The following is a 72,089-nucleotide window of genomic DNA, read 5'->3' as shown; positions in this document are numbered from 1 at the left end:
GACAGCAAAACAGTTTGAGGATATCTGACATTTTGATCTGTCATCATCATCACCATCATCACCCTTGCTGGGTCTCGAACTCACAATCTCTGACACCAAGAACCAGCTCCTAACTCGCTGAGCTAATTGGCTGGTAGTGAGACCTGCTGTGTAGCTTCATTTATCCACTCAGGTGAGTCAGTGCCCGGGCAGCTGTTGTGAACGCAGATTTCAAAAATGATCATAAATCAGAAATTCTGTTATCTAAACAAAAATCTGTTAATACATAAATTGCATCTAGACAGCAAAACAGCTTGAGGACATGAGACATTTTGATCTGTCATCGTTATCATCACCCTTGCTGGGTCTCGAACCCACAGCCTCTGACACCAAGAATCAGCTCCTAACTCGCTGAGCTAATTGGCTGGTAGTGAGACCTGCTGTGTAGCTTCATTTATCCACTCAGGTGAGTCAGTACCCGGGCAGCTGTTGTGAACGCAGATTTAAAAAATGGTCATAAATCAGAAATTCTGTTATCTAAACAAAAATCTGTTAATAAATAAATTGCATCTAGACAGCAAAACAGCTTGAGGGCATGTGACATTTTGATCTGTCATCGTTATCATCACCCTTGCTGGGTCTCGAACCCACAGCCTCTGACACCAAGAATCAGCTCCTAACTCGCTGAGCTAATTGGCTGGTAGTGAGACCTGCTGTGTAGCTTCATTTATTCACTCAGGTGAGTCAGTGCCCGGGCAGCTGTTGTGATGAAATGGTCAAAAGTCAGAAATTCAGTCATCTAAACAAAAATCTGATAATACATAAATTGCATCTTGACAGCATGGAAATGTTGGTGTAGCAGAATTCAAAATGTTCTAGAAAATTCAGTTTTTGAATTAAAATTCTGATATTTGCTAAACTTCATCAACCATGACTCCAGAATATTGTCATTTTTTTTCAGGAAGTTTGAAAATGTATTTAGCAAGAATTTAATGGTATATGTTTACAGTACTGTTTACAGTCAAACGTTTTCATGCACTGTAGGCTCAATTTTTGCTTAATCAAAAATCCGAGAAACAAGTTTTGTGGAGGACAGTCTGGAGATGCTCTGTAGCAAGTTTGGTGTCAATTGAGCAAAAATTGTGGGAGGAGATACATTTTAAAAGTTTTACAGTTATTGAAAAAAACAGGGTGATGGACTTTTGTAATAAGTTTAAGTGGACAAAAGTTTCAGCAGTATTGAGGCTACATTGTGGTGAAGTTTCAACACTGTAGCATCTACCGTTGGTTTGGTAGGAATTTTTAAAGTTTTTAAATTTAAACGCTTATTGTGCCCCCCCTGGGAGGGGGGGGGGCACATGTCCTTGGAGTTGAGTGAATCTGGCATGGGACTGAACCTTTGTGCAAAGTTTGGTGAGTTTTCGCCCATGGGAAGTATGACTTCCTTGGAAGAAGAAAGAAAGAAAGAAAGAAAGAAGAAGAAGAAGATTATAGCTGCTGCGCAGCGATGGGTCGGGTCCGGGCTACTTTTGGGCAAATTTAGGCAATTCTGAGCAACAAACAGGAGAATAGGAAGACAAGACAGTTGACCTTATAATGTTCAATTTGCATCAGTTGAGGATTGAACCCACAACCTCGGGAATCAAAGACCGTTGTCTATCACACTGAGCTAATTGACAAGTGGCAGTTCAACAGTGGCTTCACAAATTGAGTAAGCCATTCACTGTCGTGTAGGCAGATTTGAAACCACAGTAAAAAGAAAAATCAGTTTTTGAGGTAAAATAATGATATGTATTTGTTAAACATCTACTGTGACTCTAAGATGTTAGGAGCCTTCGCACATGGTCCAGTCCAAGCTATTTGGATTTTTAAATTTAGAGGCTTGCTGTGATGCCACCATTAGGACAATTGTCTTGTGTTTTGTGTTAAGGACAACTGACATTTTGATCGGTCATCATCATCATCATCACCCTGGCTGGGTCTCGAACCCACAGCCTCTGACACCAAGAACCAGCTCCTAACTCTGAGCTAATTGGCTGGTAGTGAGACCTGCTGTGTAGCTTCATTTATCCACTCGGGGAGTCAATGCCCAGGCAGCTGTTGTCAAGGCAGATTTCAGAAAGTCAGAAATTCTATTATCTAAACAAAAATCTGTTAATAAATAAATTGCATTTAGACAGCAAAACAGCTTGTGGACATGTGACATTTTGATCCGTAATCATCATCATCACCCTCGCTGGGTCTCGAACTCACAATCTCTGACACCAAGAACCAGCTCTTAACCCACTGAGCTAATTAGCTTGTAGTGAGACCTGCTGTGTAGCTTCATTTATCCACTCAGGTGAGCCAGTGCCCGGGCAGCTGTTGTGATGAAATGGTCAAAATTTCAGAAATTCAGTCATCTAAACAAAAATCTGATAATACATAAATTGCATCTTGACAGCATGGAAATGTTGGTGATTTGTTTTTAATGATAAGTGTTTTGCTTCATAAGAGAAAATATGATGTTTATAAATTCCACTCTCACATTGGCTGCAGTTGTTCCCATGAGAGCAGAATTCAAAATGTTCTCAAAAATTCAGTTTTTGAGATAAAATTCTGATATTTGCTAAACTCCATCAACCATGACTCCAGAATATTCTCATTTTTTTTCAGGAAGTTTGAAAATGTATTTAGCAAGAATTTGATGGTATATGTTTACAGTACCGTTTACAGTCAAACGTTTTCATGCACTGTAGGCTCAATTTTTGCTTAATCAAAAATCCGAGAAACAAGTTTTGTGGAGGACGGTCTGGAGATGCTCTGTAGCAAGTTTGGTGTCAATTGAGCAAAAATTGTGGGAGGAGATACATTTTAAAAGTTTTACAGTTATTGAAAAAAACAGAGTGATGGACTTCATAATTTGTAATAAGTTTAAGTGGACAAAAGTTTCAGCAGTATTGAGGCTACATTGTGGTGAAGTTTCAACACTGTAGCATCTACCGTTGGTTTGGTAGGAATTTTTAAAGTTTTTAAATTTAAACGCTTATTGTGCCCCCCCTAGGAGGGGGGGGGGCACATGTCCTTGGAGTTGAGTGAATCTGGCATGGGTTTGGATGTTTCTGTGAAGTTTGGTGAGTTTTCACCCATGGGAAGTATGACTTCCTTAGAAGTAGAAAGAAAGAAGAAGAAGAAGAAGAATTCCTAGGAATACAATAGTGTCCTGGCAGCTGCACTGCCCGGACCCTAATTATAGCTGCTGCGCAGCGATGGGTCGGGTCCGGGCTACTTTTGGGCAAATTTAGGCAATTCTGAGCAACAAACAGGAGAATAGGAAGACAAGACAGTTGTCCTTATAATGTCCAATTTGCATCAGTTGAGGATTGAACCCACAACCTCGGGAACCAAAGACCGTTGTCTATCGCACTGAGCTAATTGACAAATGGCATTCAACAGTGGCTTCACAAATTGAGTAAGCCATTCACTGTCGTGTAGGCAGAAAAAGAAAAATCAGTTTTTGAGGTAAAATAATGATATGTATTTGTCAAACATCTACTATGAGTCTAAGATGTTTGGAGCCTTCGCACATGGTCCAGTCCAAGCTATTTGGATTTTTAAATTTAGAAGCTTGCTGTGATGCCACCATTAGGACAATTGTCTTGTGTTTCATGTTGAGAACATTTGACATTTTGATCTGTCATCATCATCATCATCACCCTGGCTGGGTCTCGAACTCACAACCTCTGACACCAAGAACCAGTATTTAACTCAGTGAGCTAATTATGTGGAAGTGAGACATGGTGTGTGTCTTCTCAAATAGACTCAGGGAGTCAGTGTCCGGGCAGCAGTTGTGAACGCAGATTTCTGTTATCTAAACAAAAATCTGTTAATACATAAATTGCATTTAGACAGCAAAATAGCTTGAAGACATCTGCCATTTCGAACTGTCATCATCATCATCATCACCCTCGCTGGGTCTCGAACTCACAATCTCTGACACCAAGAACCAGCTCGTAACTCGTTGAGCTAATTAGCTGGTAGTGAGACCTGCTGTGTAGCTTCATTTATCCACTCAGGTGAGCCAGTGCCCGGGCAGCTGTTGTGATGAAATGGTCAAAATGTCAATAATTCAGTCATCTAAACAAAAATCTGATAATACATGAATTGCATCTTGACTGCATGGAAATGTTGGTGATTTGTTTTTAATGATAAGTGTTTTGCTTCATAAGAGAAAATATGATGTTTAAAAATTCCACACTCACATTGACTGCAGTTGTTCCCATGAGAGCAGAATTCAAAATATTCTCAAAAATTCAGTTTTTGAATTAAAATTCTGATATTTGCTAAACTTCATCAACCATGACTCCAGAATATTCTCATTTTTTTCAGGAAGTTTGAAAATGTATTTAGCAAGAATTTGATGGTATATGTTTATAGTACTGTTTACAGTCAAACGTTTTCATGCACTGTAGGCTCAATTTTTGCTTAATCAAAAATCCGAGAAACAAGTTTTGTGGAGGACGGTCTGGAGATGCTCTGTAGCAAGTTTGGTGTCAATTGAGCAAAACTTGTGGGAGGAGATACATTTTAAAAGTTTTACAGTTATTGAAAAAAACAGAGTGATGGACTTCATAATTTGTAATAAGTTTAAGTGGACAAAAGTTTCAGCAGTATTGAGGCGACATTGTGGTGAAGTTTCAACACTGTAGCATCTACCGTTGGTTTGGTAGGAATTTTTAAAGTTTTTAAATTTAAACGCTTATTGTGCCCCCCCTAGGAGGGGGGGGCACATGTCCTTGGAGTTGAGTGAATCTGGCATGGGGTCGGATGTTTCTGTGAAGTTTGGTGAGTTTTCACCCATGGGAAGTATGACTTCCTTGGAAGAAGAAAGAAAGAAGAAGAAGAAGAAGAAGAATTCCTAGGAATACAATAGTGTCCCGGCAGCTTAGCTGCCCGGACCCTAATTACAGCTGCTGCGCAGCAATGGGTCGGGTCCGGGCTACTTTTGGGCAAATTTAGGCAATTCTGAGCAACAAACAGGAGAATAGGAAGACAAGACAGTTGACCTTATAATGTCCAATTTGCATCAGTTGAGGATTGAACCCACAACCTCAAGAACCAAAGACCGTTGTTTATCACACTGAGCTAATTGCCAAGTGGCATTTAACAGTGGCTTCACAAATTGAGTAAGCCATTCACTGTCGCGCAGGCAGATTTGAAACCACAGTAAAAAGAAAAATCCGTTTTGAGGTAAAATAATGATATGTATTTGTTAAACATCTACTGTGACTCTAAGATGTTAGGAGCCTTCGCACATGGTCCAGTCCAAGCTATTTGGATTTTTAAACTTAGAGGCTTGCTGTGATGCCACCATCAGTACAACTGTTTTGTGTTTCGTGTTGAGGACAACTGACATTTTGATCTGTCATCATCATCATCACCCTTGCTGGGTCTCGAACCCACAGCCTCTGACACCAAGAACCAGCTCCTAACTCGCTGAGCTAATTGGCTGGTAGTGAGACCTGCTGTGTAGCTTCATTTATCCACTCAGGTGAGTCAGTGCCCGGGCAGCTGTTGTCAAGGCAGATTTAAGAAAGTCAGAAATTCTATTAAACAAAAATCAGTTAACACATAAATTGCATCTAGACAGCAAAACAGCTTGTGGACATGTGACATTTTGATCCGTAATCATCATCATCACCCTCGCTGGGTCTCGAACTCACAATCTCTGACACCAAGAACCAGCTCTTAACCCACTGAGCTAATTAGCTAGTAGTGAGACCTGCTGTGTAGCTTCATTTATCCACTCAGGTGAGCCAGTGCCCGGGCAGCTGTTGTGATGAAATGGTCAAAATTTCAGAAATTCAGTCATCTAAACAAAAATCTGATAATACATAAATTGCATCTTGACAGCATGGAAATGTTGGTGATTTGTTTTTAATGATAAGTGTTTTGCTTCATAAGAGAAAATATGATGTTTATAAATTCCAGTCTCACATTGACTGCAGTTGTTCCCATGAGAGCAGAATTCAAAATATTCTAGAAAATTCAGTTTTTGAGATAAAATTCTGATATTTGCCAAACTTCATCAACCATGACTCCAGAATATTGTCATTTTTTTTCAGGAAGATTGAAAATGTATTTATCAAGAATTTGATGGTATATGTTTACAGTAGTGTTTACAGTCAAACGTTTTCATGCACTGTAGGCTCAATTTTTGCTTAATCAAAAATCCGAGAAACAAGTTTTGTGGAGGACAGTCTGGAGATGCTCTGTAGCAAGTTTGGTGTCAATTGAGCAAAAATTGTGGGAGGAGATACATTTTAAAAGTTTTACAGTTATTGAAAAAAACAGACAGCGTGACTGCAACATGACAGCGTGACTGCAACGATCGCGAGACTGTGCGAGAGACAAGATGGCAGCCTGCTGCTAGACAGCCCCGAAACAAAAATATCTCGCCCGAATCTTTGTTTTTTTTCCCCCTATTTTTCAAACCGGATTACAAACACAAACCTGGATCACCTCGAGGACTACATCGACGAATACTTCAACAGTTACTGCACCATGGGCCGCTCACAGAAATCCAAAAAACCACGCACCTCGAACTCAACTGTTTCCTCGGACTCCGCTTCACCACCCGCTTCCCCCCCTTCACTGACACCACCGTGCTGCTCCGAGGTACTCAACATGTTCACAACTATAGACAATAAACTTACTGGCCTGGACGGCAGAGTCGCTCTCATCGAGACTCTCCACAAAGAATTTCAACTGCTCCGCAACAGTTTAGAGTTCAGCCAACTCCAACTAGACACACTCACACAAGAAAATAAGTCACTCCAGCATACCGTCTCATCTATGTCCACCCAGCTTTCATCCGTAACCACACAGCTTTCCTCACTCACAACGGAAAACAAAATCATGAAAGAGACAATTCTGGACCTGCAAGCACGCAGCATGAGGGACAACATGATTTTCACCGGCATCCCTGAACCACCCGCGGCCGCAGATCAACCCGAGAAAGCAGTTAAGGACTTCATGCTTAAACAGCTCAAACTTCCCATCGACACAGTCAACGACATCACTTTCCACCGCGTTCACCGTCTGGGACAGAAACACACTAACTCCACCCGACCCCGGCCGATAATCGTCAAGTTCGAGCACTTCAAGCAAAAAGAACTGATACAGCGGCAAGGCAGACAGTTAAAAGGCACGGACTATGGCATCAATGACCAGTACCCTCCAGAAATTATCCTCCGACGCAAACAACTTTTTCCCATCCGCAAGCAGATGATCAGAGACGGTAAGCGAGCAATCATTTCAGTGGACAAACTTTACATAGATGGACAGTTGTTTAAAGATAAGGACATTACTCCCTGGCTCTACTAAAGAAACCCTCCTCTCCCCCCGCTCTCCCCTCCCCTCCCCACTCCTCTGCTTCTCCTTAAACATGGGCTAAATGTATGAATGTAAATATTGTCGCACCTTTCTCACTGCACTGCTAAAAAAAAAAAAAAAAAAATGCACCGCAGTTCGCTCTGTTGTTTGTTCTGTTCCTTTGCTTTGTTGTTACTGTCTTTTGTTTGTTTGGTGTCTCACTCACACACACACACACACACACACACACACACACACACACACACACACACACACACACAATCTGAACTGTTCATTTAGGAAAAAGGAAAAAAAAAAACTTAACCATCTCACTCCATGTCAGCATTAAAATGTATTTCATGGAATGTTCGTGGTTTTGGTACCCAGGCAAAGAAAATTAAAATATTCAATCACCTTACCTCACTCCATGCAGACATTTGCTTATTACAGGAAACACACCTCTCAGAATCAGACAATATTAAATTAAAATCATCCCAGTTTACTCACTCATTTGCATCTCATTATAATAAAAGACAAAGAGGAGTTTGTATTTTGATCAGCAAATCAGTTGCATTCACTCATAACACAACAATCACAGACCCAGAAGGACGTTTCATTATCATTAATATATCAATCAACAATAGTCCACTGACAATTGGAAATCTATATGGCCCAAACACAGATGACCCATCCTTTTTTTACAACTTCTTCACTTCCATATCAAACATTTCTGACTCTCCAATAGTAATTGGCGGTGACTTCAACACAGTAATAGACCCATCAGTAGATAGATCCAACACTCCCAGCATCAAACGCACCTGGCAATCCACAGAAACAATAATCCAGTTCATGAGAGATTTTGGTCTTGGCGATAGTTGGCGTCTACAACATCCTACTACAAGAGACTATACTTTTTTTTCACCAGTCCATCACTCATACTCACGCATCGATTTCTTCCTCACCAGTAACTCAATCATCCCAAATATTTCTGATCACCTGATCCACCCCATCATCATCAGTGACCATGCCCCTGTATCATTTAACTGGCACCCACCTAGTCCACACAAACCAGTCACCAGATGGCGCTTTAACATATCCCTCCTGAAAGACCCTGAATTTATCAACCTTATCAAAAGGGAGTGGGCATCCTTCCTGGAGACGAACGATTCCCCAGAGTCATCACCAACCCTTATATGGGAAACAGGTAAAGCTGTACTAAGAGGACTAATCATCTCTCACTCTGCTTATAAGAAAAAGAAAGAAATCATACAAGAATTAGAATTAAAACAAAACATTAAACAACTTGAAACTATCAATGCCACTAATCCATCTGAAGAAAATGAGAAGAAATTAAGACAATATAAATTACAAATAAATGAAATCTTGAACAAGAAAACAAACTTTGTAATCAGTAGACTCCGGCAAGAAAACTTTCATCACAACAACAAATCTGGCAAATACCTGGCAAATCAAATAAAACGAAATAGGGAAAAATCAGCAATCACCACTATTATCAACTCAGCAGGGAAGCCAACAAATTCACCGGATGAAATAAATCAAACATTCAGAGATTTTTATATCAACCTGTACTCCTCAGACAATGTCGCTAAGGAAGAAGACATCAGCTCCTTTCTTTCCAACCTAGATATACCCCAACTTTCCAAAGAACAAAAACAGATATTAGACACTCCCCTAACAAGTGAAGAAATCCACTCCGCCCTCAATAGAATGCCCAATAATAAAGCACCGGGTCCTGATGGCTTCCCTGCTGAATTTTATAAACATTTCTGGTCCACCTTAGCCCCACTTTTCCACAGAATGATAACTGAAACTCAGCAAAACTCCAAATTTTCACCTAACATGAATACAGCATCAATCATACTTCTCCTCAAACCCAATAAAGACCCCACACTGCCCTCAAGCTACCGCCCCATCTCACTCCTTAACGTTGATATAAAAATCATTAGTAAAGCACTCTCCCATAGATTAGAAGAAATAATTCCATCCATTATTCACCCGGACCAAACAGGATTTATCAAAGGAAGGAATTCATTTAACAACACACGCAGACTCTTCAATCTAATGCACCATTCTGCCTCACCTCACCATAAAACCATTATAGCTACCTTAGACGCAGAGAAAGCCTTCGACAGAGTAAACTGGTCATTCCTCATCAAAACCCTCCATAGATTTGGCTTTGGGGAATCGTTCATTAACTGGGTCAAAACACTGTACACTTCACCTACAGCCACAGTCATCACTAACGGACACACTTCACAAAACTTCACACTGCACAGGGGGACCAGACAAGGATGCCCACTCTCCCCCCTTTTGTTCACCATTTTCATAGAACCCTTAGCAGCAGCAATTCGCCAAAACCCCCTCATAACTGGAATCCAAACGCCCAATATGCACCATAAAATCAGTCTTTATGCGGATGATATATTACTCTTTATACAGAACCCGCAATCATCACTACAAGAAGTAATCAAAGTCATCAACTCATTTTCTTATATCTCAGACTATTCTATTAACTGGAACAAATCCTCCATACTCCCACTAAACTCCAACAGTGTGGATGTGGCAGCCCATACATTACCCATTCCCTTCTGCACAAGTCACATCACCTATCTAGGGATCCACATTTCCCCCAGGCTGTCAGAGTTGATTAATCTTAATTTCACTCCTCTACTCAAAACAATAAACGATGATCTCCAGCGATGGTTGAACCTCCCACTATCCATATTAGGCAGAATAGCAACAGTTAAAATGACAATTCTACCCAAAATTAACTACCTCCTCTCAATGATCCCGACTCACCCATCTCCCACCTGGTTTAATTCCCTCGATTCATCCATCAATAAGTTTTACTGGAAAAATAAACCCCCAAGAATCAAACTGGCCACCCTTCAGAAAACAAAATTATTAGGCGGACTCAATGCACCAAATTTTCACTACTATTCACTTTCAAATCAACTCCGCTATATCTACAAATGGATTCACCCCACCCAGTCAGATAATACTTGGTTAGATATAGAACAAACAGTTAGTAAGGACATCCAACTTTCAGATCTACCATTTCTCAGTCAGTCTGTTAAAAAACACCCCTGTTTCCAAAATCCCACAATATCATCCACTCTGACAGCCTGGTGGAAATTTCACAATATCACTAACTCCACCTTGGCACCCTCACTCTTCACCCCAATTTGGCACAACCCGGACTTCACCAGCAACAAACAATCACTATATTTCAGCACATGGATAGATAAAGGAATCACTCACCTCAAACACATCTTCAACAATAACACTCTGGCTCCATTTCCTCTCCTAGTTCAGAACTTCGGCATCGGGAGCCAACAATTTCTACAATATCTACAGATTTCATCATCTATCAATTCAAAAATGAAAAAAAGAAAAATAAATTTAGACCTTCCTCCTTCATCCTCTACATTCATCAACATATCCTCCTCAAAAAAACTCCTTTCAAAAATACACAAATTATTACTACAATCCGATACAACACTCTCCATACCCTCAATTAAATGGGAATCAGATCTCTCCATTGCTCCCGATGCCGACTTCTGGTCTCAAATCTGTCAAAACATTTATTTTATGACAAAAAACACCAACCTGCAGCTTATACAATACAAAATTATCCATAGAGCTCATTTAACCGGACAGAAAATGCAAAAAATGGGCTTCTCTTCTGGTACCTGTTCACACTGCACACAAATCTGCACAGACACTTACATCCACGCAACCTGGCACTGCACACCTGTCCAACACTTCTGGGAAAACATTATAGACAACTTATCACAAATTATGGGCTGCCACATCCCTTTATCCCCCTCCCTCTGTTTGTTAGGTGATTTATCTGCATTAAATCTGGACAATAAACACGGTCGTTTACTTCTCGTGGCGCTAACTATCGCCAAAAAAACCATCCTCATGAACTGGAAATCACGGAAGTCCATTCATATCACACACTGGAAAAATCAGATCATTGATTATATCGCCCTGGAAAATACAAACTCCTCTGACAATAATCAGGTCACCTGGGAACCATTCATCACTTTCTTACAATCATGACCTACAAAAGATAATATTAAATCATCCACCTTAGCTGTTTTCTGCCCCTCTCTTTGCCTGGGCACCAAAATACACCACACACCATACACCTCACTAAACACCTTAATGAGGTAACTTTTTTTATTTTATTTTATTTATTTACTTATTATTATTTATTTATTTTTGTTTGTTTTTGTTTGTTTGTTTATTTGGTAGTTCATTACAACTAATCCATCTAAATCTTTTTATTTTTTATTTAAAACTTCTTATTTTTATTTATTATTCTGAGCTGGGTGATTATTTCTGTTTGTTTGTTTCTCATACACACCACCACTACCGTTCTCATCATAATTAACACTACCATCTATTGCCATGTTGTCATTATTGCAGTTGCTATTCTTATTATTATAAATAATTTCTTTTTCTCTTCCTTTCTGGTTTTTTTTTTGTTTTTTTGTTTTTTTGTTTGTTTGTTTGTTTGTTTTTTGGAGGAGGGGGAAGGATAACAGACCACACTACCACTATTACTATAATAACTCCCTTTAAACTTAATCTATTAATATTAGCATTACTCGGGCCCCTGCTGGGCCAAGCATGGGGGATCTTGGCCTGTCGTCTCCTTGCCCCTCCCGGCCTCCCCCCGCCTCTCTGCCCCGGACCATTCCCGGGTGGCTCATCAGCTTTTTTAATGCACATCACACTAGCTTAGGTAAAGGAAAGGGGACACTTCATAACACCCCCTTTCCCTGGTTTTAATGCACAACATACACATTTCTTAAAATAATTAATTAATTAAAAGGGAAAAAATAAATAAATAGATAAATAAATAAAAATAATAATAATAGAATATGAAATTGCAAACACAGTTAGATATAGGGTAAGGTGTTGGGCCGCACGCAGTCCGGGGCACACGGGGTGGGGGTGGGGGGTTTTGGGGGTGTTGGGGGGGCGGCGGGCCGGTCCCCTGCGGGTCAGCAGGGACCCGAGGTGTACTATAAACTCCATACAATAAATTCTGGGATCCCCCTCCTCATCCATCCACTCTCCATACTGTTGCCTGATCCCGTTGCGTTTTTGTTTTGTTTTTTTCCTGTTTCTCTCCCCATTTATTTATTTATTTGTTATTGTTATTTGTATTTATTTGTTTATTTTTCTACCTACCAACCTTTTCATCTCTGTCTCTTCTCATACTAGAGTGTTTGGCATATTTCGCAATTTTGTCTACTCATTTCTATGTTTATTTGTTCATTTATTTTCTGTCTCTATTCAAGGCCACTAGTCATACCCCCCCCACACACACACACACACTCACACACACACACACACACACACAAACACAAAACCACAAACTGTAGTTGTTGTTATTTGCTGTTGTTTACACCTTGTTTTGTTTGTTGTCTGTCCTGTATTGTCCTGTATTGTAAAATTAAAAAAAAAAAAAAAAAAAAAATGTTGATAGCATAGAGTTGTTACCAAAAACACTCTTTCTTCTTCGGTCTCCACGTTTCACTGTGTCCAGAAGAACGAAGCAGGAAGATTAAGAATGTTTCACAAATGACCCTCCTGAAACCACACACCCCCTAGCTGCACAGCGACGTGTTCTCTCAACACAGAACATCAAAACGTGCACAATGGCAACAAAGCAGCGGGGTGCTTACAGCGTGGAGTTGACGCAGAAGCATAAACCAGGCTCCAGACAGACAGAGAGGTGAACTGATAGATATACTCAGTGACACTCCATTGAGGATGACCCCAGACACCGCCATCCCACTCAGAAACCTAAAGATGCAGTAGGCAGCGTATGTAGGAGAGAGGGCAGAGCTACAACCAAGTATGCCAAGCTGCAGATATGACCAAATAAGGACAGACCGCCTCCCAAACCTGAGGGGACACAGATAGAGGACATCGGAGCTAAAACATGGAACTCTACATGAAGACATCATGCTGTCGACATATGAAGAGAGACGGTGGTGGCCAGGAACTCGGAGCGGTCGAAGGTCCACCCATCCAGACACTCTTCAGTCTGTAGCTGACTTGTGTTAGTTGAGCTGTTAGCGCTTAGCAGATGCCACTGAGGTTCCACATACCTGCACAGCAGCAGGCGGAATGGGAAGTGAGGTTAGAGGAAGTTTATTCATTGACACAGTAAAACTTGGAGAGCAAAAAGAAGCATCACCTCCTGCAGCGGTCCAGTCTATTTCCTGAAGAGTCCAGAGGGATGAAGGCTTTTACAAGCTGAAACAACCAATCACATGGTCAGATTACCTGCTGGAGAGAAAGGACACCTGGTGGCGAGACAGATTACCTGTTGCTGAGACAGATTGTAGAAGCTGTGATTGGCCGGCAGACTGCAGTGGTGGGCGGGGATTCCGGAGACAAAGTTGTTCAGCAAGTTCTGACTGGCCATCATCAGACCAGGGAAACTGATCAGGGTCACATGGAGCCACTGATACCTGCCAAAACCACCCACCTCACCATGGCAGGAGGGTGGGGGTGGGGGGTAGATGGGGTTTTGTCACACATCTGCATCACACATATGGTTTACCTGGCTAGGTGGGTTCAACTGAAGTTAGTTTACATGACTGTCATGTCAGTGACACTGTTAAGAAACAAAGTAATCAGATTACATTTAGATGCTGTTACACAATTGCATTACACAGTGATCAGATTACACGATCCAGTAATCAGATTACAGTTGACAGTTGTAAACTCACCTCGTCCAGCAGGTCGGAGAAGCCCATCCCTCTCTTTTTATCTGAGTTCAAAAAATCTCTTCTTTCTATCTGTCTCAGTGTTTTCTTGGACAGCCTGCTGTAGCTGCTGTGGTCTGCAGCTGTGCCACAGCTGTTTGTTAAATTACAATAATAATAGATTAATACTAATATGCACTTTCAGGTTTGAGTTTTGGTTCCATAAGAACGAACCTGAGAACAAAACAACACAATTATTTAGTTAGTTCCTCTTTGAAAACTACAACCTGTGGACCACCAAAGCTTCCTCCATAACTTTCCAGACCTCCTGTGAGTGCAGACTCGGGGGCTGATCCACATCAGTGCGATTCTCCCGAACTCAGCACGTTTCACACAACTCTAAAAAAGGGAAATATTTGCATGGAGTCTGGTGAGAGTTCTTAACGGATTAGGGCTGCATGGAAACAGTGAAAAGAGGATTTCAACATACCTACAGTCTGCAGCTGCCTGGGTGGACGAGTGGCGAGGCGGTGGGATGAACAGGTGGACGGATGTAGAGAGGAGGAGCAGCAGATGACCAACGACTGGACATTAATAAGTGACTTTAAAAAAGACTCTGTGGTTGTGTCCTGCTGTCTCGTTCTCTCTGCAGAGACATGACCCCCCCCCCCCCAACTCCTCTGTTTTGATTGGCTCTACAATGATTTGTTGTTCAGTTAACGGTTGATGTCTCTCTCTTTCTCCTTCTCTCTCCCTCTTCAGTCTTCAGTCTGATGTTGAAGATCAATAAATCGATAATAAAAACAGTTAATATTAAAAAAAAAAAAAAAAAAAAAAAGAAAAAAACAGAGTGATGGACTTCATAATTTGTAATAAGTTTAAGTGGACAAAAGTTTCAGCAGTATTGAGGCTACATTGTGGTGAAGTTTCAACACTGTAGCATCTACCGTTGGTTTGGTAGGAATTTTTAAAGTTTTTAAATTTAAACGCTTATTGTGCCCCCCCTAGGAGGGGGGGGCACATGTCCTTGGAGTTGAGTGAATCTGGCATGGGGTTGGATGTTTCTGTGAAGTTTGGTGAGTTTTCACCCATGGGAAGTATGACTTCCTTGGAAGAAGAAGAAGAAAGAAGAAGAAGATTATAGCTGCTGCGCAGCGATGGGTCGGGTCCGGGCTACTTTTGGGCAAATTTAGGCAATTCTGAGCAACAAACAGGAGAATAGGAAGACAGGACAGTTGACCTTATAATGTTCAATTTGCATTAGTTGAGGATTGAACCCACAACCTCGGGAACCAAAGACCGTTGTCTATCGCACTGAGCTAATTGACAAATGGCATTCAACAGTGGCTTCACAAATTGAGTAAACAATTTTGTAATCTCATTAGAAAGCAGTCTCATAAAGAAGTGACACGCCACTGCTGCTACTCCATCAAAAAATCCTAGTGGAAACACTGTTTTATAGTGAAGACAGGCAACAAACTTTGGTAGCACTACATAATACGGCCCGCGACTTACAGCGTACCTACCGCTCTCAACTCTCGCTGTTTTACAGTTTAACTAGGCAATAGTCTACTGTACAATATGAGCACAGTTGCAATCCATGTTTTCCAAAAGTGTCAGCAGCGACATTTCACCTCTATTTCAGAGATTTATTATTCATTATTTAATTGTATGGTTTGGAATAGGTGAGAAATGGGTATAGAGTGTGGACATTTTCCAATACAGTAACAGGCTGGCTTCTTAGAGTTACCCAGTAAGTAGAGGGTAACGGGCTGTATTATAAAGTAATGGCTGTTACTCCCTCCTTAGTCTGCATACCTTCTACTGCAGCTGTAACTACTGTCTAAGTAGAACCAGTAAGTTAGAACACAGTTTGTTTCACGAGATAACATCATCTGAAAGTACAGTAATACAAAGACAAAACTAACTGAAGTGTCCCTGACATCATAAAATAACAGATTTCTACTGGCTTTTGTTATTTACATTAAAGTTCAGTTTTGTTCCTTCTGTTATAAACTGTTTCATTTAGTTTTGATCCATCTGTCTGGTCCTTCTAGGTCTAAAATAGTCAGTCAAGTCAGTTTCATTTGACAAAATGTACTTTCTAAGAGTCAAGTTGAAAAGATTGTTGTGATACTACTATCACACCAGAGTGTGACACTCAGTAATGGAGAATGGATGGGCTCCTCCATGAAAGGTGATCTTGATCTTGATCCAGCTCCTTGGGCCAAAGCAGAGATCAGGGTCATGGGTGGCGTGCCATCTCCCTCGTCAGGTACCATTTTCATGGCATCTCAAAAACCTCACCTGTGTAGAAACATAATTATATATTGTATCATCAACTTCATCACATAAATGCATCACTGTAAAACAAAGTGAGAAAATTAATAACTTTGAACGGTACAGTTTTTCTTTAAACCATAACTTGTGATTTTTAAGCATATTAATCAATTACAAATTATACATATTTTTTTCTTTAACTATTGAGTAAATATTTTAACCATTTAAAAATCTTCAATTTTACAAAATCAATGCTATGACCATACTGTTTCACAACTGTAGGCTGCACCAGTACATTATTGTTACTCTTGACTGTTGTCTTTGTATTACTGTACTTTCAGATGATGTTATCTCGTGAAACAAACTGTGTTCTAACTTACTGGTTCTACTTAGACAGTAGTTACAGCTGCAGTAAACTCTAAGACAAGTAGTGTGTAGGTGCATGACAGCTACTGTATAGGTGCAGAGTAACAGCCATTACTTTATAATACAGCCCGTTACCCTCTACTTAGTTAATAAATAATAAAAACATTTTCTAACTCTCCGAATGACTCATTATTGTGGATGTATTACTGTATAGTTTGTGTTTTGCCCTTGGATGACAGAACTAGACTTTCATAGATGTGCATTTTAGAGAGGTAAGTTTGCTACCAGCCAGCCTGTTACTGTATTGGAAAATGTCCACACTCTATACCCATTTCTCACCTATTCCAAACCATACAATTAAATAATGAATAATAAATCTCTGAAATAGAGGTGAAATGTCGCTGCTGACACTTTTGGAAAACATGGATTGCAACTGTGCTCATATTGTACAGTAGACTATTTAATTTCTAATGTACCTGGCAGGAGTTACACTGTAAGTCCGGGGAAAGTAGGACAGGAGTTACGTGCCAAGACGCAGCCTAGTTAAACTGTAAAACAGCGAGAGTTACCCTGTACTTCTGTGGAAGTTGGTGTGAAGCAGGATGTAAGTTACGCGCTAAGACGCAGCCTAGTTACACTGTAAATGCACGGGGGAAACGGGGGAAAGTGAGCTGCAGTTACTCAGTACTTGTGTGAAATAAGCTGCAACCTACGCGGCAAGAGAGCGGTAGGTACGCTGTAAGTCGCGGGCCGTATTATGTAGTGCTACCCAAACTTTTGTATGTTTTCAAGTCTGCATAAGGGAGAAATTAAAAAATAATATTTTTGCATTTACCTTTAGAGAGACAGAATTTTATGTTTGTATTTCGCACTAATCTTAAATTAACTCATAATAACATTTTATTCTAACATTTTGCACCTGGGAATGGCAGAAGATGGCAAAATACTTGCTTGTTTTGTGCACATAGTTAGGAAAAGACTGAAAAACAAAAAGACCTCTTGTGGTTCAGGTTCAGGTACCAACTAATTAATCCAGGTGTGCCTGACCATAGTTGTGAGGTCAGACACACCTGGATTAATTAGTTGGTCCAGTAATGTAAGACAGGAAATAAACAAGCTGGCTTATTTCAGGAAGTAGTGGAACTGTGCATAAAGTCCATTTGCAGTCAAATTGTTTTTCATCAACAAAAATTTGTTACACAGATCTTCATTGGGTACCCCCCCACTTTACATTATACCGTGACTATTTCATATCGTGAGCCCTATGTCGTATTTCGTAACGTATCGTGAATTGACTATTTGTTACACCCCTAACTACATACATACCACCAGTTATTATTTATTTTTTAGCTATTTATAGTCTGTATTTATTGTTGTGTTGTGTGTGACTGGTTCTGTGACAGCAGTTGACCACATCCTTTCTTTTCCCATAAAATGACCTAGCCGAGATGCCCTGCTTGAAAATAAATATATTTATTTAAGTAAAATACAGTTATACTGTTGTAATGGGCAAAGCTGTGCATGATAATATCTGATACTGCAGTAATTATTAGCATGCCTTCCAGTTTGAAACAACATTTTGAATAATGAACATTGACAAAATTTCTACCCCTAATCTGGCAACGTATCTCATGGGATACATACATTTCAAAAGCTGCTAAGTAACACCCCAAACACAGTTGGAACATTTTTTCTTCATGAGAATGTTTAGACAACTGTTCTAATTCATTTTAGGAATTTATACTGTTGTTTTATTGAAAATAAGTATGATTAATATATGATAAGTTGCACGGAAGGAAGCAGGTTCTCCACCACCGGCAGCCATGATGTTTTCAGATCAGGCTGACGAAACGATGAAAGATAGCCTGAACCAAATCATATCATCTAGATGCTAATACCAGACAAGACTTTTGATAAATGCAAACTTCATTAGTGAAAACCTCCCAGCACACCCCCTACAGGATGTTAAAGTGGGTGTATCTCCCGGTGCACGTTGCCTGTTTAAGGGTTAAACGCTTATTGTGCCCCCCCTAGGAGGGGGGGGCACATGTCCTTGGAGTTGAGTGCATCTGGCATGGGACTGAACCTTTGTGCAAAGTTTGGTGAGTTTTCGCCCATGGGAAGTATGACTTCCTTGGAAGAAGAAGAAAGAAAGAAAGAAGAAGAAGAAGAAGAAGAAGAAGAAGAAGAAGAAGAAGAAGAAGAAGAAGAAGAAGAAGAAGAATTCCTAGGAATACAATAGTGTCCCGGCAGCTTAGCTGCCCGGACCCTAAAGAAGAATTCCTTGGAATACAATAGTGTCCCGGCAGCTTAGCTGCCCGGACCCTAATTATAGCTGCTGCGCAGCGATGGGTCGGGTCCGGGCTACTTTTGGGCAAATTTAGGCAATTCTGAGCAACAAACAGGACAATAGGAAGACAAGACAGTTGTCCTTATAATGTCCAATTTGCATCAGTTGAGGATTGAACCCACAACCTCGGGAACCAAAGACCGTTGTCTATCGCACTGAGCTAATTGACAAATGGCATTCAACAGTGGCTTCACAAATTGAGTAAGCCATTCACTGTCGTGTAGGCAGAAAAAGAAAAATCAGTTTTTGAGGTAAAATAATGATATGTATTTGTCAAACATCTACTATGAGTCTAAAGGCGGGCTTACACTGCACGATTTTGCCACGATTTTCTCGTCCCAGACGAGTCGCAGCCTAATTTGCATAATCTTAGAGGGATCGCGGGGTCGTGAGCATAATCGGGACGTATGGTTAGTGAGGCTCTGCGTCACGTCCCGACGTCCTAAAGACGAGTCGCCGACCTCCCGATTAATTTCTGACATGCCAGAAAATTTCTCGTCGTGACGGACAATGTATGGGGTCCTACGTCACGATTCTGCACATACGACAAGTTTTTGCCCCAAATCTCCACACAAAAACACAAACACAGCTCAAATGACTACCAGAGGTCGAGGTCAAGCTCCCGCTGCGCGCACGCAGTGGTCCGAGGAGAAGGAGGAGAGGTTGGTGGAGCTGTGGAGGGAGCACGAATGTCTTTTTGACGTCTCCGCTGCTTCCTACCACGACAGAAACGTGAGGGACAATAGTTGGAGAGCCATCGCCTCAGCTCTGGGTCTACCTGGTAGGATATGATTAGCTAGTGTTTTTCACTGTGATAATAATATAAGCAGTTGTGGACAGTAAATTTACTTGAGTACTGTACTTAAGTACATATCCAGAGGATTTGTACTTTATTATAGGCTATTTCTTTGGTAGCCTACTTATTACTCTTGAATATATTTCCAAGACAAATATTTTTAGTTAATTTCTAGGAAGGCTTCCTAGAAATTACTAGGAAGGCTTCCTAGAAATTAACTAAGTAAAAATATTTGTTACTTTCAGGTCTGCTCTTTTTTTTTTTCTAAAATCCTATTGGACACAAGCTGTGTTTGTCAAAGAAGGAAACCCTAACCCCTAAAAGCAGCACGTAAGTGCAGCTGCTTTCAAAGAGTTCATTCTCACAAACAAGAGTTAAAAGCTCCTTAAATTCAGTCATTCATTGATGTGAACAATAAGACATTTACTCTGACTCTTACTTTGACTTAAAGTAATTTTAAAAGCATGTACTTTTGGATACTTAAGTACCTTTAAAAGCAAGTACTTTTTTACTCTTACTGGAGTAACATGTCGACTGAGCTACTTTTACTTGTAACAGAGTACATTTTGACCAGTAGTATTTGTACTCTTACTCAAGTACTGGGGTTGAGTACTCTGTCCATCTCTGAATATAAGTTTGCAATAGAGTTGCCCAATAGGTCCGTTCATGTTTGTTGCTATTATTGTAATTGCAGTCAGTGAAATCGAGAGGAGGACAGCTTCTCTGCGCACCCAGTTTGGGAAGCTTCTGAGGCCAAAGCCAAGCGGGAGCGCTCAAAAGGCCCTGACACTGAGGCAAACCTGGATCCTTAGGCATCTAGAATTTTTAAGACCATATGTCATTCACCGGCAGAGTCAATCCAGTGTAAGTAAACAGCCACACATGCATATCCCTGTTCCCACTTTAATGTTGTGTCATCATTACTGGTTTGTGTATAACAGTACAAAAAGTTAGGCTACGGTATATCATAATCAGAATAAACTTTTATGTCCCAGAGGTGAAAACTGTCATTTGACATCTGTGCTATATGAGCTTGTATCGGTTGCTCTTATACTTGCCAGCTCTTTAGCAATAACTGTTAAAATAACTACAATAATAACTTCATATAACTCATACATAATGTTGTCATAATGACACAAAGTCTTTCCAAATTTGCCATAGATGTAAGATTAGTCTACAGTACTATTTAAATACAATACTTCTCATTATAAATCTCAGCCTGTAGAATAGACTGACTTTTACCCTTCTCTAGTTGGATCTTGAAGAGGATGAATCCTCAGTGGAGGACAGTCAGGCAGAGGAGAGGCAGGAGGACCCAGAGGCCCAACTGGAGGTTGTGGATAACCAACTGGAGGAGCAAGGTATTGCTCCAGACCATGCACCCCACCAGACACTGTACCTTTTGAGTTTAGCATCATGGGCTATAGTACTTTTAAAATATCTCTACACCTATACTTGCACTTCTATAGTGACAAAGTTCATTATTTTTTCCCTCCAGTGGATGTAGATGACAGTGATGAAACGCCAGCCCCAGCACATCAGCGCCGGAAGGAGAAAAGGAGGAGAGCTGCAGCTGCTGATGGAGTTGAGCTCCAGAAACTAGAAATACTTAAAAAAATGTCTTCTTCTTGCAAACCCCCAGATGACGAGGAAACATTTGGTAAACAAGTTTCAAGCGAGTTGAGGCAGATTAAAGATAGGGCGATAAAGATGGGGGCAAAAAGGAGCATCATGTCCTTGTTATATGATGCCCAGGAGGCAGACCAGAGAGGCTTCATGCCACAGTATGCCGCAGGAGGCCCATCCACTTCAAGACAGAGAGATCAATCACCCATGTTTTCTGCTCCTCCATTACATGTGCCACACTCATCTTACCTCCTACCACCTCCTCCTCAAGGTTATGCCCCCGCATTGCCCCCTCATGCTTATGCCTCCACACTTAGACCAACACAAAGCCATCCTTTGCAGGGTTATAGCCCCTCAGCCTCCCACACACAAAGCCAGCCTCAGGGTTGTAGCCCCTCAGCCTCCCTCACACAAAGCCAGCCTCAAGGTTATGGCCTCAGTGTCAACCCACACTGATACCCAGGGCTTCATGGCATTGCTAGAAGAAGATGATGACTAAAATCAGCAATACAGCATTCATGTAAAAAAAAAAAAAGGTAACGCTTTACATTAACTACATGCACATAATGCATCCATAACACATCCATGACTTAACCGTAACTCATTCATAACCTATACACAGAACTCAGGACACAATCATAACATGCATTGGATACGACGTTATCCTGCACTACACAATGGATATGTTATGAATGTGTCATGAGTCCCATGTACAGGTTATGAATGAGTGATGGAGTAATGGAAACTACATAAGGCATTTATGTATGCATTATGTGTGTGTAGTTAATGTAAAGCGTTACCAAAATTTGTTTGTTATTGGGTTTATCCGAATTGGATACGAGTTAACTTCTATGTAGTACAGAATGCTAAATTTAGTAGGCTATACTACATTACAACTTGCAGACTGTATTTCACCTACAGTAAGTTAGTCCTTTGAGAGTTCTCAGGCCTTGTTTGTTTTGGTAAATTTAGGTACATTTCTTTTTAAATGCAGAAGTGTCAGGTGATATTCCGTTTTTTATAGCATACAGGAGGAGTTACCCGTTTTTTAAAATATATTTAGCATTTATTTTCATCTTTTTTTTGCAATTGCTGTTTGCAGTTTACAGAAAGTCTATACAAGAAAGGAAGTAACAAATAACCCTGTTTGCTTTATATATATATCTTTATTTTTTTGAACTTTGTGTTTCAAAATGTCAATATTTGACTGAGAAAAATGAACATGTCAATATTTGACTGGGAAAATAAAGGTTCATTAACACAAAACAGTTGTCCAATCTACTTTTGTAATTTAATTGGGAATCTCAAACATAATGCAAAGCAAAACCCATAGACTACTCTATGCTCCTGTTATCCGACCATTTGTTCTTGCCAGGGCACACTGCCAGCTGTGGACAGAAAGTACTCCTTGAGTTGGTCCCGCTGCTGTTTCGCTAAGACCGTTGGGTTCCTGGCTCGTCCCATCTCTGTGCCCACTGACCGCATCTCTCCCTCCTGCCTCCATGTTCCCAGAACAAGCTGATGGCCCTGATCCTCCCAGTCCACGTAGCCAGGTTGCACATATGGGACAGACCTTCTTGACCGCAAGAAGTTGTGGAGGCAGAGGGCGGCCATGGTGATTTTCACAACTTTGTCCGGCTCCAGGCAGATGGTGCTGCGGAAGACTCTCCAGCGATTTGCCAAAATTCCAAAGGCATTTTCCACAATACGGCGTGCCCGAGAGAGCCTGTAGTTGTAAATGCGCTGCTCTTTGGAGAGGTGACGGTGAGGGAATGGCTTCATTAGGTCTTTCCGCAAGGGGTAAGCTTCATCCCCTACAAACATGAAGGGCATCTCCACATCAGTGTTTGGCAGTGGTTCAGGAGGAGGTATGTGCAGGAGGTTGCGGTCCATGGCGCTTCGGAGGTCAGATGCTGCAAACAACCCGGCATCCCCTACCCTACCCTGGACACCCACATTCACATAAGTGAATTGGTAAGTGGCATCAACCACTGCCATCAGCAGGACAGAGAACCTTCCCTTGTAGTCTCGGAATGTGCTGCCAGAATTTGCAGGTGGCTGAATGAAGATGTGCTTGCCATCCATTGCGCCGAGACAATTTGGAAATTGCCACTTCATCCAGAAGCCGTTGGCGATTGCTCTCCAGGCCTCTTCTGATGTTGGTGTCTGAAAAACAATTTTTATACCGATATTAATAAATATATTCAGAATCAGAATCAGTATCAGAATCACAAGGAACTTGTCTTGGTGTCAGGTGCAAACATAAAAGTACCAAAAATAGAATAGAATAAGAATTTGGAGACACGTTGCAGTTTGGCCTTGTATCTGGCCGTAGCTGCAGCACACCAGACTGACATGGAGGATGTGAGGATGGATTCAATGGTGGCAGTGTAGAAGTTCACCAGCATCTTCACAGGGAGGTGAAACTTCTTTAGCTGCCGCTAGAAGTACAGCCTCTGCTGAGGCTTCTTGGTGAGGGAGCTTATGTTCTGCTCCCATCTGAGCTCCTGGGAGATGGTGGTGCCCAGGAAGCAGAAGGACTCAACCAGGGTCACTGTAGAGTCACAGAGGATGACAGGGGGAGGGCAGGTGGGTCCTTTCTGAAGTTCACTATCATCTCCACTGTCTTCAGAGCATTCAACTCCAGCTTGTTCATGCTGCACCATGACACTAGACGGTGGAAGAAGCAGTAGTCTCTGCCTGGGTCACTGCTGTAGGCAGTCAGGAGCTGTATGTTTCCTATTCTAATACATGTTAACAGGTAAATATTGGGTAAGTATTTTGTTGCCAGAAAGTACTCCTTGAGTTGGTCCCGCTGCTGTTTCGCTAAGACCGTTGGGTTCCTGGCTCGTCCCATCTCTGTGCCCACTGACCGCATCTCTCCCTCCTGCCTCCATGTTCCCAGAACAAGCTGATGGCCCTGATCCTCCCAGTCCACGTAGCCAGGTTGCACATATGGGACAGACCTTCTTGACCGCAAGAAGTTGTGGAGGCAGAGGGCGGCCATGGTGATTTTCACAACTTTGTCCGGCTCCAGGCAGATGGTGCTGCGGAAGACTCTCCAGCGATTTGCCAAAATTCCAAAGGCATTTTCCACAATACGGCGTGCCCGAGAGAGCCTGTAGTTGTAAATGCGCTGCTCTTTGGAGAGGTGACGGTGAGGGAATGGCTTCATTAGGTCTTTCCGCAAGGGGTAAGCTTCATCCCCTACAAACATGAAGGGCATCTCCACATCAGTGTTTGGCAGTGGTTCAGGAGGAGGTATGTGCCTACAGCAGTGACCCAGGCAGAGACTACTGCTTCTTCCACCGTCTAGTGTCATGGTGCAGCATGAACAAGCTGGAGTTGAATGCTCTGAAGACAGTGGAGATGATAGTGAACTTCAGAAAGGACCCACCTGCCCTCCCCCTGTCATCCTCTGTGACTCTACAGTGACCCTGGTTGAGTCCTTCTGCTTCCTGGGCACCACCATCTCCCAGGAGCTCAGATGGGAGCAGAACATAAGCTCCCTCACCAAGAAGCCTCAGCAGAGGCTGTACTTCTAGCGGCAGCTAAAGAAGTTTCACCTCCCTGTGAAGATGCTGGTGAACTTCTACACTGCCACCATTGAATCCATCCTCACATCCTCCATGTCAGTCTGGTGTGCTGCAGCAACATGTTTCGCCACTGCTCGGGCTTCATCAGGGTGGAATGAATCAAAAACAAAGCAAACAGTCAATTCAAATATTCAGTTCAAATAGTCCGTCTACTAGGGAACAACGTCATAATTATTCTTTGGATATTTAATAGTGTATTTGTAAACCCCTAGTACATGTAGATCACATTTGTTCTATAGGGTGTTGTGCTGTTGATTCACAAATGTAGTACCTTCACCTGTCCAGTAGATGGAGGCTGTTAGCTGTTTTGTTATCTAGCCTTTTAATTGGTTGTGACACATGGGTAAATGGGTAGTCTAACTATGACGTTGTTCCCTAGACATTGTTTGAACTGAATATTTGAATTGACTGTTTGCTTTCTTTTTCATGTTTAACAATTAAATAATATTCCATGATCACAAATAATCCAAATAGTTATATGGTTCATTGGCTACAGCTACAGCATTTCTAAAAATGAGTAAAGCAATAAATCAGACAACCTGAAGATATTGTTATGCAAAACAGTTATGCATTTAAAATCACATTCTACAAGAATTTTACCTTCAAGAAGTCGTCTTTTAATACCCTATGCAGGGCATCACACGTCTCCATCACTATTTTGCTGATGGTTGTGGCTCCAATCCTGTACTGCATTCTCAAGGAGTTGTAGGTCTCCCCTGAAAAGAAAATTTAGAAAAAGCCATGAAAACAACCGACGATAATGCACCTCAGTAGCCTATAAAAGACAATGTGGATCTACTGTACCTGTAGCCAGAAAACGGAGCGTGACTTTCTGAACTGCGTGTCTTGCTTGGAGATGAGTGGGGCTACCTTCTCCAGGAGAATATGGAACTCCTCCGGACTCATCCTCAGCAGCTCCTTGAAGCCCTTCATGTCCTCATCCTGTAAGAAATGCTTTATAAAGTGTTTTGCATAATGGTGTGTCAAACAGCTCCTAGTAACTTTATTCAACAACTTACACTTGCACGCGCTCACACACACAAATCAACATTGCCAATCTGTTGTATATACTTTTGTACATTACATTTTATTTTATTTGCTATTGCTACTTTGCTATTTTATTGTTATGTATAGTTTGTTCTTTAGATCTTGCTATTTTATTATGTTTCTTCTTTATATTCTACTATACTTCTACTATGTTGTTGTAGCTTGAATCAATAAAGTATATCTAGGCTATTAATAAATGACTCTGTGATGTGAAAGACGTGACTCATAACGATGAACACGCACGCACGCGCGCACACACACACACACACACACACACACACACACACACACACACACACACGAATAACGAAATAACTAGCTAGATAATTTATGACTTTACCTCCAATTCCTGCTGCAGGATTGAAAGTCCATATATGCCACGCTTCTGCAACCAACTTCTGGCCCACAATCTCCGTCTGCGCGTTGTGGCTTTTTCCTTTTCAGCGCACAGAAAAGCACCAACAAAAAGCGCGACTTGCCGTTCGTCAGCCATTCTCCGGAACCAACAACAGGAACCAATGTCAATTTGATGTTTACAATCGAGCAATTATAGAGCAGCACAAATCTCAGCGGCATCGCAGGGTAATCGTGGTGGAGAGCAATCGTAGAACGACGTGCAATTAGTGGGAGTCTGAGACTGATCGTAATCATGGGTCTGAGTTTCAGATCAGTTTTTCCTGATCTGTCAGACGTCCATCGTGGATTCTAGTCAGCAGTCTCAGAACTTTCCTCCCCTTCCACACAAATCAGTGACAATGCAAAGCACCACCACCTCACCTGTGAAGCTTTTAAATGTGCACTGCCTTTTTGCTCTTCGGATGAGATCACAGATTACGGCAGCAGTGTTTGCAGGAACACTGGAACAACAGTTTGATTATATTTCACTCCCAATGTTTCACATCTCCTTCAATCTACGGGCCAGAAGACAGAAGTAGGCTTAGACTTAGCACTGAAGAGGGAAGCTCGTGCAGTTTGAGATGTGAACAGACGAATAGTCGTGCAGTGTAAGCCCGGCTTAAGATGTTAGGAGCCTTCGCAGATGGTCCAGTCTAAGCTATTTGAATTTTTAAATTTAGAAGCTTGCTGTGATGGCACCATTAGGACAATTGTCTTGTGTTTCGTGTTGAGGACATTTGACATTTTGATCTGTCATCATCATCATCACCCTGGCTGGGTCTCGAACTCACAACCTCTGACACCAAGAACCAGTGCTTAACTCAGTGAGCTAATTATCTGGAAGTGAGACATGGTGTGTGTCTTCTCAAATAGACTCAGGGAGTCAGTGTCCGGGCAGCAGTTGTGAACGCAGATTTCTGTTATCTAAACAAAAATCTGTTAATACATAAAATGCATTTAGACAGCAAAATAGCTTTAGGACATCTGACATTTTGATCTGTCATCATCATCATCACCCTCGCTGGGTCTCGAACTCACAATCTCTAACACCAAGAACCAGCTCCTAACTCGCTGAGCTAATTAGCTGGTAGTGAGACCTGCTGTGTAGCTTCATTTATCCACTCAGGTGAGCCAGTGCCCGGGCAGCTGTTGTGATGAAATGGTCAAAATGTCAATAATTCAGTCATCTAAACAAAAATCTGATAATACATAAATTCCATCTTGACAGCATGGAAATGTTGGTGATTTGTTTTTAATGATAAGTGTTTTGCTTCATAAGAGAAAATATGATGTTTAAAAATTCCACTCTCACATTGGCTGCAGTTGTTCCCATGAGAGCAGAATTCAAAATGTTCTCAAAAATTCAGTTTTTGAATTAAAATTCTGATATTTGCTAAACTTCATCAACCATGACTCCAGAATATTGTCATTTTTTTTCAGGAAGTTTGAAAATGTATTTAGCAAGAATTTGATGGTATATGTTTAGAGTACTGTTTACAGTCAAACGTTTTCATGCACTGTAGGCTCAATTTTTGCTTAATCAAAAATCCGAGAAACAAGTTTTGTGGAGGACAGTCTGGAGATGCTCTGTAGCAAGTTTGGTGACAATTGAGCAAAAATTGTGGGAGGAGATACATTTTAAAAGTTTTACAGTTATTGAAAAAAACAGAGTGATGGACTTCATAATTTGTAATAAGTTTAAGTGGACAAAAGTTTCAGCAGTATTGAGGCTACATTGTGGTGAAGTTTCAACACTGTAGCATCTACCGTTGGTTTGGTAGGAATTTTTAAAGTTTTTAAATTTAAACGCTTATTGTGCCCCCCCTGGGAGGGGGGGGCACATGTCCTTGGAGTTAAATGAATCTGGCATGGGACTGAACCTTTGTGCAAAGTTTGGTGAGTTTTCGCCCATGGGAAGTATGACTTCCTTGGAAGAAGAAAGAAAGAAGAAGAAGAAGATTATAGCTGCTGCGCAGCGATGGGTCGGGTCCGGGCTACTTTTGGGCATATTTAGGCAATTCTGAGCAACAAACAGGAGAATAGGAAGACAAGACAGTTGTCCTTATAGTGTCCAATTTGCATCAGTTGAGGATTGAACCCACAACCTCGGGAACCAAAGACTGTTGTCTATCGCACTGAGCTAATTGACAAGTGGCAGTTCAACAGTGGCTTCACAAATTGAGTAAGCCATTCACTGTCTTGTAGGCAGAAAAAGAAAAATCCGTTTTTGAGGTAAAATAATGATATGTATTTGTCAAACATCTACTATGAGTCTAAGATATTAGGAGCCTTCGCACATGGTCCAGTCCAAGCTATTTGGATTTTTAAATTTAGAAGCTTGCTGTGATGCCACCATTAGGACAATTGTCTTGTGTTTCGTGTTGAGAACATTTGACATTTTGATCTGTCATCATCACCCTGGCTGGGTCTTGAACTCACAACCTCTGACACCAAGAACCAGCGCTTAACTCAGTGAGCTAATTATCTGGAAGTGAGACATGGTGTGTGTCTTCTCAAATAGACTCAGGGAGTCAGTGTCTGGGCAGCAGTTGTGAACGCAGATTTCTGTTATCTAAACAAAAATCTGTTAATACATAAATTGCATTTAGACAGCAAAATAGCTTGAGGACATCTGCCATTTCGAACTGTCATCATCATCATCTTCACCCTCGCTGGGTCTCGAACTCACAACCTCTGACACCAAGAACCAGCTCCTAACTCGCTGAGCTAATTGGCTGGTAGTGAGACCTGCTGTGTAGCTTCATTTATCCACTCAGGTGAGCCAGTGCCCGGGCAGCTGTTGTGATGAAATGGTCAAAATGTCAATAATTCAGTCATCTAAACAAAAATCTGATAATACATAAATTGCATCTTGACAGCATGGAAATGTTGGTGATTTGTTTTTAATGATAAGTGTTTTGCTTCATAAGAGAAAATATGATGTTTATAAATTCCAGTCTCACATTGACTGCAGTTGTTTCCATGAGAGCAGAATTCAAAATGTTCTAGAAAATTCAGTTTTTGAGATAAAATTCTGATATTTGCTAAACTTCATCAAACATGACTCCAGAATATTCTCATTTTTTTTCAGGAAGTTTGAAAATGTATTTAGCAAGAATTTGATGGTATATGTTTATAGTACTGTTTACAGTCAAACGTTTTCATGCACTGTAGGCTCAATTTTTGCTTAATCAAAAATCCGAGAAACAAGTTTTGTGGAGGACGGTCTGGAGATGCTCTGTAGCAAGTTTGGTGTCAATTGAGCAAAAATTGTGGGAGGAGATACATTTTAAAAGTTTTACAGTTATTGAAAAAAACAGAGTGATGGACTTCATAATTTGTAATAAGTTTAAGTTGACAAAAGTTTCAGCAGTATTGAGGCTACATTGTGGTGAAGTTTCAACACTGTAGCATCTACCATTGGTTTGGTAGGAATTTTTAAAGTTTTTAAATTTAAACGCTTATTGTGCCCCCCCTAGGAGGGGGGGGCACATGTCCTTGGAGTTGAGTGAATCTGGCATGGGACTGAACCTTTGTGCAAAGTTTGGTGAGTTTTCGCCCATGGGAAGTATGACTTCCTTGGAAGAAGAAGAAAGAAAGAAAGAAGAAGAAGAAGAAGAAGAAGAAGAAGAAGAAGAATTCCTAGGAATACAATAGTGTCCTGGCAGCTGCGCTGCCCGGACCCTAATTATAGCTGCTGCGCAGCGATGGGTCGGGTCCGGGCTACTTTTGGGCAAATTTAGGCAATTCTGAGCAACAAACAGGAGAATAGGAAGACAAGACAGTTGTCCTTATAATGTCCAATTTGCATCAGTTGAGGATTGAACCCACAACCTCGGGAACCAAAGACTGTTGTCTATCGCACTGAGCTAATTGACAAATTGCATTCAACAATGGCTTCACAAATTGAGTAAGCCATTCACTGTCGTGTAGGCAGAAAAAGAAAAATCCGTTTTTGAGGTAAAATAATGATATGTATTTGTCAAACATCTACTATGAGTCTAAGATATTAGGAGCCTTCGCACATGGTCCAGTCCAAGCTATTTGGATTTTTAAATTTAGAAGCTTGCTGTGATGCCACCATTAGGACAATTGTCTTGTGTTTCGTGTTGAGAACATTTGACATTTTGATCTGTCATCATCACCCTGGCTGGGTCTTGAACTCACAACCTCTGACACCAAGAACCAGCGCTTAACTCAGTGAGCTAATTATCTGGTGGTGAGACATGGTGTGTGTCTTCTCAAATAGACTCAGGGAGTCAGTGTCCGGGCAGCTGTTGTGAACGCAGATTTCTGTTATCTAAACAAAAATCTGTTAATACATAAATTGCATTTAGACAGCAAAATCGCTTGAGGACATCTGCCATTTCGAACTGTCATCATCATCATCTTCACCCTCGCTGGGTCTCGAACTCACAATCTCTGACACCAAGAACCAGCTCCTAACTCGCTGAGCTAATTAGCTGGTAGTGAGACCTGCTGTGTAGCTTCATTTATCCACTCAGGTGAGCCAGTGCCCGGGCAGCTGTTGTGATGAAATGGTCAAAATGTCAATAATTCAGTCATCTAAACAAAAATCTGATAATACATAAATTGCATCTTGACAGCATGGAAATGTTGGTGATTTGTTTTTAATGATAAGTGTTTTGCTTCATAAGAGAAAATATGATGTTTATAAATTCCAGTCTCACATTGACTGCAGTTGTTCCCATGAGAGCAGAATTCAAAATGTTCTAGAAAATTCAGTTTTTGAATTAAAATTCTCATATTTGCCAAACTTCATCAACCATGACTCCAGAATATTCTCATTTTTTTTCAGGAAGTTTGAAAATGTATTTAGCAAGAATTTGATGGTATATGTTTATAGTACTGTTTACAGTCAAACGTTTTCATGCACTGTAGGCTCAATTTTTGCTTAATCAAAAATCCGAGAAACAAGTTTTGTGGAGGACAGTCTGGAGATGCTCTGTAGCAAGTTTGGTGTCAATTGAGCAAAAATTGTGGGAGGAGATACATTTTAAAAGTTTTACAGTTATTGAAAAAAACAGAGTGATGGACTTCATAATTTGTAATAAGTTTAAGTTGACAAAAGTTTCAGCAGTATTGAGGCGACATTGTGGTGAAGTTTCAACACTGTAGCATCTACCGTTGGTTTGGTAGGAATTTTTAAAGTTTTTAAATTTAAACGCTTATTGTGCCCCCCCTGGGAGGGGGGGGCACATGTCCTTGGAGTTGAGTGAATCTGGCATGGGACTGAACCTTTGTGCAAAGTTTGGTGAGTTTTCGCCCATGGGAAGTATGACTTCCTTGGAAGAAGAAGAAAGAAAGAAGAAGAAGAAGAAGAAGAAGAAGAAGAAGAAGAAGAAGAAGAAGAAGAAGAAGAAGAAGAAGAAGAAGAAGAAGAAGAAGAAGAAGAAGAAGAAGAAGAAGAAGAAGAAGAAGAAGAAGAAGAATTCCTAGGAATACAATAGTGTCCTGGCAGCTGCGCTGCCCGGACCCTAATTATAGCTGCTGCGCAGTGATGGGTCGGGTCCGGGCAACTTTTGGGCAAATTTAGGCAATTCTGAGCAACAAACAGGAGAATAGGAAGACAAGACAGTTGTCCTTATAATGTCCAATTTGCATCAGTTGAGGATTGAACCTACAACCTCGGGAACCAAAGACCAGTGTCTATCGCACTAATCGCAGCTAATTGACAAGTGGCAGTTCAACAGTGGCTTCACAAATTGAGTAAGCCATTCAGTGTCATGTAGGCAGAAAAAGAAAAATCAGTTTTTGAGGTAAAATAATGATATGTATTTGTCAAACATCTACTATGAGTCTAAGATGTTAGGAGCCTTCGCACATGGTCCAGTCCAAGCTATTTGGATTTTTAAATTTAGAGGCTTGCTGTGATGCCACCATTAGGACAATTGTCTTGTGTTTTGTGTTGAGGACATTTGACATTTTGATCTGTCATCATCATCACCCTGGCTGGGTCTCGAACTCACAACCTCTGACACCAAGAACCAGCGCTTAACTCAGTGAGCTAATTATCTGGAAGTGAAACATGGTGTGTGTCTTCTCAAATAGACTCAGGGAGTCAGTGTCCGGGCAGCAGTTGTGAACGCAGATTTCTGTTATCTAAACAAAAATCTGTTAATACATAAATTGCATTTAGACAGCAAAATAGCTTGAGGACATTTGACATTTTGATCATCATCACCCGCGCTGGGTCTCGAACTCACAATCTCTGACAGCAAGAACCAGCTCCTAACTCGCTGAGCTAATTAGCTGGTAGTGAAACCTGCTGTGTAGCCTCATTTATCCACTCAGGTGAGCCAGTGCCCGGGCAGCTGTTGTGATGAAATGGTCAAAATGTCAATAATTCAGTCATCTAAACAAAAATCTGATAATACATAAATTGCATCTTGACAGCATGGAAATGTTGGTGATTTGTTTTTAATGATAAGTGTTTTGCTTCATAAGAGAAAATATGATGTTTAAAAATTCCACACTCACATTGGCTGCAGTTGTTCCCGTGAGAGCAGAATTCAAAATGTTCTAGAAAATTCAGTTTTTGAATTAAAATTCTGATATTTGCCAAACTTCATCAACCATGACTCCAGAATATTGTCATTTTTTTTCAGGAAGTTTGAAAATGTATTTAGCAAGAATTTGATGGTATATGTTTACAGTACTGTTTACAGTCAAACGTTTTCATGCACTGTAGGCTCAATTTTTGCTTAATCAAAAATCCGAGAAACAAGTTTTGTGGAGGACAGTCTGGAGATGCTCTGTAGCAAGTTTGGTGTCAATTGAGCAAAAATTGTGGGAGGAGATACATTTTAAAAGTTTTACAGTTATTGAAAAAAACAGAGTGATGGACTTCATAATTTGTAATAAGTTTAAGTGGACAAAAGTTTCAGCAGTATTGAGGCTACATTGTGGTGAAGTTTCAACACTGTAGCATCTACCGTTGGTTTGGTAGGAATTTTTAAAGTTTTTAAATTTAAACGCTTATTGTGCCCCCCCTAGGAGGGGGGGGCACATGTCCTTGGAGTTGAGTGAATCTGGCATGGGACTGAACCTTTGTGCAAAGTTTGGTGAGTTTTCGCCCATGGGAAGTATGACTTCCTTGGAAGAAGAAAGAAAGAAGAAGAAGAAGATTATAGCTGCTGCGCAGCGATGGGTCGGGTCCGGGCAACTTTTGGGCAAATTTAGGCAATTCTGAGCAACAAACAGGAGAATAGGAAGACAAGACAGTTGTCCTTATAATGTCCAATTTGCATCAGTTGAGGATTGAACCTACAACCTCGGGAACCAAAGACCAGTGTCTATCGCACTAATCGCAGCTAATTGACAAGTGGCAGTTCAACAGTGGCTTCACAAATTGAGTAAGCCATTCAGTGTCATGTAGGCAGAAAAAGAAAAATCAGTTTTTGAGGTAAAATAATGATATGTATTTGTCAAACATCTACTATGAGTCTAAGATGTTAGGAGCCTTCGCACATGGTCCAGTCCAAGCTATTTGGATTTTTAAATTTAGAGGCTTGCTGTGATGCCACCATTAGGACAATTGTCTTGTGTTTTGTGTTGAGGACATTTGACATTTTGATCTGTCATCATCATCACCCTGGCTGGGTCTCGAACTCACAACCTCTGACACCAAGAACCAGCGCTTAACTCAGTGAGCTAATTATCTGGAAGTGAAACATGGTGTGTGTCTTCTCAAATAGACTCAGAGGTTGTGAACGCAGATTTCTGTTATCTAAACAAAAATCTGTTAATACATAAATTGCATTTAGACAGCAAAATAGCTTGAGGACATTTGACATTTTGATCATCATCACCCGCGCTGGGTCTCGAACTCACAACCTCTGACACCAAGAACCAGCGCTTAACTCAGTGAGCTAATTATCTGGAAGTGAAACATGGTGTGTGTCTTCTCAAATAGACTCAGGGAGTCAGTGTCCGGGCAGCAGTTGTGAACGCAGATTTCTGTTATCTAAACAAAAATCTGTTAATACATAAATTGCATTTAGACAGCAAAATAGCTTGAGGACATTTGACATTTTGATCATCATCACCCGCGCTGGGTCTCGAACTCACAACCTCTGACACCAAGAACCAGCGCTTAACTCAGTGAGCTAATTATCTGGAAGTGAAACATGGTGTGTGTCTTCTCAAATAGACTCAGGGAGTCAGTGTCCGGGCAGCAGTTGTGAACGCAGATTTCGCAGAAATCTGTTAATACATAAAATGCATTTAGACAGCAAAATAGCTTTAGGAAATTTGACATTTTGACCTGTCATCATCACCCTCGCTGGGTCTCGAACTCACAATCTCTGACACGAAGAACCAGCTCTTAACTCGCTGAGCTAATTAGCTGGTAGTGAAACCTGCTGTGTAGCTTCATTTATCCACTCAGGTGAGCCAGTGCCCGGGCAGCTGTTGTGATGAAATGGTCAAAATGTCAATAATTCAGTCATCTAAACAAAAATCTGATAATACATAAATTGCATCTTGACAGCATGGAAATGTTGGTGATTTGTTTTTAATGATACGTGTTTTGCTTCATAAGAGAAAATATGATGTTTATAAATTCCACACTCACATTGACTGCAGTTGTTCCCATGAGAGCAGAATTCAAAATGTTCTCAAAAATTCAGTTTTTGAGATAAAATTCTGATATTTGCTAAACTTCATCAACCATGACTCCAGAATATTGTCATTTTTTTTCAGGAAGATTGAAAATGTATTTAGCAAGAATTTGATGGTATATGTTTACAGTACTGTTTACAGTCAAACGTTTTCATGCACTGTAGGCTCAATTTTTGCTTAATCAAAAATCCGAGAAACAAGTTTTGTGGAGGACGGTCTGGAGATGCTCTGTAGCAAGTTTGGTGTCAATTGAGCAAAAATTGTGGGAGGAGATACATTTTAAAAGTTTTACAGTTATTGAAAAAAACAGAGTGATGGACTTCATAATTTGTAATAAGTTTAAGTGGACAAAAGTTTCAGCAGTATTGAGGCTACATTGTGGTGAAGTTTCAACAATGTAGCATCTACCGTTGGTTTGGTAGGAATTTTTAAAGTTTTTAAATTTAAACGCTTATTGTGCCCCCCCTAGGAGGGGGGGGCACATGTCCTTGGAGTTGAGTGAATCTGGCATGGGTTTGGATGTTTCTGTGAAGTTTGGTGAGTTTTCGCCCATGGGAAGTATGACTTCCTTGGAAGAAGAAAGAAAGAAAGAAAGAAAGAAAGAAGAAGAATTCCTAGGAATACAATAGTGTCCCGGCAGCTTAGCTGCCCGGACCCTAAAGAAGAAGAATTCCTAGGAATACAATAGTGTCCTGGCAGCTGCGCTGCCCGGACCCTAATGAGCAACCTGCTCTGCCACATTGGCTACAAATGAATAGAAAATATGTAGAAAACAGGAATGATGCGAAATACCAATGAGGTTTTATTACTTGAATCCAGTGTGTTCTCTGTTAGACAGAAGGGAACTGACTGTCATAAAGTCTTGTGTGGCAGGAAGGATTTTTTTTTTTTTTAAATAACGGTCCCTTTGACAGGGTGTGACAGGGCAGGGCATGTAGCTACAGAAACAGTCAGATACCAGAGTTGACATCTGTGGATGGCAAAAGGATGAAATCTGATGCTGAACTCACATCCGGGGCTGGTGAGTAAATGGTTACAATACGTGGCTGATTAAAAAAAAACACTGCAGGAAGCAGGAAGCTGGTGCTCTACGCCAACACACTTCTCACAAGCCAGAATGCAGGAAGGTTTGACAAAAGTAAAAATTTCCCAGAGGACACACCCATTTATTTTTTTCCTTGCCTGACTGAGCCTGTGGAGAAGAGAGAGAGAACTACTTCTCTCCTGTTGTCTGAGTTCATCCAGAGCCACTGGAGAACACCGTGACTTTCTGTGTGGTGAGTACCCTAGTCTGTCAGTTATTCTAATCTTTATTCCTGTTCATCTTTTTCTTACTCTTTTTCTTCTGTCCCTTTTGGCATCTAACTCAGGCCAAGGGCCTACTTTGTGGTGTCAAAACAACTCACATGGCCTATCAAAACGTGTGGCTTCTTCAGGACTTTTTCATACTATTCATTATTTTTAACTTTATTTTATTTTCTGCATTTCCCCCATGAAAATCAATGGGATTAGTCATAAACTTTTTTTCTATTTCAACATATGACAGACTTCATTCAACTCCTAAAACACTCACAAAACTTTCAACTTGTTAATATTTTCTACCATTATTGATCTATCACTGTTCAAATTTCATATTCATTTCTAAAAGAAATTCAACTGTGTGTACCCTACTGTGCATAAGGAACAGAGGCTATGGACTAGAATGGGTGACATCATTAGAATGAGAGAAGTTCTAAAACGACCGATTCTTTTTTAACTCTTTACACCGTCCTCATGAGCACAAGTTACACCCTACATAACTGATTTCTTCCACAGTTGTAGACAAAACTTGTTGTAGTTCATAATACTGCCTCTTACAGTAAATGAGCTGTATGTAAGAATATGACTTGTGTAAACTTGTTGCTGCAGTCAAATTCAGAACACAGCAGTACGTTGTTTCCCCTCCCCTACCCCCGAGACTCGAATGTTTTATTGCTGTGACTCAGTAACTACGAGTCACTCATGTCATCTGCATGTTATTATAACATTTCACCACTCCAGGGGCCTCATTTATCATTGTGGATACACCTTTTTTTACACCCTTTTCCCCCCGTTTTGTGCGTACGCACTTTTCTCCGCCAAATTTGGGATCTATCAAGCCAAAACCTGACGGGAAAAAGTGCGGACATTTACACCCATTTTGACCCTGGCGTACCGTGATTTACGCCTTTTTTGAGGAACAGGAGGAATTGGCGACACCGTTGCTGAGTCAGAGAACTGCAGTGTGAGAGGGAGAGAGGAGCGGAGTACATTTAGAAGAGACAGTAGGATTTTTTTGAAGTAATTGTGGACCGTTGATGCTGGCAATCCAACCCGCTCTATAATAACACTAGGCTCTATGTTCATTGATAAACAGAGCGGATTGAGGATTTTGCTTTTTTGCTTTTACACACTCTAGTGTGACGTCCGACAAGGATCAAACTCGCCAAGTTTAAAAACACACCGGCAGCAGCGCACAGTCAGTACGTTTACATGACACTTGAAAAAATCGAATTATTGCCTTAATCCGACTATAACTGGATAACTGAAGTGCATGTAAACACCTTAGTCCGACTGAAATCGGAGTTGAGAACTCCGATTAAGACACCCAGATAATGCGATTGGAATTCGATTTTCTCCGTCATGTATACACCTTAGTCGGACTGAAGCTGGACAATGCATGTGCGCATGCTCCACAACCGTAGAGACGGCACCAAGTGGAGCAGAGAAGCCGCCCGAACCCCGCAAAGTAAAGAAAAAAAACCCAACGTCAGCGCAGATTCAATGCATTTCACACATACACAGCGCGACCAGCCAGATTGTTTTATTAGAGAGAGAGAGAGAGAGAGAGAGAGAGAGAGAGAGAGAGAGGAAAAAAGGAAGCCCGTATCCTATTCTCAGCGCGAATCCGGCCCAGACTGGTGCGTCTGGTCGGGAACCGCAGTTGAGAATTTATTAGTAAGCTTACTAAGTTGTTTATATTCAGTTTTTTACGAGGTGACAGAAAAGTCAACAGGACAGGGGGCGTATTAACCCGCTGAAACAACGGGTGACGGCGCATGAGGGGGCGGACCCCGTCAGTTATTCGATTTTCTCAGTTGCATGTATATTGAGACAAGGACAGAAGTCCGACTTGACGCCAAAATCGAATTTTGAGCATAGCTCGATTAAGCTCTGCATGTAAACGTACTGACTGATCTGCAGCTACTGAGACTGTTATTATTCTGTCACCTGAGATAACGAGGTGCACGTGAGTTTGGAGCTGACGAGAGAATAAAGAGTGAGACAACGTAACAGTTCAAAGTAATGGTAACTATCGTGGAAACCCTGCTTATTGTTTTAACATCTAGGTGTAAAAAAAAAAAAAAAAAAAGATTTTCCGGGGTAAAGGGGCAGATTACATAAGATTATTCTTCTTTCTGCTCCTGTTTGTTGAGATTTGGGAGGTTTTGGTTTTTATTGTAGCTTATTAAAATGCAAGATCATTTTTCTGACTGATTTATTGCCCGTGTATCTGCTTTCGGAGAAGCGGAGAAGATCCACTTCTTTCCCCCGCCCTCCGCCCATTGTCTCCGTTGTCACTTTGTTGTCGCTTTGTAGCCGCTCCACAGAGCGCACATGGCTAATTAATATGCACGTGCTGACCATATATAGTTGTATATAGGCGTTCCGGGGGTGGAGTAAGAGGTGTGTTCACGTGTGCACCATTCTTGGGTCCGGTGTGATTTATCAAAGGGAAATTGCGGAGAGTTGTGCGTACACACAGTTTGATTGATCTGAAAAAGGTGTAAATATTTCGGGTGTACGCCATTTTCGTCTTTTCGCCGTACGCAAAACTTTAGTAGCAGTTTTACACCCTCTTTGATAAATGAGGCCCCAGCGCTGTGTGTCTCTGTGTGTGTGCAGCGCTGACACACACACACACACACACAACCCCGCATCTATAGGAGCCTTGTACGTGCCCTTATGAAAATGTACTTAGAGTTAATATTACTATAATAATTGTGTCCTAGGGAGGTATGTGTTGCCAGCATTGGTATTATTATAGTTTATTCTGTAGTGCTATTTTCTTTGCTATGGTAGTTTTAAAATATTCCAATAGTAACATTTTTTTTTGTATTCCTGTAGTAGGCCTATATAAAATAGTAATAGTCCAGTAATTTTAGGCCAAAAAAGGGGTCAACGTTAAACAAATTGCAACAGAAGCAAACTCAACTGATTTTGTTTCCTCACCATGTCCTGAGTGAGGGAAAAAAAGCCCCGAAGAATCCCATTAGGGGAAAGTTTCGAAAAACACCCAAACATATCCCATTTATATGCATACAATTTTTTTTTTTCATGTGTATAGGGTAAAATTTTTAACCTTTAGATATCTTCATGAAAATTACTGAGTTGATTACTTACATTAAGACAAATAAAAAATGTATTACAAGTTTTTTGAAATTCTTTGTTAACATGAGCAAATTTGCATACATTTGCATAAATTTGCATACATTCCACCGTTTTGACGGCACATGTATATGAAGTTGCTGTGGTGGTACCGGCATGAAAATTGGAATGAGTTGACTCCATCAGTCAACCAACAAGTTGACCACTTTAAATTTCAAGATGACTGCAATTTTTCAAGACAGCCACATCCTTAGTAGAGCAGGTATGACATGCTCCGTCTCTATTAATGCTCATGGGTAGCCTAAATTGGTTCCATTCCTTAAGTTTTTTAACTGTAATATCATATTACAGTTCAAAAATGTCTTGTTCAATCTTGTTAACATATTATATGTTAACAAGATTGAACAAGACATTTTCACCTGCTCTACTCAATGTTTAGATCAGGTGTTGTATGCAAATTAGCCATACGTAATTGGATTATGCACTGTTGGTTCATGTCATACAGTTTACATGGTTCATTCAGTGTCTTCTTAGTGACCCCACCATCACTAAAATACCACCAGTCAGTCAGAACTGAAGAAGCCTCTTGATTAGGGTGAAACATCCTCAAGAATTTACATCCAAGTCCAGTTGAGACTCAACTTTCTCAGAGAACGATGACCTGGATGACTGAGAACCAGCGTAGACTTAATGAATGATGTGTTTCCTCTGCAGGTGAAGGTAGAAAGTGTGTGTGAGTCGTTGTGGGTGTGAGCTCAGCAGCATGGATCAATTTGAGGACAGAGAGGAAGAAGCCCCTCCCTCCTCTCTGTGTGAGGAACACGAAAGCCAGACAGGAGGTCAAAGGTCAGATGAGGATCTCTAACTGTCTATGTGTCAGATCTCTGCTCCATCATTATCCACACTAAAACCTGTGTGTGTGTGTGTGTGTGTGTGTGTGTGTGTGTGTGTGTGTGTGTGTGTGTGTGTGTGTGTGTGTGTGTGTGTGTGTTAGGGCCAGAGACACTTTAAACTCTGTTGGACCTGGTCCTGGACCTGGACCTGGACCTGGACCTGGACCTGGAACTGGAACTGGAACTGGAACTGGACCAGGACTGTCTTTAGACAGCAAACAGTCAATGGATCATATAATAAATTCAAAAGAATCTGCTGGTGAAAGGTCAGAATTTAAAACAGAATGACTTTTCTCACTAAAAGTTGGTTGAAGATATTTTTTCATCTGTTTTCATCACGTTATCAACATCCACATTTATCAGTTGTGTTGTTGTTTCAGGTTCCAGCAGCAGAGACCAGACTCTCCTGAACCCAGCTGTTTGTCCTTAAAGAGCGACAGGTCAAAAGGGATTGGCCGTGACTTTAAAGGAGGATGTGGACCAGCTGATCAGATGTAAGCAGTAACTGACAGTCAGACTCAGCTTATTGTAGAAAATAACCAGTTTGTATAACATGTTGTTGGATCAGGTCTGAATTCATAGTGTTTCTGTGTGTTGTGGACAACCACACAAGACGGAGGTAAAACGCTGAGGGTTAGTGAGCGCTATGTATGGACTGAACCAAACACTGAGCTGAAACTACAAACAGCTGCAGATGACCTGTTGATTCTCAGTGGGATCAACAGGATTAGTACATTTTCTCTCAGGGAGTTTGATTGTCTGTCACATCAAACATGACTTCACAGACCTTTAGCTTGTGTATGTCTCTGTGTGGACATGATGTGAGCTCATTCTTCATGATTCCTCCACAGAGTGGACCAGGAGAGTTCAGAGGTTCCCAGTGGTCAGTCTGCCCAGCAGCATCAAACACACCTGGACTCCACATTTATGGTCTGTATATGTATAACAGCTATCGTTACATCTGGTGTGTTCACAGTAATCCCCACGCTGCACATGACACTAGAGGCTTGTCAGTCTGTTCAACATGGATCTGATGTTTGGCTCCTTGGTTTTAGTTTGATACTGTCATTCATAGAGTTTCTGTTCCAGCTGCTGGAGGAGAACATTGTCGCTTTTGTGAAGAACGAGCTGAAGAGGATGCACAAGCTTCTGAGTCCAGATTACCCAGAATGCTCAGGGTTTCAGAGTGAGGATGCAGCGGTGTTGGACTGTGGGGATGAAGATCAGAGGAGCAACAGAGAGGCATTAGTAAAGATCACAGTGAACTTCCTGAGGACAATGAAGCAGGAGGAGCTGGCTGCCTGTCTGCAGAGCAGTAAGAGGATTACTTATATCTTAACATGCTTTTCTTCAAATTGCAGAAAGATGTGCAAGTTAATGTCAGCAAGTTTTAACCTGGTCCACAGCTGATTTTCTGGTCTGGATCAAGCCTCTTCTTCCTCTTACATTTTGGAAACATGTTAGTTATATGGATTTTCATGCAGTAGCTTTGACAGTCACTTTGTAAGAAGAGGACCTCTCAGAGTCGCCTCTGCTTTAAGATAGTCATTGGGGATTAGTTGTCCAAAAGCAATTTTTATCTAAACCTGAGTGTATCATAATGATTGTCTTTTGGACTCAAAAGGTAAGGGTTACATTCGAGTGAACAGGTTCAAAGCAATGCTCAGCTCTGCAAACAGATTATTTAGGTGCTGTTCACCTCGTGTCGCTGCAGTGTTATTTTTACATACTGTATCAGTCATCTTTGCTACTAGTCTATGAGCAAAAGGGCAGCTATTCTCTGAGTAATGCACACAATACAATGCACCCTCATTAGTTACTTTGTCTTTCAGACAGTGGTGGCTGGTGGTGAATTGGTTGGGTGAGCTAATAAATAAATTAGACTAGGGGTGTCACGATTCTCCAAATCCTCGATTCGATTTGATTTTCGATTTTAGGGTCACGATTCGATTCGATTCTCGATTTTTTTTCTTTTTCTTACAGCACAGACGCCTATGCTATTTTCAGACTAGTCTAGTCTATGATCATTGGTTTTATTCATCAAATTTTGTACAGTAAATCTTATTTCAAAAGATGGGCTACATATAAGTGATGCAATTTCCATAATGTATCACATTAGGCACTAATGGTCACATTTAAATAAGTTCTTTACAATATAAAGGTAACATGCCCCCAAAAATCATGATCCAGGGGCCAAAATTGCCCCAAAGGTTTTGAAACAAATATATTTATATCTGTACATTATCATAATTTTATTTTCATTAATTTTCCGTCGTATCTCATTATTCTCCTGATGTCGGCTTAATGTAATGTAAACGAGATTGCACTGATACGGAGAGTCATGTGACAGCGGGGCAGAGCTGCAGCTGCTGTGCTGCCATGGACCTGATGATCAGGTCCTGATCAGACTGGTGGTGGCCCACAGTGAATCAGTCCCGGATCCTCCACCGTCACCAGATCCCTGAAAGCCCCCGCAAATAATACATCGACAAAAAGTGGCAAGTTGCACCTTTTCGTCGGCTTATTATTTGCGGGGTTTTTTTTTTTTTTTTTTTAATCTTATAGGCTAGTGTCACTGCAACATGCGGCTCTCAGTGCTTGTCGTGTTGTGTAGTTAGAGCTGTGTCTCCCTCCTGTTTCCCAGGTAGGAGGGGGACAGTAGCCCACCAGGGCTGGGTGATAAAACGCTATAAATTGTGAAATAACTTTTCTTCGATAGAAATTCTAGACGTGGTCAATAGGTTTCATTCATCCATGTTTTGGCAAATAGCCAATGATATTGAGAGTTGCGCCGTGTCGAACCAATCATGTGGCTGGAATAGAGCCAGTCAACATGTGCATTTGTTTGGGTTGCTGCAGACGTGCACCTCAGCTGACACCGCCGGTAAAAAAAAAAAAAAAAAAAAAAAGAGGGAGGGAGGGAGGGAGGGAGGGAGGGAGAGAGAGAGAGAATGAGTGAGTGTTGTCTCGAAATAAAAAGTAAAGGAAAACTCGGACCAGTGACTGACAAGACGCTTGGTGCGCAATGGGGACAACGGGCAGTTGTAGCTTTGCGGGCGGGCGGGGGGATCGTCGATCCTCTCTTTGACTTCGATGCTCGAGATCGTGACGTAATTTCGATCGATTTCGATAAAAAATCGAAATCGTGACACCCCTAAATTAGACCCATTAAATAGTAAACACAGCAGTAAAAGTAACATCCCATCTGATTGTGCATTAAGTACGCACAAAGAGGTGTCCAAAAAAACAACATGAAAATATTTGGTGACAGTGTTAATCACACTTGTCTTATAATTACATCACCTTGGAATCCAGGTGCTGCTTTCAGGGAGCTGGACTGCAAGGATGTGACAGACTGTTCATCTAAGGGTGTATTCACACCTGTTTAGTGCGCACCCTGGTGCGCACCAAATGTTAAAATGATACATTGTTTCATTTTTCAGTTAGTGCGGTTGCGTTCACACCTGCCTTTTGTCACTCGGGACCAAACTTGGAGAACGTCACGTCTCCATGACTACCGGTTGGAATCTGGACGCGCTGATTGATAAAACTTTCATGATGGAGACTCCAGTAGGGCCGGTTGTTAGTAGCTCTGTCATTTATTTCTATATTGTTTGCATGTATAACTCTGTTCGGTACTTCCGGCTGGTTTCCGGTTGCGTTCACCCAGCTCGGTCCCGTTAGTTCCCAGTTAAACGTTAAACACAGCGGACCTCTGCTGCTCGGTAATCAGCTGCTCCGCGGACCCGAGGGACGGAGCCGCCGACCTGTCCGGTGTCTGAGCGGACTCAGCGGGCACGCAGCGACCGGCTGCCCCGCTGCTGCTGCTTCGTTTGTGGGGACAGAGCTGCGTAGGACCGGAGCACCGGGCGGTCTCCCCGCTGCGTTAACCCGTTGTCAGTGACTACGGGAGCCCTTTTAGCTCAAACTTGTTGAGTTCGCCTGGCAGTTGGCTCGCACCAGAGTGCGGTTGCTTTCACACCTAAACTAGTGCGCACCAGAGTTCGGCTGGAGCCGAACCGAGACCACCTCTTCAGGCCGCACTAGTTTTGGTGCGCATTAGAGTGCGATGTGCTTTCACACTGACCCAAACTGGACCAAATTTAGTGCGCACCAGATTTAGTGCGCACTAACACTGCAGGTGTGAATACACCCTAAAATATCTGATGAAGTCGTAATGAATTTTTTCTGTATGTTGGTTTATTTATTTGATATATTTGTACCTGCTCCCCTTCACAACACCTTCCAGATATCTAGGACAACAACACATGGGCAACACAATTCTAATTTGGATATTTGATTCATTTTTTTTTTTTCATTTCATATATGGGCGATTCTTCAACTACGGGCACTTTCATGTCCTTTGATCATATTTTATAAAAAAGAGAAATTTCACACTTTCATAGTTATCTTTACAATGAAAGTGCTTTAGAAAAAATTTACCGGTAGTCTACGATGACTTTTTCACCTTTTTCAACATCTTTATAGATGCCAATATTGCTGTTTTGTGCCTGTCCCACACCCAGACTTCTGATCTTCAATAATGAAAATGAAGTGTAAAAAAATGATTTATCTTCATTTTTAAAACGTGAATGAATAAAGTATCAGTAAAATAATCAAAACCTAATTGGGGTATTTAAGGTCAAACACATTTATGTGATTTTATACACCAAATGTAGTTGTCCCACAGTATTGCCGTAATTTCCACCACAACACTGTCCCTCTAAAAAGTTTGTATGAAAGATTGTTTGGGTAGTTGCTATGGAGATGAACACTGACATCACAGCACATGTCAGATATGAAGGAGATTTTCAAATTCTCCATCAACTTTTGAAGAAAAGTCAAGGTAAATATCGCTCGAAATGAAAATACCTTTATTGTATGTAATTTCCAAACATGCCGTGTCGTCAATTGAGTTTGTGAATAAGTAGATTTTTTAACGTAGGCTACATAGATGTATTTTGCATGCATTAAATGACTGATACCAATTTATAGCTAATATGCTAGCTTAGATTTTTTCACAAAAAACTGTCGGTTTGTAATTTCCACCACCATAATTTCCAACACACTGCCTTCTTGGGTGGAAATTACAAAGGTGTGTTGGAAATTACGCTTACAGGTGCAATTCATAGATTGTGAGGCTACATGCAATTTATTTATTAGAATATACAATGTTAATGTATTTATTACATATTAAATATTAAATGTGTATTGAAATGCATTTTCATCTGTTTTTAAAGGGACAACGAGGAGTCTCTATTTGGTTATAAAAAAGTCTCACGTTAATGTGGATGAATCTACGTTGCCACTTGTTAATGGGCCCATTTTCGATAAATATATCGTTTTGTCTCTATGGTTATTTTGTTATTATTAGTGGTGGTGGAAATGCTGGTTGAGCCGACCAGCGTTTCTTTACTTTCGGTTTCGTGGCGAGTCATGAGAATAATGCCGCCGAATCGCCGTTTATGGTGGGAACTACGACGGTATGTGATCGTCTTCGAACCTCTGACTTTAATTCTTGATGAATGAAAACATGAGTCTGTCTTGCGCCGGTCAAAGAATTTCACGGTGCGCGGAGGCTCATAAATGTAGTTTATGTAGTAATTTATGTAGTTTTCGCTTTTCTAAAACTCCTCATTGTCCCTTTAAGATGCCACGGAGGACTACAAAAGAAAGGTCGCAGGCTTATAAGGACAGAATAAAAGAGGACCCTATCAAATATGAGGAGCACCTGAAAAGAGACAAGGAGATATCAAAGAAAAAAAGAAAGGGGTGTCAATAACATTAAAACGGTAGAGGTGCCCGCCGGGGCGCTTTGTTTTTTTCCCAGCATTGGCCAAGCCAAGACCTGCCTTACTCCGCCTCTGATTGGCTGACCTCTGCAAGGCTAGCCTACCTGCGTTTTACCCTAACCTTAACCACTCTCTTCTTCATGCCTAAACCCAACCGGCAGAGTAGAGGGTATCGTGATAAGCCAATCAGAGGCCTAGTACAGCGGGTCTTGGCGTGGCCATACTGGGAAAAGAAATTCTGCCGCCGGCGCAGAGCCCCAAACGATTCTCATCCAGCCAGCTGTTAGCAGCAGTTAGCCGCAGCAGAGCCATTAGCCGCAGGCAGCAGCCGGTGCTGATTGGTCGGGGAGCTGGTGGCCGGTGGCGAAAGCTGCCTCCAAAACGTCATCCGCCTCCATCTCAGCCAATAGGAAAAATGTATTGTAATAGCCGTGTTTGAACCCATAGAGGGTTGACTAAAATGTCAAGAGTTGGACCAGAATCAATCGACAACACTACTTCATACCCAAATATATTTGTTTTCAGCAGAAAAAAGTGGTTTAGGGGTTCAGTTGCTCTTTAAGCTATTTTCTGTTATAGGTGTTATCACTAAGACTCGGTAAGTCTGTTCATCTGTTCATGGCAATAGACCAAACAGACTAAATGGATTTGTTTGATGAATTGTACATCAGAAAGTTTTAAAACAAATGTCTTGTTTTTCTATATGGTCCATTCATTGTAATTTCCACAACACCCAGTAATTTCCACAACACCCAGTAATTTCCACCACCCCATACCTTTTTTAAAAAATAGTTACAAAATTCTAATCACTCATTAAAAACATCTGCATAGTTTATGAGATAATGTTCCACTTAATGTAAACACACAAGTAGTTATTTCCTGAAATGTGTCTAACCATTCCAATATTATATTTCAGGTTGTGGTGGATGTAAACTTTGTGTTTGGCCCCTTATCACAATTAATTTACCTAATCCATAAATGTATGGTAATTGAAATATTGGTATGAACTGGTAAAACTATGTGTGAAAGTGGTCTTCCATTGTTGAAAAATGATGTATATCATACTATTTTTAAATAAATATCAAATATGTACATGTGATGGAAATTACATTTGTTCAAGTCGGGTCGGTAAATCTGTAAAAAAAAACACCAATTTGTCTTGTAATATTAGTGCGGCCACTTATGGATCATCAAACTAGACTAGTTATACTAACCTATTAGACTGTGAAATTTTTGATTTGAACACTTTTTTCCCCCTCAAGTTCACAAGGCCAAAAGTGCCCGTAGTTGAAGAATCGCCCTTAAAGCAGAAGTAAGTGATATATTTGTGTTAATATAAGTCTTAAATAGTTATATCTTCCGACAGCAATCACTTACATAGAGTGTTTGGTCTGAAACACGGGTCTGTCAGTCCCTCTGCTCTGCTCTGAGCCGAAGAGAAAACATTTATCGTATCCTACAGTTTTTATCCAATGAGGAGAGAGAACGGCATAAAGGGCTGTGTGTGCAGCCAAGGAACGCCGTGAATGTGGCGACGTAGGGACGAGGACTGTTATGGTGCGTTCAAGGAAACTCGTATTTTTCCGACCGTGAAGTTGTACCAGTTCGATCTGGTATGAGTTCACCGGTCGGAAGTTACGAGTGGCCGTTATAGTGACTTTCACCGGTAAAACAGGTCGGAAAAACACGAGTGGGTTGCCTGGAACGCTACAAAGTCGTAAGTTGTGACTTGAAGCTGTAATTTACGATTTCAAAAGCCTGCCTGGAACGCAGCATTAGCGAAAACGACCGGACCACTTAGCCAACTTCTGCTTTAAATAAAGTCATATATGACTTTATTCCACTTTCTTCTGCTTAATGCCTAAACTTTTATAATCTTTGTCTATTTTTACGTATATTATTTAACCTACTTAGATGTCTATACTTATTCCATAACTCTTCCTATCATATTGCTTTTTCCATTTTACTTTACCTGTTCTAACCTCCACCCGTTCCTTTTACTAATCGGGGCCAGCTCGACGCAGGGGCAAGAGGGGGCAGTGCCCCCTCAAATAAATGTCTTGCCCCCTCAAATCCAAATTTTAGAAGTTGAGAAAGCACATTTTAGGCCGAATTCCGATTCTCCCCTTAGCCCTAGCCCTTGGCCCTAACCCTTCGTTTTGCGCGTTCACGTGAAGTGGTAGGGGTGTCCCAATTCTGGTTCAGACGAGGGTTAGGGGGAAGTGGTAGGGCTATCTCGCCCTCGAAACGGAGATTTTTCAGGGGCACACTACGGACCGAGGGCTATGGCAAGTTTCCCAGAATGCATCTTGCGGCAACCGGCAGCTGTTTTATTTCTCACTGTAGCGCTGTTATTACGTCATTTTGTTAAGTTTTAATATTTTTTCATGCGAGAAAGTAGCTGTTTAGATCCCCAATGTGCGGTCGGTTTATCCACATGAGGCTGTTTAGACGTTTGCTCCGATGTTTTTCGGAGAAGTGAAGCTCCACGTTGGAGCCTCCACCTATGGAGCAGATCAACGGCTCGTCACGGAGACACCACCCCGTCTGGAGAGCTCGTCAGCCGGCCAACCTCCCGACCTCGTCCCGGTAGAAAAGACGGACGCTAATTAACTTACCCGCAGGGTTTTAAAGGTTTACCGCCGCGTAGTTACATTCTTTTTAGGAGATAAATGCTCATCTCATTGATGAAATGTAACAATTGTCGCATTAATTTGTTTGAATTAAAAGTGAAGCTTCATGTGTTTTGGACACAGGAGCAGCGCTGCCTGGGGGATGTAGCCTAGCCTATACAGAAATCACCACATTTACATCAATAAATAAATGTTTTACAATGAACCGATCATTCTTCATTACATTTTATTTTATTTTATTAAGTTAACGTGGTTCTGAATAGAGGATTTGTGGCAAAAGCTCGTCACGTCTGCTTATATGAAAGCCAGCAGAGACGACTGATGACGCATGTGATTGTTGAAGTGGTGTCCCAATTCGTAGGGGTTGACTTTCAACCCTACTCCTTGTAGCTCCGTTTCAAGGGCAAGGGTTAAGGGCTAGGGGTAGGGGTAGGGATGAAAAATAGAATCGGAATTGGGCCTTAATATTACCAAAGAGAAAGAAGTTAAGTTGGGGGTCCGCCCGCTATTCAGACATCCCTCTATCTAGACATGCCGGTAGTCCGACACTTTTTGATACCGCTATTCCGACGCGTCGTCTTTTTTTTTCTTTCTTTTCTTTTTTTACAGCTGCGATACCCAGGCGCGTCTCTCTCTCTTTTTTCTTTTCAGCATGCCTATCACTGGTTTGATGAGGGAGTGATGTTCTTAATCTCAACAACTCAACTATCAAGTCACAAACAAAACTGACACACATGATAAACAAACAGAACTATGCTGCAGTTTGTTTGTCAAGTTAACCTGTGACCTTCAGCACCACGGACAGCGCCGCGGATGAGCCGCGGAGCTGCAGCTGTGAGCGTCTGGGCTCTGGGCTTAAGCCTGCCACACACATAAAGATTTTATAAATCTCAACCGATTTATTATCTGTGAAAGACCCCACACATGAAGATAAAAAATCTGTGATTGAACAGTTTTGATCGTATTGTGTGTGGTGTCCTGTGATATTCCAAACACAACACACCACACACATTAAGATTTTTCAGAATCTTGACCCTCTGGTCAGAAAACAATCCGCGGCATCAGCAGCGATACCAGGGGTGTCGTTGTAGCTACTCTTTCGGGTCTATTTCCGGAATGGACAATGAGAGCGACGTAATTTTTTTTTAATGAAAGCGGGACACTTCAGCCTTTACAACGATCCCATCTGTGTGTGTCTGTGGCTCCGAACACCGAGCAGTCAAGCGGCTGTCCAATAGGGAGCCGTGCGCTGTCACATGACGGGCTGTGAGCGGCGGTCACATGATCGTTTAAACATGGCTGCTGTATTGCCGGCTGTTGCCGGCTACGAGCGCTAAGTCTTTGCTATCGACTATCAGGAAATCTCCTGTGTGCGTGAATGTCTGTGTGAACCTCATGTAACACCAGGGCTGCACTGTGGCTCTCTGTGAGGTTGCCGGTGCTGTGTGGAGAAGTGGCTTGTTGCCGCGAGCAGCATGCAGAGCTCGGCGAGCAGGTGCTTCTCCGCACAGCACCGGCTTTCCACACACAAGATGACTTTTGATTGAAACGGCCACCGAAGTCGGCCCCGATAATCGTAAATATTGAACATGTTTAATACTTACGATTATCGGCGCCGAACGTTTTCCGAGCCGATTGTCGGGGGAATTTTGACTCTTAACACACCACACACTACAAGAGAATCTTATAAGATAATCTTAAGACCTTAAAATAATCGGGCGGTGTCTGTCCGTGGTCGGAAGGGGGAAAATCGGGGCAAAATCAGCCCGATTATCTTTATGTGTGTGGCAGGCAAGGGCCTGGGGCCTCATTTATCAAAACTGTAAGTAAGCAGTGTAAAACTGCTGCTACTAAATGTTTTGCTTAGGCCTACGGAGAAAAGACACCCAAAATATTTACACCTTTTTCAGATATCAAACTGTGCGTGCACAACTCTACAACTGCGTGTGTTCACGCGCAGTGCACGTGAACGCACCTCCATTCCCGGAACGCCTAGACACAATATGGTCAGCACGTGCATATTAATTAGCCATGTGTGCTCTGTGGAGCGACAACAAAGTGACAACGAAGACAACGGGCGGAGGGCGGGGGAAAGAAAGCGAGATACATGGCATCGGGCAATAAATCAGTCAGAAAAATGATCTTGCATTTTAACAAAGCTACAATAAAAACAAAAACCTCCCAAATCTCAACAAAAGGGAGCAGAAAGAAGAATAATCTTATGTAATCTGCCCCTTTATCCCAGAAAATATTTTTTTCTTTTCTTTTACCTATGTTAAAACAATTAAAGCAGGACGATAGTTACTTTACTTTGAACGCCTTTCCACTACACAGTTACAGCTCTACTGGACTCGGTTTAGGTCATTTTCCATTAGGCTACAGCTGAGTCCTTCATAATTCCTCCTCAGGGCCGCGTTGTCTCACTCTTTATTCTCTCGTCAGCTCCAAACACACGACACGTGTCGGGACAGTGTTCTTTTCTAAAATGTTCTGTTCCTTTTTCTTTTTTTTTAGTATTCATAAGACTACCTTTCAGTTTTGTAAATCTTGACCATAGTGACCTCCTCTTCTCAGAGTACACCAGAATGCTTCACTCAATTTTAAAATCTTTTTAGCTACTCACCTGTTTGCAATGCATCTTCAGGTATATGCACCCCCCCCCATATAAAGTGGCTCTTTGCATTACGACAAATTTGTGCTCTAAGACCCTGGTTGGCCCCCCTGGCCCCTAATTGGACAGGTCTGAAGGCAGAGGCCTGACAGAGTGCAATCCACTTCTCCAGGTTGGCGTTGGACACATAGCCAACAACCCAATTCAATGAAGTTACTGTAAGCACAGAGAAAAAAAAGGTGCTGGAGCATGATGTGTTCATATGATGCCCCCTTCACATTTCTGACTGCCCCCTCATATATGCCTGCCTAGAACCGGCCCTGTTACTAATCCTAACCATATCATAACTCTTTGCCTAAACCCAACCATAATTAATTGAATACTAATTCTGTTTTTGAGTGGCCTTACCTATCCTGATTCTGGATGTTTCTGCCTGCCTTAACCTTTTGACCTCTCCCTGGGGCCCACTTACCTTAATAATAATAATTTTTTATATGTCATGTTATGTAGTGCATGATGGTGTTGGAAGGGATGGAGGACAGAGTCATGTGTTGAGGGCGGAGGTCACTGCTGAGTGTTCAGCATGGTGTGATGACCCTCGGCTCTAACAGCTCTGTGATAAAAACAGATTTTTGGTCTGGTTGTGTGTGCAAAGAGTGTCCTGTAGCGCTTGCCAGAAGTAGGAGAGCCTGGGAGATGCACATTTCTGATGATAGAGTCACCAAGAATGAGAATTTCAGGAGGTTGATTCTTGCAGTCATTGTCATAGACTGACAATTTAGGAGACAGGGAGAGATGGGAGATGCCAGGGTTTTCCGGAACAGTAGAAGAGGGATTAGCGCCCCTTACGCAGATAACGTCATCATTGAGCGTTGGGGTGAACGGACCCACGTTAGGCAGTGGAAACGATGACTGCGGGGCAGAGAGAGGAGGCCAGTTTTCTGAAAAGGATACAGATGAAAGGGGTAAACACCTTGGACGTTTGTCCTGGGACATCAGTGGGCTAGATGGAGGGGTGCGAGTACGCTTTCTGTGTCGGGAGTTTGGCAGGATTGGTTGCTCTGGAGCGGTGCATGAGGATGTAGCCGGTAGCTCAGCTAACTTCTCCAGTGGGGTGAAGGAGTTTGACAACGGGATGAGATCGTCGTCATATTCATCCATGCCAGGGGAAAACAAGGGGAGAGAGACCCGTCTCCCCTTCCTAACAACGGTCGTCCAGGAGGAAGAGGGAGCATCCGATGTGCGGTGGACAGCATTGGCAGGGCTGGGACCATCCTGCTGCAGCGCTTCCACCCAGGCGAGGAGCGATCAGACCCTTGGATATGTCAAAGATCAGTGTTTGGAGTAATGCGTTACAAAAGTAACGCAATTACAGTAATGTATTACTATTTGCTGTAACGCAGTAATATAACGCATTACAAATCAAATTTCGGTAATATTTTACCCGTTACAATCTAAGTAACGCGCGTTACAACGCATTTTCATAAAAACGTGTGAAAGTCGCGGCCGCGGGGACTGTGTCCGCGTCTGATCAGGAGGTGGTACCTTCTCAAAAGGAGGTGATAATCAGCGCAGCAGTAGCAGAGTACATAGGCTAATAGAAAGTTTCTCACGTTTACTAAAAGAACACATACAACAAAAGGAAAGCATAATTCATATCTACCAGACAGGTCGACTTTGAGCCGCTAACACGAGTGCGTTAGTTAATTCCGTGGTAAAAGTTCTTTCATCTCCGCTTTTCCTGGTGTCTGGGTCACTCCAGCTGCTGTAGCAGTGTGTTTGAAGCGCCGTTACGGAGGCCGTGCAGCGCCCACGGTGCGATCCTAACCTCCCTCTCCAGTACCTGGCTGCTCAGCTCCGGGTCCGGGACCGAGACCTCACCTCTACTTTCACCTCGTCTCTGATCCCCTCTCGCCCGGGCTTTTAAATCAGAGTGTGGCCCGAGCTCTGCGCCATAGCGCTGTCTGTGCCGTATAGCGCGCACCTCCGGTCCAGTGATTGACAGCTGGTGTCACCGCATTTACTTTCTCTCAGATATTCTCCCACGTTTCTTCTTTACCGTGGATCAACAATATGTTTATTTGCTCCTTTGTATTAATTCATTGGATCAAATTTCATTCTGCGTTTGCGGTCATGCAGCTCTCTGCTCTCCTTTTCTCTCTCCATGAAGGACATAATTACAGCGCGTAAAACTGTCAATTCAATCCTGCGGTTTGCATGTGCTGTTATTCAGGCAGTTACTCTTAGTAACTACGCAAAACGTAGTTAGTAGCTGCAGAGGCCTACACATTATGCTACATCACCTCCACTGAATGTATTAGCCTATCAGCTGCAATGAACTAAACTTTACAGCAGTGTTTTTCAACCTCGGGATCGGGACCCCATGTGGGGGTCGCCTGGAATTCAAATGGGGTCACCTGAAATGTCTAGTAATTGATAAAAATATTTTTTAAACTACTTATTATTCTTTTTAAAATTCTGATTAAAACACCACACGCAATCCTAAACAACTGTATTCTATACTTTCACTTTCTCGAATTTAAATCGAGTTGCAGCATATAGAAATATCTGAGCTGGTGCATCTTGATCGACGGGGTCACGAGCCAGAAAAGGTTGGGAACCACTGCTTTACAGTCATATTTCTGCTGTTATTTTGGCGAAAGTAACTCAAAAGTAATACAAAAGTAGTGTAACGCATTACAATTCTGAGACAGTAATATTGTAATGTAACTAATTACTTTCAAATGACAGTAACTAATAATATGTAATGTATTATATTTTGGATGTAACTTGCCCAACACTGTCAAAGATTAGAACAAAACTGATTTTGAGGCATTATTCGTTTTTTTTGGAGTTTCTGTTTTTCAAAAAAACTCCCTTTCTGTACCTTAGGGACGTTTTCGTCCCCATAGGGTTCCATTAAAACCGCATGTTTTGACTGCGGGGCTTTGACAATAAAAACACATGCATTCTGCGATCTCAACGGCTTCTCCTCTTCACAAGACTTCAAATTTGACGATTTTACTTTGCAACAGCAGATGGCGCCATTTACCTACTAACCAGGTCTATGCAAAGAAAGACCATGTTTCTGGGCTTATATGAGTAAAGCAAGCATGAAAATACCTCAAAATATGTCAGTAATACTGTTTTCCATTTTCCCTAAAAAGAAAAACTACTTGGCATATAATTTTCAACAACAAGATTTATTATCTATGCCATTCAAAACCAAACAACACAACAAAACATAACAATTGTGCAACAATAGAACAACAATAGAACAATTAGGCTACAGAACTTTTTTTTTTTTAGCTGTGTGCCTCGCTGGGGGCATCCATGAGAGAGAGATAGTGTGTGTGTGTGTGTGTGTGTGTGTGTGTGTGTGTGTGTGTGTGTGTGTGTGTGTGTGTGTGTGTGTGTGTGTGTGTGTGTGTTTAGTCTGCCCAGCAGGACTTACAGCAAATGATGTGGTGATCTTTGCATGTCGGCTTGCCACATCGAATGCAGCAGCAGACAGTTTTTTTCTTGCGCCCCGCACACTGCTTTCCGAGCCGGGGTCAGGAGCGTCTTCAGGAGCATCTGGAGCGGCTAGGGTGCATGGGAGCCCTCTCTCCTCTGGAGAGCTGCAGAGAGCAGTGAGTTCCCCAACTCTTCAAGATAGAGTCTCCTCCTGAAACTCTTCCTCTCGTTCCAGGTGGGATCCACGGATGTTAAGATCACAAATGAGTTGTAGGCTGCGATGTCGACCATGTTGTAAAATAGCCACCGGTACGACTTCCGACGGCAGCTGTAGGTGCCGACAACCTACAGAGAGAAAAGGACAATAAAAATGTAAATATTCATGAAAAACGTGTGTTTTATTCCAAAACTATGACAGTGAGAATAATAATGTAACCATCATCAAACACAAAATATATTTCTAACAAGAATATAACACAAGGAATAGCCTAATAAATATAATAATAAATAGCCTAATAATAAAAAATAATAATGGCACATACCTTGTCCAGGTTGTCAACACCTCCCTTGCAGCGGTTGTAGTACTCTATCATCACCGGCTTCTGCTTTTCTCCCTCGGCCACTGCTGCTTCCCGGTGTCTAGTGCTGATCAGCACTACATTTCTTCCGTGCTTGGGCACGTAGCTGACCGCCGTTGTTTCCCTGGTGAAGGCGAACCGGGAGGAGAGGATCGCACGCCCCTTGATCTGGACGAGGTTCGGTGGAAGCGCCGGTTTATTTTTTCTCATCGCCCCGACCAGAGCCACTTTTCTTTGCAGAAGCTCCTGCCGAGGGCGAGGGACGTGAAAAAATTGTTGCAGCCCACTGTCACGCCCTGGAGCCCCTCCGTCATCTCTAGGACGACGTGCTTTCCCTGGCCCACCTCTGGCGCAGCACCAGTCTTCCCCAGATAAACTTGGCACCTCCAAGCATAGGAAGTTGCAGCATCCGTATTTGGCAGGCTTCTTGGGCATGTACTGCTTGAACTTACAGCGTCATTTGAACGCCACCAGCTGCTCATCGACCGTGACCCCCCCCCCCCGGGGTTGAAAAGGAGGGGGAGGCGACTGTTCCACATTTCCCAGAGAGACCTAATCGGGGCCAGCTTATCCACCCGTAGACGTGCCGGCCGCCGCAGCTTGTCATCGAAGCGGAGCGCGATGCCGATCTGAAGAAACCGCTGGAGTGACATGGTGGCCCGGAAGATCGCACAGCCACTCCGCTCATCCCACAGGCTGCGGCTGGACTCCCCTCTCAATTTGAAGACCCCAGCCAGAATCAAAAGCCCGAGGTAGGCGTTGATGACAGTGGATTCTACGTCAGTCTAACCTCGGAGCATTCTGTTGCCGTGGAGATTTGTCATCGCGACAACCAGGTCAATCATCTCCTCTGTGAAGAACAGGCTGAAGGCTGAGTGCACACTGTCAGTGCGCACTACCGCGTAGCGCGTCAGCCCCTCGAGCAGGCTGGATGAATGGAACCGTCTTGGCGTTGGTGGGATACCAGACTTGCCCGTTCTTCCCTCTCCACCCAGATTCAACATCGTCATCGCTCTCGGAGGATGACGGCGGCACAACGAAGTCCGGGTTGGTCTGGTTGGATGAACCGGTGTCCGAGGGAGCGGACTCCGAGGAAGAGGAGTCCGGCAGCTCGCCAGGGGAGTCAGGCTGCATGACGAGCTCCGCAGCCTCCGTGTCGGAAAATCTTTGTTTCATAGTGCTTGCTCTTCTTGCGATGAACAGACAAGTGTGCCAGCAGGCCAGTGCCATCTCTATTTAAACACATATTTTGTTTTTGTTTACACTATGCAGCCTGTTTGTAGTTCTGAGATCCGCGCCGCATGTTTACATTTTTTTTACCTGGATCAAAAGTCAGTGCGCAGAGCTGTCTCACTCACACACACACACAAAGCTCAGGCTGTAAGACAAATAAATCAAAGTCAGGCTGTTTGGATTGCTTTTGTATTACTTCACAGACACACACACACACACACACACACACACAGGCAGACACAGACAGTACTGAACAAATCAATATTTTCCGTAAAAGCCCATTGAAAAAGCCCGGAAATGTGCAGTCTGTTTCCATAGGCCTGGATAGAAGGTAAATGGCTTCATCTGGTGATGGACAGTAAAATCGTGAAATTTGAAGTCTTGTGAAGAGGAGAAACCGTTGAGATTGCAGAATGCATGTGTTTTTATTGTCACAGCCCCGCAGTCAAAACATGCGGTTTTAATGGAACCCTATGGGGACGAAAACGTCCCAAAGGTACAGAAAGGGAGTTTGAAACTACAAAAAAACGAATAATTCATCAAAATCAGTTTTGTTACTAATCTTTGACATATCCAAGGGTCTGATAGCCTGCAAAAAATCTCCCGCTTCCTATCAATCACTTTTTATATTAAAAATCCTGCTTTTAGTGGATGAAAATGTCCTTAAAGCTATAGTGCGTAACTTCTACTTGTCTGTAAATATCCGTTTCACCCAAGCCACTACAAGAGGAGATGATACAACGCTGAATAAGCCGGTCGGCTCCTCAAACGCCTCGCGGTATTTTTCAGTATTTGTTCTTTTTGTATTTACTGTCTTGGAGCGACTTTCCCGCGCTGGCGGACAGGAAACGACAGAAACAACGTGTTTTACTCGGTTTTACCTGACAACGAGAAGGGAGGAGGGATTCATTGCATTATGAATTAAGCTCAACACAAATCTATATGGTTTGCTTACAAGTTTCAGTTGTCTTTAAAGTCCCACTCCCGCGACCCTTTTCGGTCATTTTAAAACCAGCTCTTTAGCAATGCACATTAGCAATGCGCCTCTGGAGGGTGGGCGGAGACTGCGCTGCTCTGCACCCGCCCAGCCACCTCCTCGCACCCCACCCCCCGCTCGCTGACAGCTGGACATTGTACAATTACAGATTCAGCGCGTTTAGCGTAAAACTGCACACTGGGATTCGATCCCAGACTGGAACATAGTCCTTGCTCACGGTGCAAGCTGCTCTACCAGGTGAGCTACACCTGTTCTACCTTTACAGCTACACCAAGCTGTCAAGCCTTTCACCTCTGAGCCAGATGCAGAGCGGGGCAGGAGCTTGTAGCACTAGTGCCCTCCCCTGGAGCTGTGACATGTCAGCTCCAGTCTCCCTGAAACTGCCAGTTTGCGTCTGCCATTGGTTCACAGCAGTTTGAAGGCAGAAAAACTCAGAAATGCAATTTTGCACTTCCTTTTCTGCTGATATGTGCTCTAACACAAGAAAATTGCCACAGGAACATGTGAAAAGCACGAAAAACACGATTTTCATGGGAGTGGGTCTTTAAACTCAATGGGTTACAGCCTGGTTGCACTGGACGCGGAACCAAAGCGCAGCGCCCTGGAGCGGAGGCAGTTTCAGATAGGTGCACATGTTAACCGGTCTGCCTGGTCGCACATCTCGCGCTCTGGAGCGCAGTGCGCACGCCTGCAGCGCTTCAGATCGGTTCATTTCTATTTTTCACGCGAGCCGAGAGCGCCGTCTGTCAAGCTGGATAGACCAGATCGTACCAGACAGGAAGTCGGGCACAGAAAAGGCGAGAGAATCCGGTCAATTTTCAAAATAAAATGAAGTTGTTGCTTGTCCGTCTATAGCCTAAATATTTGTCAGTTGTGCACACGAGACACACACACACGTTCAAAATAACATGTGTGTGTGGAAAACCGAGTGAATACGAGTATGGGCGACTGCAGTCCATGTCTAACCGGCACGGAGAGAGGAGGAGAAGCACGCTCCCAGTACGACCACCCAAGCGCCCGAGAAGGCGCGCGCGCTCAGCTTCCGCGTGCAGTGCGACCAAGGGGTAAGTCGAAAATATAAGACACAATAAGCACATGAGACTAAACTTTACTATGTGAAAGCATAAACATGTACATAAATCTTTCTATATCCTCTCTCTCCATGTGTTAACTCTTCGTACCACAGGGTTAATGCTTGACTCCCTCTCATTCCTCAACAAGACACAACAGCTCAAATACAGTTCAGAACAACTTACATAAAGACAAGTTTCACACCACTCAGGATTAACTTGTTTAAATGGGTATGTGTAAGTGCTCAATCTACTAAAACAATCATTAGTGAGATATATTCAGTGTTGATCAGTAATGTCAAAGTGGAGAATATATAATATGTTCAGTGTTAGTTCTGGTGATGAGGTAACTGTGCAGCTTGGCAATCTCCAGTGTAGAGACACAGGTTCAGCTTTGCTTCCCTGATGCCTTAGTTTGTACCTGGCCACTCTAGTTCCTTGGGTCTTCAGTAGACTAATCATAGTTTAAGTTCATCCATGGTTTGTATTTGGGGAGTGTACGTACAGTCCTTTCTGTGGTTACAGTGTCCATGGGGTCCGCCCGCTATTCAGACATCCCGCTATTCCGACATGTCTCTATTTAGACATCCCTCTATCTAGACATGCTGCTATTCCGACACTTTTTGGTATTGCTATTCCGACACGTCATCTTTTTTTTTTCTTCTTTTTTTTACACAGCTGCGACACCCAGGCGCGTCTCTCTCTCTTTTTTTCTTTTCAGCATGCCTATCACTGGTTTGATGAGGGAGTGGTGTTCTTAAACACAACAACTAAACTATCAAGTCGCAAATAAAACTGACACACATGATAAACAAACAGAACTATGCTGCAGTTTGTTTGTCAAGTTAACCTGTGACCTTCAGCACCACGGACAGCGCGGCGGATGAGCCACGGAGAAGTGCAGCTGTGAGCGTCTGGGCTCTGGGCTTAGGGCCTGGGGCCTCATTTATCAAAACTGTAAGTAAGCAGTGTAAAACTGCTGCTACAAATTTTTTTGCTTAGGCCTACGGTGAAAAGACACCCAAAATATTTACACCTTTTTCAGATCTATCAAACTGTGCGTATGCACAACTCTCCGCAATTTCTCTTTGATAAATCAAACTGGATCCAAGAATGGTGCGCACTTGAACACACCTCATATTCCGCCCCGGAACGTCTAGACACAACCATATATGGTCAGCACGTGCATATTAATTAGCCATGTGCGCTCTGTGGAGCGGCTACAAAGTGACAACAAAGTGACAACAAAGACAATGGGCGGAGGGCGGGGGAAAGAAAGCGAGATACATGGCATCGGGCAATAAATCAGTCAGAAAAATGATCTTGCATTTTAATGAGCTACAATAAAAACAAAAACCTCCCAAATCTCAACAAAAGGGAGTAGAGCAGAAAGAAGAAGAATCTTATGTAATCTGCCCCTTTATCCCAGAAAATCTTTTTTTTCTCTTTTCTTTTACCTATGTTAAAACAATGTAAAGCAGGATTTCCAGGATAGTTACCATTACTTTGAACGCCTTTCCACTACACAGTTACAGATCTACTGGACTCGGTTTAGGTCATTTACCATTACAGCTGAGTCCTTCACAGTTCCTCCTCAGGGCCGCGTTGTCTCACTCTTTATTCTCTTCTCTCGTCAGCTCCAAACACACGTGCACCTCGTTAACTCAGGTGACAGAATAATAACAGTCTCAGTAGCTGCAGATCAGTTGGTGCTGCTGCCGGTGTGTTTTTAAACTTGGCGGGTTTGTTTTTTCTTCTCTCTTATAGGCCTATGTATTTGTGTATGAGAAACAGTGTCTCAGATGCAAAAAAAAGAAAAAGAAAATCAGAATGAAATGTCTGACAACAACGTAATCAATGTCGGAAAAGCGGAATGTTTGAAAAATAGTAAAGTGCCGCTACTCCGACAATGAAAAAAAAAATGTCGGAATAGTGGGACGCTTAAAAAATAATGTTCATGCCGCTATTCCGACTTTTTTTTTTTCAGTGTTTAGAAGTCAATGTCGAAATAGCGGCATGTCGGAATAGCAGCATGTAACCAGTGTCCATGTACAAACCAATGTAATCTAGCACAGATGAGACATAGGTGTTGAGGTACGTATATGCAGTTATTAGGGGCAGTCAATTTAAATACATCACAGCCAGTCTCACTTAAACAGTCCTATAGCCTGTCCATGACTCCCTCAGGCCAGATCCTAACGGTGCCAGATGGGGGCCTAGGTCTGTATGTGGGGGTCATGAGAAGGCTGATGTGGTCAGATTGGCCAAGATGAGGACAAGGTGTTGCTTTATAGCTTTTTCCTATGTTACAGTAAACATGATCCAATATCAATGTATTGATGAAATTTGGGGAGCACAGTCTACGGTTTGAAAGATTCTTATTATTAACGTCATTTAGATGGTGTTTATGGCCCTATAATACGACCTACACAACGTGAAGAGAAAAAGGAACGAAAAAATCATTAGATGGAGGGTACGGCTGCAGGCCGTACCCTCCATCTAATCCCCTCGTCTCCCCTGCTCCTCCTCGTCCTGAGACGTCCCACCTTGTCCCCAACCCCTTCCACTTAGAAACTACAAATGGTTTGTAACCGCCCTGAGAAGCTCAGCCACAGACACATGAACCCATGAATTCAGTGCCTGCTTGCCCACCACCCCACAGCCGGTCTGCCACTGAAACCCCACTATTCAGAGAACCACAGTACAGAAGCACAGAATGTGTTGCTGCCGTTATTACCGGTACCGGTGCCGAGTCGAGTCTTCCTGCTTCTCTTGTATCATACAGCTTGTCTAATGTTAGCTTAGCATTAGCTTGTGGTAAGATGTAAACAGTGGCGAGAAAGACTACCATAAACACCCTCAGCAGGTAGAATGGTCTACATTTCAACATTATGAACTCCAACTCCGGAGAGCAAGACCGCTCAACAATGTCTATGGAGGTGCATCATTCTCATTTATACCAGCCGTCACTGCTTTCAGGAAATGAAGTAGTCATATTTTCTCAAGAGAGTACTCAACAATATTACTTCTTCTTTCAGGATCTCCCACTATGTGCCAACAGAACTTTAAATCTTCCCAGAAGAAGAAGTTCCAGTGTGTGTTTGAGGGGATCTCTAAAGCAGGATACCCAACCCTTCTGGACCAGCTCTACACAGAGCTCTACATCACAGAGGGAGGTGCTGGACAGGTCAATGATGAACATGAGGTCAGACAGATTGAAACAGCATCCAGGAAACTAGACAGACCAGAAACAACCATCAGACATGAAGACATCTTTAAAGCCGCACCGGGAAGAGACCGGCCAATCAGAACAGTGATAACGAAGGGAGTGGCTGGCATTGGAAAAACAGTCCTAACACAGAAGTTCACTCTGGACTGGGCTGAAGACAAAACCAACCAGGACATACACTTCACATTTCCCTTCACCTTCAGAGAGCTGAACATGCTGAAAGAGAAGAAGTTCAGCTTGGTGGAACTTGTTCATCTCTTCTTCATTGAAACCAAAGACGCAGGAATCAGCAGGTTTGATCAGTTCCATGTGGTCTTCATCTTTGACGGTCTGGACGAGTGTCGACTTCCTCTGGACTTCCACAACACTGAGATCCTGACTGATGTGACAGAGTCCACCTCAGTCAACGTGCTGCTGATCAACCTCATCAGGGGGAAACTGCTTCCCTCTGCTCGCCTCTGGATAACCACACGACCTGCAGCAGCCAATCAGATCCCTCCTTACTGTGTTGACATGGTGACAGAGGTCAGAGGGTTCATTGACCCACAGAAGGAAGAATACTTCAAGAAGAGGTTCAGAGATGAGGACCAGGCCAGAGAGATCATCTCCCACATCAAGATCTCACGAAGCCTCCACATCATGTGCCACATCCCAGTCTTCTGCTGGATCACTGCTACAGTTCTGAAGGAGCTGTTGAAGACCAGAGAGGGAGGAGAGCTGCCCAGGACCCTGACTGAGATGTACATTCACTTCCTGGTGGTTCAGTCCAAAGTGAAGAAGGTCAAGTATGATGGAGGAGCTGAGACAGACCCACACTGGAGTCCAGATAGCAGGAAGATGATTAAGTCTCTGGGAAAACTGGCTTTTGAGCAGCTGCAGAAAGGAAACCTGATCTTCTATGAATCGGACCTGACAGAGTGTGACATCGATATCAGAGCAGCCTCAGTGTATTCAGGAGTGTTCACACAGATCTTTAAAGAGGAGAAAGGCCTGTACCAGGACAAGATGTTCTGCTTCGTCCATCTGACCGTTCAGGAGTTTCTGGCTGCTCTTCATGTCCATCTGACCTTCATCAACTATGGAATCAACCTGATGTCAAAACAACAAAGAATCTCTACGTTGACCTCTGAAGTAACAGAAGTCAAATATCAACCTACCCATTTGTACCAGAGCGCTGTAGACGAGGCCTTGCGAAGCCCAAATGGACACTTGGACCTGTTCCTCCGCTTCCTCCTGGGTCTTTCACTGAAGACCAATCAGACTCTCCTACACGGTCTGATGACAGAGACGGGGAATCACTTAGAGACCAGTCAAGAAACAGTCCAATACATCAAGAAGAAGATTGAAGAGACTCCCTCTGCAGAGAAAAGCATTAACCTGTTCCACTGTCTGAATGAAGTGAATGATCGTTCTCTAGTGGAGAATATCCAACAGTCCATGAGGTCAGGACGTCTCTCCACAGATAAACTATCTCCGGCTCAATGGTCAGCATTAGGCTTCATCTTGCTGTCATCAGAAGAAAATCTTGATGTTTTTGACCTGAAGAAATACTCTGCTTCAGAGGAGGCTTTTCTGAGGCTGCTGCCAGCTGTCAAAATCTCTAAAAAGGCTCTGTAAGTGTATAGATAGTTGGAATTATTCACAATCAGATACATGTCTGTCTTTTCAATGGGAGAGATAATAATACAATATTCCTTTCTTCTTTAATTCATCATTATCATGTCTTCAGACTGAGTGGCTGTAACCTCTCAGAGAGAAGCTGTGAAGCTCTGTCCTCAGTCCTCAGCTCCCAGTCATCTAGTCTGAGACACCTGGACCTGAGTAACAACAACCTGCGGGACTCGGGAGTGAGGGCCCTGTCTGCTGGACTGGAGAGTCCACACTGTAGACTGAAAACTCTCAGGTGAGGATCTATCGAACTGTTTATCTGATAACACTTTGACACACCTCCAGGTTAGAGCTGTGTGATATGGACAACATTTTATATCCCGATAACGATATATATCCTGATCTAGTATTTTCTCTTAAAATCATGTATACAGGGTTTTTCCTGCATAGATAATATGGTGGCAGCAGCCACATATCTTGCCACCAGCTCATGAGTCAGTCTTTTTATTTCTCTGGCTTTTTGTGCATTTATTTTGAAAGGACACTGGAGAGAGACAGGAAGGAGGAAGAGAGAGTGCTGCTTCAGAGTTGGGGCAGACGCACAATAATGGCTCTTTCCACTACTTGACTCTACTCGACTTGGTTTAGGTCATTTTCTATAACAGCTGAGTCCCTCCTCAGCTGGGACGCGGTTGTCACATTACGTCACTCTCTTTTTTCTCTCCTCCCATCAGCTCCAAACACACTCGTCTGCAACTCGATCGCAATCTCTACATAGCAGTTTTTTCCCCCCACAACTCATGTGAAACAGTCACCTGTTAACGTATGGTGTAACCATACCACGAGCTAACGTGTCCTTTTTAGTTTACAATCTCCTCTCCTGGAGCGTCACGTTCTCACTACAGCTGATCTGATGTAAACAAACTCACATGTGGAGTTCGACTGTTGGCTGTTTGTCTGTCACTAGTGTCCAGGGATGATTCCTTGAGTTTTACACTGCTGACTTGTATCACCGGAACAAGTTTTACACGTCCTGCGACCCAGACCGTAGTAATGTTAACAGTTGTTGTTAGCGGTAGCCAGGGTGTGATTCGTGAAAAAAGCAGAGGGGGGGATAGTCGATGATGACGACCCCCCCCCCCCCCCCCCAGCCCCCCGCACCTGACAACGTCTCCCAGACCGCCATAGGCTACCCTTCTCAACCAGACTCTGTCAGTCTCCTAGTGGACCGGGTCTGGCTCCAAGTTTGAGCAAATGCAAATAAATGAGCAAAGACCAGACCAGGTCCGACCAGTGTTGAAGCCTGGACCTGATGCGGTTGGACCGCGGCAAAAAATAAATAAATAAATAAAAGAAGCCCGTAGTTGTGTTCATAGAGACGTGACAGGTGGGGCACGACAAGCTGTGATCAGCTGTGGTCATTGAATAGACTACACTACAGTAGGTCATTTCAATTTGCGTATTTTTCCTTTTTATTTTTTTATAACATTTAGGCTATATGCGCATCGAGAGTGAGTGTGATCAAGCGCCAGAGAGAAACAGCGTGGGTGCACCAGATGATTGTCAACCGGCAAAAACTGAAATGAGGCGGTTAAAGAGAGGAAAAACACAGAATATAGCCACAATATAGAGACTTTGTCCCGAGGAAGGATCGGATGGTGGCCCAGGTTTAGTGATGAGGAAACTGTCACTGCAGCTGCACATCTGTCAGCAGCTGCTCCAAACAGACAAGTCACAAACTTTAATTTGAAGGGACAGATTTGATGCTGATTTTGTTAGCAGTGATTTTATTGCACCCAAACATTAAGCATATACTGTATATCGGGTGCTGTCCTATCCGGTACAAATATTTGCTCAAACCTGGAGACAGACCCAGTGCAACCGGCATCTCGAGACTCGCCTTTTTTTTTTTTTTTTTTTGAGAATTTACAGTAGCCTAGGCTACATATGACGGTCTGGGAGATGTTGTTTTCTACTGTAGGGGGGATGAGAAGGCTCGCGGCTCAAATGATGTAGACTTGATCTAAAGGCTATTAGCTACTCTGTCTGACCAGAGGGGGGGACAACACGTATCCCCACCGGGGATAATAATAAATGACCAGAGGGGGGGACATCGAAAACAGAGGGAAAATCCCCACAACCCCCCCCCCCCCCCCCCGGCAAATCACACCCTGGCGGTAGCAACCGAGCTAACCCAGTACCCCACACGTTAAAATTACGATATAAACATTAGAGGGCTATATCGTATGGTAGACATTTTTATATCGCACTACGATATACTGTATATCGCACAGCACTACTCCAGGTGTTGACAGAAAATTCTTATGTGTTGTTGTGTGTGTTCAGTCTGTCAGGATGTCTGGTCACAGAGGAAGGCTGTGTGTCTCTGGTCTCAGCTCTGAGCTCCAACCCGTCCCATCTGAGGGAGCTGGACCTCAGCTACAATCATCCAGGAGACTCAGGCATGTTGGCCAGACTGGGCGATCCAGACTGGAGACTGGACTCTCTCAGGTATGGAGAGGCTACTGCAGCCACAGGCACTGTCTGATGGAGGAGGAGGAGCTTCATTCAGGTTCAGCAAAGTGTTTTCTCTTCATCCCGCCTGGATTTGTATGATTCCGTTTCTGCCTTTTAATTCTGGTTCTAAAGTATTCTCAATTCCGATTCTCAAGTCAAAACAGGACAGCTTGTTTCACAGTTTGTTTTTTTATTGGAAAATGAAATGGCACCACAACGTTGTTGACGAGAGTCAATGTTTTACTTTGATAAAGGGAGGATGCACACTACCAACAACACGACAATATGATGTGCAACTAAGCCAAACACAGAAACTGTTCATGTGACAAACTAAATTAGTTCTTCGTCTTTTTTGCCCCTCTCCTTAAAACAGTCCTTGTCAAGGAAGACTACCATAATCTGCTTTCTCAGGCAGTAAACATGAGCGTTTGGTGGAGAACACACGTTCACTTGGCATGGAGGAAGCTTGGATACATATGAATATGAAAACACTAAAGCCAGGAACACACCGGCCCGACAGTCGAGTGTCGGGTCGTGTCGGGGAGAGTCGGACGGCGTCGGGTCCACATCTGTTTGGTGTGTTCATCTGCGCAGTGTTGTTTTTGCGCTGGCTGGTTAAATTCTTTTTTGGAGATTAATGTTGGTCTCATTGATGAAATGTAACAACTGTGGCAGTCGCATTAGTTGGTTTGAATGAAAAGTGAGCAGGGCTGCCTCTGGGCTACGTACTGAAATCACCACATTTATGTAAATAAATAAATGTTTTACAATGAACAGATCAGTCTAATACAATTAATTTTGGTAAGTCAACATGGTTACTGTACATGGCAAAGATTATTACCACTTTATGACTTAAAATTGGTCTGTAATGGAGTCCTATCGCCACTCTGTTATATCAATCGCTCTGGTCGGCAGTAGTCGGGGCGGTGTGTTTCACTGTTTCCTTTCTCCCGACTGTGGCCGACGAGAACTTAATTTTCTTAATTTAAATTAAGAAAATTAAGTTCTCGGGGCCCAACCCTAATGAAGACTGCAGCTCCTTCTTCTCTGTGCTGAATGTTCATCCACAAACTTCCATCTGATGAATACAGTGATAAAGCAGTGTGTATGTGAGAGCCATGTGTGCATGACGACAGAGAACATGCTGGTCTGACCCCCTTCCTTCTTTCAGGGTGGAGCCTGGTGGAGCCCAATGGTTGACACCAGGTCTGAGGAAGTGTAAGTGTGTTTTTACTTTGATTCATAGAAACAAAGCAGCACATTTAACCATCTTCACACTGTTACACCACTGACATCGAGTCTTCAATAAACTGTCAAACTAAACTGATCAGATGATCAATAACTACTGCTTTGTCCTGTTCTCTCCGTCAGATTCCTGTCAACTCACAATCAATACAAACACAGTGAATGGTCAGATCATACTGTCTAACAACAACAGGAAGGCAACATGTGTAATGGAGGACCAGTTATATCCTGATCATCCAGACATATTTGACCGGTTGCCTCAGCTGCTGTGTACAACTGGTCTGACTGGTCGCTGCTACTGGGAGGTCGAGTCCACAGGAGATGTTTATGTATCAGTGAGTTACAGAAGACTTGGAAGGAAGGGAGACAGTGAAGACTGTGAGCTTGGTAGAAATGACCAGTCATGGTGTCTGAGCTGGTTTCATGGTCATTACAATGCCTGGCACAATAACAAAGTAACAACAGGTCCTCCCACCCATGTATCCTGTCAGCACATGCACGTCCTGTCTCCCCGTGTCAGACTAGCAGTGTATCTGGACTATCCTGCTGGCTCTCTGTCCTTCTACAGAGTCTCCTCTGACACACTGATCCACCTCCACACCTTCAACACCACATTCACTGAACCTCTGTATCCTGGGTTCTGGATCAGTCTTAGTTCCTCAATGTCTCTGTGTTGAGTGTAGCAGAGAAACTTTCTCACTGTTGAACAGACATTTCAGCCACAACATGTCTGTCTCTGTCACTCACACGTTTTCAGATTCAATAATTAAATCTGTTTCTTTTAAACTCTTCTCAATGGTTCATGCAAACGACTTCTTCCTCTGATACAACTCAGAGGTCAGTCATGATGAAAAAGCCTGTATAAAATTGACCAAAATTGACCTTAGTGGCGACAAATATACTAGAGGCACCTTTTACTTTGGGAGAGTTGGAAATGGTTATAAGACAAATGAATAAAGGATGGATTACGCCCAGTTTTTTGTTTTTGTTTTTGGTCTCGGCTAGGCCCATTGGTGCTGAACATGATACATTTCTCTATTTTGAATGGTTCTTTCTCTACCAGCTCAAATGTCGCTGTGATAACTCTTTTGTTGAAGAACCTCTGATAATGGACACCTCGTCGGGCATTATCCCTTACATGTTCCCTATATATTTATTTGTGAAAACTAGACACAGACACCCTTATTTTGTTTGAAGATGTCATGCACTAGCATAGTGAAAACAACTAGATTAGACTGAGCAAAGAGCATGTTGCATTTTGAGCATTTTAAGTAACACAAAGTGCCTCACCAAGGCTAAAAACAACAAAGAAATCCAAGAAAACCCGACCCTCCCACCCCCACATTTATACACACAGAGATACACAAGTTTTTTCATAGGTTGTTCCCTGCGCCGTAACGTAAACGTGCGGGGCCCCCACGGTATGCGGGCCCCCCCCGCCTTGCGGGGGCTGCGGGGGTATACTTTACGGTACAGGTTGTTCCCAGGTTGTTGGGTGTCTGTCATATTGTGTCTCTTATATTGTGTGAGTCTGTCTGCCATCCAGTCCTCCCATTAAGCTGGCATGCTCTCTCTGCCTTTCCTCCCACCAGAAGCTTCCTTCATCAGCTCTTGTTAACATTTCCACGTTTCATTCTGTTATAAACTGTTTTCTTGTCTGTAACAACATTTATTGCACGTCTGTCCGTTCTGGGTGAGGGATCCCTCCTCTGTTGCTCACCCTGAGGTTTATTTTTCCCTGTTAAAAGGGTTTTCTATGGAGTTTTTCCTCAGTGGATGTGAGGGTCTAAGGGCAGAGGATGTTGTTATGATGCCATGTAAAGCCCTTTGAGACAAGCTGTTTGTAAAAACCGGTTATACAAATAAAATTGCCTTGCCTTGCCTCTCATTAGGCCTTGTTTTCAAAAGCATGCTTTTTAAAATAATTTTTGCTGATGATACAAAATGTTTGTCAAATCGAAATTATGCAGACCTAATTACTCAAACAAATGCTGAACTTACAAAAGTTAACCTCTATAAAAAAAATTCAAACATGTTAGTCATACCAAAGAATGAGAAAAAAATACCTTATGATAAAGATGTCTATATATCAAATCATTCTCTTGTTAGAGTTTTTTTTTTCATTATTGCATGTATCATTATTGTTTTGCATTATTCATTCATGTATGTATTTTTTCCTTTCTTTTCTATATTCACTGTATCACTCAGTTGATTGTTACTTTTTTGTTTCGATATCATTTAATTATTCCTTATTTTCTTGTCTGTAACAAATTTGTTTTTTGATTATACTCTTCATGGGTGAGGTTTTCATGTAAGCCCTTTTGGGTTTCATACCTCCCCTTTGCACATCCCAATCATAATAATTAATTAATTTTTATTATTTTAAATGATATGTTCGTGCAAAATAAAGTAAAAAAAAAAACAAAAAACTGGTTACTGTGGAATGCTGTCTTGTTCCTTTCATCCCTGAGTCCAAGTGTTAGTAAACTAAGAAAACTACAACATAATTAGGAATGAACTGAGCCGACTGACTCCTAACTTTTTAAAGTATATTTTTGGGCTTTTGCCTTCGATAGTGCATTAGTAGAGAGAGACAGGAAATGGGGAGGCAGAGAGTGGGGAATGACATGCAGCAAAGGGCCGCCAAGGTCAGGATTCAATATGGGCCAGCTGCGGCGAGGTCTATAGCCTCTGCACATGTGGCGCCTGCTCTACCAACTGAGCTAAACAACACCCCCTCCTGGCTTTTTCTGTGTCCTGACATCGACCATCTCTCCAAAGAGAGCCCTAAAAGAAGTTAAGAAACACTTATTTCTTGGTTGATTGGAGCTGGATACAGGTGGGGGGAGTACGACTGACCCATCATAAAGAACTTAGAATCACCAGACCATACAGTATTTGGGACAGGAAGGGGCAGCAGAGGCGAGAAGAAAGAGAGAAGAAATTTGACAAAGCTATGCCTGTTGTGATTTGGTATTGGCATTGAAAAGCAGCTGTGAGAGAGCAGAAAGGAGAGAAGCTGAAGCCTGGCTATCGAAGCAAATGTGTCTCATATTTCAAATTAAAATGGATTAACAGAAAACCTTTTTCATTTTCAAAATATAGCAGAATTTTTTGAATCATAAATAAAATGAATAATCAATAGGCCTATTCCAAACTGCATTTTCATTTTCTTCTTCAACACTGCTCATTCAGTGACTTAATTAAAAGAAAGGACATTTAAGATTTAATTTTCAAAACATTTTACAGCAAAAAGGTACCAGAATGCAATTTGAAATGTCAAATTTGAAAATCAAAATGCATTAGCAGAAAAGCTTTTTCATTTCAAGGTCATGCATTATTTGACTCATAAATTAAACTAATAAGAAACAATCCAAACTGCATTTTCATTTTCTTCTTTAGGTTGCACATTTTATAACATAATTAAAAAGAAAAACCAAATAGAGAAATGCTTTTTCGTTTTCATGCTCTCCCTGCAAAATGTGTCATAATTCAAAATGAATTGACAATCCCAAGCGCAGTAGGAGAGTGATGTCACTGTGGTCGACAGCGACAGCGAAAGCCGTTGTCGCACTGTTTATGTGTCACTTTATAAAGTTTTAATATTTTTTCATATGAGAAAGTAACCGTTTAGACCAGCTGACAGAAACCGGCATAAGGCGTATACATGCCACAGTAACCGGTTTTCTTTCGTAGTTCTCCAGGTAGAAAAACCGGGTTTGGGTCCTTTGGAAAACTAGGTTTCTAAAACTTTTGCACACCTGCAAAGGCAGACAGGTGCGTAGGAGAAGACCAGCGCGGTCCAACAGTTAAATCAAAGGAAGCTCCTGTCTTTACTTGCATTCTAGTTTTAATGAAAGCACAACATTTCGGCCCCTTGGACCTTCGCCAGGTTATGTTACGGTGTGAGAAGAGGAGTCAGTTTAAATACCCTCCAAGGACCACGTGGGCCAATCAGAGCCCGCACCTGCGGTTACATCACACAACAATAGATCATACAGCACAAGCAAATACATATACATCAATAGACAATAGAATAAAATTTAAAAATTACAAATTAAAATTTTAACTTTAACATTTAAAATTTTAAAGCAATACTTAAGAACTTTAAGTTTTGGTTGAGTTTGGCAGCGCCAGTGGACCAAAGCGGTAGTGTTTTGCCTGAAGGAAGACATCATTTCCAATGAGCACCAGCGCATAGCGTGGTAAACATCCTGATCTTCCAGTCGCATGCAACAACTCGGTGCTGACCTGTTGATCTGCCTATTTAGTGATTTTACAGTCAGTAGCCTATCTCCTCGTTCATGGTGTCAACTAGGGGTGTAACAGTACACAAAAGTCACGGTTCGGTACGTACTTCGGTTCAGGCGTCACGGTTCGGTACGGTTTCGGTACAACAGACACTATTGAATGTAAAACTAAAATCTGTCTTGTGTTATAAAAGTAAAAAAAAAAAAAAAAAATAGAATAGTCTTGTCTGTGTTCATGTCAAGAGGCTTAAAGCAGCAGGATAAGTTGTTACACACAAGTTGTCTTTTTCCTTGTATGACAGTTGAGGTTCCTGTCACTATGCCCCCAATTGATCATGCGCCCTGGCTATTTGGTCAAGGGGATGTCCCTTTGGCCAAGT

At 42.3% G+C, this 72,089-nt stretch overlaps 2 protein-coding genes across 2 annotated transcripts; one reads left to right on the top strand and one right to left on the bottom strand.

The window, feature by feature from the left end:
- Positions 1 to 13,339: 13,339 nt before the first annotated feature.
- On the bottom strand, positions 13,340 to 14,763 carry LOC146966989 (solute carrier family 22 member 6-like). Its single transcript, XM_085764024.1, has 6 exons — positions 14,581 to 14,763; positions 14,416 to 14,487; positions 14,115 to 14,244; positions 13,706 to 13,870; positions 13,577 to 13,635; positions 13,340 to 13,487 (listed from the first exon to the last, which is right to left on the bottom strand). The coding sequence occupies exons 2-6, from the start codon at positions 14,448 to 14,450 to the stop codon at positions 13,340 to 13,342; spliced, it is 537 nt and encodes a 178-aa protein (XP_085620150.1). The 5' UTR covers positions 14,451 to 14,487; positions 14,581 to 14,763.
- Positions 14,764 to 36,410: 21,647 nt separating this feature from the next.
- LOC146966988 (uncharacterized) lies at positions 36,411 to 68,694 on the top strand. Its single transcript, XM_085764023.1, has 12 exons — positions 36,411 to 36,467; positions 40,312 to 40,443; positions 40,592 to 40,693; positions 40,871 to 40,984; positions 41,342 to 41,420; positions 41,580 to 41,805; positions 61,899 to 62,417; positions 62,613 to 63,702; positions 63,819 to 63,992; positions 66,044 to 66,208; positions 67,386 to 67,432; positions 67,586 to 68,694. The coding sequence occupies exons 2-12, from the start codon at positions 40,361 to 40,363 to the stop codon at positions 68,134 to 68,136; spliced, it is 3,150 nt and encodes a 1,049-aa protein (XP_085620149.1). The 5' UTR covers positions 36,411 to 36,467; positions 40,312 to 40,360; the 3' UTR covers positions 68,137 to 68,694.
- The last annotated feature ends 3,395 nt before the right edge of the window (positions 68,695 to 72,089 follow it).

The sequence above is a fragment of the Trachurus japonicus genome, chromosome 20, assembly GCF_045865225.1.
Source record: "Trachurus japonicus isolate A0001 chromosome 20, Traja_1.0".
Lineage (NCBI taxonomy): Eukaryota > Metazoa > Chordata > Actinopteri > Carangiformes > Carangidae > Trachurus > Trachurus japonicus.
The sequence above is the reverse complement of the archived record's forward strand: the minus strand, read 5'-3'. Positions and strand labels throughout refer to the sequence as shown.

Coding starts and splice junctions, on each gene's coding strand:
- LOC146966988 (XM_085764023.1), top strand. CDS start 40,361: ATGGATCAATTTGAGGACAGAGAGGAAGAAGCCCCTCCCTCCTCTCTG. Junction 41,421..41,579: donor ACCTGGACTCCACATTTATG/GTCTGTATATGT, acceptor TTTCTGTTCCAG/CTGCTGGAGGAGAACATTGT. Junction 67,433..67,585: donor GACACCAGGTCTGAGGAAGT/GTAAGTGTGTTT, acceptor TCTCTCCGTCAG/ATTCCTGTCAACTCACAATC.
- LOC146966989 (XM_085764024.1), bottom strand. CDS start 14,450: ATGTGGATCAGCCCCCGAGTCTGCACTCACAGGAG. Junction 14,245..14,415: donor CGAGTCTGCACTCACAGGAG/GTCTGGAAAGTT, acceptor TTTAACAAACAG/CTGTGGCACAGCTGCAGACC. Junction 13,871..14,114: donor TCTCCGACCTGCTGGACGAG/GTGAGTTTACAA, acceptor TGCCATGGTGAG/GTGGGTGGTTTTGGCAGGTA.